Genomic DNA, 67558 nt, shown 5'->3' with positions numbered 1-67558 from the left:
TCTCCGGCCGTCGAAATGAGAGGCTTGCTTAGTTTATCCCATTCCCGCTGCGACTGCTTTTGCTCTCGAATTTAATCAGCTGAGTGGACGGTTTAGCCCTCTGTAGTGTTTCAAACTACGATTTTGCCATTGCAAGCAAAATAACAGTATAAATGGGCTCTTTACTAACCAAAACCCTAAACAACAAACAAAACGTGAAAGATCAAAAAGAGAAAAAGAAGAAGAAGACGATCGGCAGTCGGTAAGAAAAGCTCGATCGGCTCTATTGTGATTATACAATGTTACAAACATATATAGTTCGAGGAGAGTCTTTTGTGACTTTATTAGACATGCGAAGAGTTTTAGGGTTTTATTAGCATTAGAAAACAGGTTGAGTTGTGTGTTTCTGATTGTATGTTCATCGCCTTCTTATTCTTTTATCTCGATCGTCAGGTTAGTTTCTCATCTGTACGTACCTGTGTGTTGTTTGTTTATATGGAAATCGCAGAAGAACGTATTATATGATCGATGGACGCATTACCTGACCTGGTAATCCATGAAATCCTGAAATCTCTATCTACCAAACAAGCCGTCCGGGCTATCATTCTCTCCAAGCAATGGGAACGTGTCTGGTTTTCGGTCCCCGCATTAGATTTCGACGTGGATGAAATAGAGCAACTTGGTGAGGATGATGATCTTCATGCCAACCGTCTTCGTCGACACATAAAGTTCGCCGAGTTTGTAACAATGTGTTTGAAGCGGCGTGAGAAAGATAAATCCTTGCATAGATTGAGGCTTCGGATTCGCATGAGATATCTGTCTTTAGATGAAACATGTAGCTCTCATATTGTGAGAAAGTGTTTGAGATTTGCTATGAATAGACATGTTAAAGAGCTATACCTGGCTGTCATAGATGGCAGCGAGTCATTATTTGTCCTTGGAAGTTAGAAATGCAGATTTGTTGACTACTCTAAGTTTGGAGTCTGTAAACGTCACCCTTATGAGTAGTGCACAACATTTGACTACCTTGAGTTTGGATGATGCGAGAATCAGTAACCTTTCCATCTTTGAAATCTATGTCCCTAAAGCGTGTAAAAGTAAAAGAGTGCGATTTGAGATCCTTTCAGTTAAATTTATGTCCTTCCATTGAGAATCTGTCGATATCCGGATGGTACAACCTTGTTGCAGACATTGAAGTTTCGAGCTCAAGCCTCAAATCCCTGGAATTTATCAGTTTTCCAGAGCGCCACGCTAGGCTTCAAGTTGAAGCTATGAATCTTGAGTCTCTTGGAGTTGGCAGTGAAAAGGGGAAGTCCTGGTCTTCGTACACTATTGATTTTGCTTCTTGCGGACAGCTTAGGAACTAAGAGTTATTTGGTGCAAACTTTGCAGGTGTGTGTGGCAAAGAGTTCACTTCACGATTTCCACTACTTGAGAGTTTGATACTTTATAACTGCTACCTTGGAGAACATATCAGAATCGTTAGTCAGCATCTGAAACGTTTGGTTCTGTGCCAATGCCACACTATGAATGACATTATAATTGATGCTCCAAATCTAAGATCATTTTGGTTCGATGGTCCGACAAACGAGCTCAAGTTTTGTATCAATGCTCCAAATTTGTACGAGACTACTATCATGGCTGGTAACGGTTGGTGGCCTTGGAAGCATTCTCCAAATATACTCGTCACCGTCCACCATTAACTAGTGTCAAGCATCTGGAGGTAATCGTAAGGGGTGGCAACACGATGATGACTCAATGAGGGACTCCTTATACCGTATGGCACCTTCTATGGAGACCCTCTCAGTAAACCAGAGATGGTTTAACCATATCATACAGGAGATTATTCCAAAGGTGCTATTTTAGTTTATGTTGCTGCACATTTTCAATCATAGTGGTCATATTTGCTAGTTAGTGACTGAAACTGAAATCTTATCACATCATGATCCTTGGTTGTTCGGTACTAAATGTGTGTGTGTGTGTATGTGACTGTGTGAGAGATTGGTACATACGAGGTACATCTTCAAATTTGTGCATAGCAAGCACCTGTTAAAATTCGTCGTAAGAGAGCAATGTTTTTTTGTTTTCTTTTCAAGACCTGTGGGAAGGCAACTTAAGGAGTACACATATCAGTAGCTTGAGACTTCTGACCCTGAGCTTTTCCATATGAGTGATATATGGAAAACAATATATTGGTTTTGTTTCGGAAAAGAGTAGGAATTTCTATGATTTGAGATAAATTTGAGTAGCATGTTTGAGGTGATTGCCATCACTAGACACTGAATGAAACGAAGCTTATGAACTTTCATCTGTGAGATAATTCAACTTAAAAGGAAAAACAAACAATGCTGGTGAATGATACACAGTACCTATCACTTGATGGCTTGATTCAGTTGATTGTTTCAAATGGTATCAGTCTAGGAGAGTGATGTTAAAAAAAAAACAATGCCAGTGAATGATTCAAATTTCCAAATTACGTAGTTTACTTGTGATGATGGATTGATGTACCAGTTTATGGTCAATTTCCTTGAATGAATCAATTTGATGAATATCTACTTGCCATATGATCACATCTTTGCTAGCCAGAGAAACATAGTTTATTGCTAACTATTTGGACAACCTAATTAAGCGTACGTTTAACGTTTAATACTTGTATGACAAAAACACCACCCAGCTTGGACCGGAGTTCCTGATCGATTATTCAAAAACCTGTATAACAATGAAGAACTAGTCACAACTCACAACTAAACAAAATAAAAAGAAAATCAATTTAAACAGCTAAGTAATCAGCACATCATGACTGATTAATTACCTATGATTTGACTGTGTCCAATATCTCAACGGATTATTTCCAGAGGTCTCATCATCGGACTGTCTTCATGATCTAAGATCTGCACAATTAGTTCAAACAGAAACAGATCACAAACTAGGAACAAAGTAAAAACCTTGAAAGGTCTCCCAAGGATAAACAATGCCATCGTGATTTCTGTCGAGGAAGCCATGACTGAACAAAGGTTTGTGATTTGTGAAGCGATCAAATTAAGAAACGGTGCTTGGTTTTCTGTGTTGAGACGAACAAGGGGAATGAATGACAAGTTCCGAATCCCTGTGTCCGGCCATCTTCACCATGAAGAGCAAATCATCAATTTCATTTGCTTTATCCCCGCACACACCAGAAATCTCAGAAGAAGACCTCGTCTGCTTCCAATTTTATTATTTTTTTTTTTTTTGTAACTGTGGACCCCACTTCCCGCTAAGTCTCGCGCCACGTCGACCGCCTAGCCCTACCAAGTTCCGCCTAGGCCGGAGAAAATATTTCTCTTTTCTAGTTTATTATTTTTCTTTTTTTTAAAGGATGGGCCTCTCAGCCCGTTATGGCCCACGTGGCTCGACCGCCTAGACCCACCTCGTTTGCGTTAGCCGCAGGATTTTTTTTCTTTCAAAAACTAAAATGGGCTTTGGCCCACATAAGGCCTAAACCATTCGCCGAAAATCAATTTCGAAGAAACTAGGACCAGAAATTGAAGCAGAACCGATTTCTTCATCTCCCTCATCTTTCTCTTCAGCTTCTCCCTCGGCAGCTGCTCAAAACAAAAAAACTTTATTGTGTGTGTTTATGATTGTTCATCGCCTTCTTATTCTTTTATCTCGATCTCCAGGTTAGTTTCTCATCTGTACGTACCTGTGTTTTCATTATATTGGTTTTGTTTCGGAAAAGAGTAAGAATTTCTATGGTCTGAGATAAATTTGAGTACATTGTTTGAGGTGATTGCCATCACTAGACACTGAATGAAACAAAGCTTATGAACTTTTCTTCTGTGAGATAATTCCAGTTAAAAGGAAAAATAAACAATGCTGGTGAGTGATTAACAGTAACTATCACTCGATGGCTTCATTCAGTTGATTGTTTCATTGGTATCAGTTTAGTGATGTTAAAAAAAAAATTGCCAGTGAATGATTCAAAGTTCCAAAATACGTAGCTTACTTGATGTTGATGGATTGATGTACCAGTTTATGGTCAATTTCCTTGTTTGAAACGAAAAGAAAAATACTAATGGTACTAATAATATCTTTGAATGAATCAACTATATACCAAAAACTTGATGAATATCTATTTGCAAACTATATATATGATCACATCTTTGCTAGCCAGAGAAACAGAGTTTTATTGCTAACTATTTGGACAACCTAATTAAGCACTTGTATGACATAAACACCACCTAGCTTAAACCCGAGTTCCTGATCGATTATTCGAAAACCTGCATAACAATAAAGAACTAGTCACAGCTGAGCAGAAGAAAATCATTTTAAACAGCAAAATAATCAGCAGGTTACAACTGATTAATTACCTATATGATTTGACAGTATCCAATATCTCAACGGATTATTATAATCAGCAGATTACGACTGATTAATTACCTATACGATTTGACAGTATCCAATATCTCAACGGATTATTTTCAGAGGTCTCATCATCGCATTGTCTTCATGATCTAAGATCTGCACAATTAGTTCAAATAAAAACAACTTAATCATATTTGAAACTGCTAATGACTATGATCGATAGCTACGAATCATATAGAAGCATATCAGTTAGAGAATCAAACAAACAAAGCCATCTTTGGCATCTGTAAATTGGACTCTTCTGGACAGCGTCTCAGACACTTACCAGGCTACCAGACAACTTCTACAAGCTTTATGCAGCTTCTTATACTATCTAGTATACCCGTGAACTCTACTATAGAACATAGACACCCAAAAATATATAATTTCAAAAAAAATATCAAATTTATACTCCGAAACATTATAGAATTATCGAAAAGAAACTAATGTATATCGTTGATTACTTACATGGCAATGGTAGACGTAGCCAGGCTTGGCAGTCGGGTCGAATACGTAGGATGCATTCGTATGTATGTAAGCAAATCTCACCAGAATTTTTGTCACACAACCAGGTCTCATCTTGAAAACGTTCTTCCACCCCTTCTCGTGAGCTGGCACCTCCGTCTTGTTGCCACGTGCATACTTGCTTACTTGGCACTTGACAGCGTCATTTCTCTTAGTCATGCAATCTTTGAACTCTTCCACATTCACCAAGTCAGTCTGATCAAGTACAACAAACAACCCAAGGTGAATGTGCAGCGGGTGGTTGTCCTCCGTCAGATTGATCACGTTCCAAATCTCCGACGCCCCCGCTTTCGGGGTCTCGGTCGCCGGAGCTTCGTAGGGTTTAGCATTCAGGTAGAGATGCGTCGGCTCATCAATGTTGCTAGCGTACTCGTACATAGCAATGTAGCGTGTCTGCGAAGCAGTGGATAAATCAGGAACAGGGTAGTGGATTAGCTTCGCCGGAACACGCGACGTGTCGACCTCTGAGTGGGGGAGAATCGTAAACTTCATGACCTTGCTGTTGGCTTCGTTGACCGGGTCGCCGGTGGGGTAAGGATACGCTGCGCCGTTGGCCAGGATAGCACTGTTAGTCTTCGACGCGGAAAAGTCAATTACCACGTCAGTGATCTCAGATGGCCCCACCAAAATTTCCCTGCTTGTGACTGGTTTTGCAAGGTATGCTGAGTCAGCTCCCACGTGGATGAATCTCAGTCCGTTGGGGAAGAAGAATTTGAAGAATCTTGCATTGCTGGCATTGATGATTCGGAACCTGTATTTCCGACGTCGTACCGTCAATTTTGGCCAAGCCTTTCCGTTTACTATGATAGCGTCACCAAAATACTCCGGCTGCCATTGTGGGTGGATAGAGGGATTGTTACCCCTGGGGTCCATGTATATGGAACCGTCGGTGCTAAATGCACGGTCGAAAACCACCAATGTGCGATCAAATTCACCATAAGGAAGTCCGAGTGGGGCTTCAATATCTGGATGCCGGATAATGTAGGCCCCAACAAGGCCAGCTAAGAGGTTCACCCTAGTCATCCCCATGGCATGGTCATGGTACCATAAATTTCCAGGTTGTTGTTGATTGTAATAGCGATACGTTTTCTTCGACCAAGTGCTACCACGAACTCGGAACCCTGCGGTGAACCACGAGTTAGCATTTCCGTCGCTCTCGGGTTCACCGATGGCGCCGTGTAGGTGCACCACCGTTGGAATGCCGTTTTTGGTGGAAGGTGCGGCTGTCGGAATGGTGGGGTCCCAAGGGAGGATGTGCTTGGTTGAATGGATATTATTTTGCCACCTAATGGAGGTGGAAATGCCATGGAGGGCCTCGATTGTAGGACCAGGGACTGTTGCTGTGTGCTTGCTTGTACCGTAGGCGTACACCGTCGATTCCGGTATGTCTCTGTGGAATTTCTGCAAAAGGGAATTAAGCAAATGCTTAAGGTCTAATTTTGTAATTAACTGTGCCAGCGATGCACCATCAATTCCCTAATGGAATTAAATGATGATTACCATTTTGAAAAAGAACATTCAACAACTTAATTATTCGAGCCATCTTGACTCATAGAAATTGTACGTATAAACATTCAACAACTTAATTTTTTCTGTGTTCTATTTTTCTGAGGTTTTATTACGAAAATTTTTGTACGCAACAGTATAAGTGAATGGAGTTTATAAACAGGGTTACAGCTCACTAAATTACACTTTAATTTGATTTATGAATTATAAAACTATCATGGAAAACCGAAAGAGGTAAAAAGTTATTTGAGTTGGTGTAATTTTGAACTACCCTCGGCGAGGATATGAAAGTTAGATCTTACTCATCTTAGATGACAGCCTCTGAAGCTCAGTCTGGCCAAATTATTGTCCTAGATGTTATCTAAAGCAACAATAACCATAGAAAAACAAAAGATATCTGTTTGTATATAGGAAAAGCGAAAGGAATCAAAATATGATAAATAAAGAGAGTGAGTGATTCTGCTTTAGCTTTTACCCATTTCTTCTGGTACATGCCAATCTTGAATGACCTGGGTCTTGGAACACCATTGACAACCCGAAAGCCTTGGATTCTAGGCATGTCAGGTAGCTCATCGACGAACATCTGCAGCCTGGTCAGATTTACAAGCTTTTCTTCTGCCCATGAAGAACTTATAAACACCCCAAAAACCAGAAGAGCAGAAAACACCAGAATTCTCTGCATACTAACCATCTCTGGTTGCATGCAGAGGGAGAGGAAGAGAGAGAAGGAGGTAGAAGAAAGAAAGAGAGAGTGAGATCGATATATGAGTGATTCTATTTGATAGGTGAGAAGAGTTATGGTCTATGTAGTGGAAAAACGATGAAAAGGAGTGGACATAGTATTGAAAGAGATTAAAGAAATTTAGTGAATGCTTGATGAGGGTATTTCCTTGTAGGGTAGTCTTGTCCAGAAGTGGTGCATATATGTTCTGCCCAAATATCACCGGGTTTTATTTGTCTGATGAAGAAGGCAAAGAGAACCATTCAAAATTCCAAAAACTTTTTTTAATTTTCAGTGGTTATTTTTTGTAATAATAGACAAATATTATGCTTCACTATGCATACAATATCATAAGAAAATGAATATTGGTGAGTAAAGCCAGCTGAGGGCTTAGGTAAATCCGAAATAGTGAGACTGCATAAGGACATATATCCAGCTTTCACGTCAGGCATGCATGTATCGATCACTGTATCATTTTTGTCTAAATATTATACCAAATCGAAATTAAATCACCGATCTTGAGGATCCCATCAATTAAGCATTTGGATTTATAAACCAATGCCTAATTTGCATTTGATCAAGGCCATACTGTAATGACTTTGTATTCCACACACATCATACATGTGTGAGCTAGAGTACTGTGTTCATCATCATAGCTATTTTGGTTGATGGATGTTCTAATTCTTGTGTTGCCCATATTTTCAAGTGTGGCAAGCTGAGTAGCCACACATGTAAGGTAATTCAGCTTCAATTGTCCACACATCACAACTCGATTTATTTCCAAATAAATATGACGATCATGTTTTCCTTAAAACGACGTTAATACTACCGATCAATTTTATCCTATATTGAATTACTTTATAAGATTGTCAAATACACAAAGAATTACAAAACTTGATTGTAAAAATAGGAAGAATATCCACATGTTATATAGTCTAACCTATATAGCTATCTAAAATTCAAAAAGGTGCTTGGATTGTCCTGTTTTTATTTTGCTAGCTGCATAGCATAATAACAGTGATTCGTTACCTGAGGGAGAGAGTATGCCACATATATGAGATTCAGTGATTCACTAAAAATCAAGAGGAATAATGATCCGGCCAAGATATGTAGCCAAAGTCAGTTACTTACATCACTTTCAGATAATCGATCTATAGCTATGGAAAACCATCACATCATCTCAAGAGCTTTCCCACTTCGATTTGTCTATGGACATTGTTGCAAGTAGTCATCAATTTTTGCTTGATATTTTGCTCAACCACTATGAAGACCTCGGCACAATCTTAATTTCAAGGGCATTGGAATCGATGTGTGTTCTATAATTTTTTGAAGTATTAAAGTTTTAGACCTGAATTTATTAGACTAACTATATATGAGGAGACACGTGTGTAAAATTTGTAATTAAATTATTCTTGTCTTCGTAAATTTAGTATTCTGAAGCATTATAAAATTTTCAGTTAATGATAACTTCTCCGATTGTGACTAATACACAAATATGATGACTCAATAAGTGGGTGGAGGCCGTAGAGAATCGTCATATACATAACAGAAATAGGAAGAAAACGGTGAGTTCTTGAAACTTAATCAATTAAAGATCAGAAAGCTGTGTAAAATAGACCAAATTAAGACTTTCCCAACTAGAGTCTTGGGTATCTCCACCAGCCAGCTTTAGAATTGTTGTACTTTTAAACTACTCATATGGAGTAAAGCAAGGAATCCACGAATTGTTATGCCACTAATTTTCGTCACATAATCATTCTTATTGTTTCCATTTGTGCTGAATTCACATTATGATTAGTGGGTAAAGATATAGATAGGAGCTGAACATATGATGAGCATCCTTTTGATATTCTGGATGTGGATTTCCAGAGTGTGAAGCACTTATCTGTGTCGAGGTTGTGAGTAAGCTAATGCCTCCAAGCAGGTAAGCAACTAAAGAATTAGCTTAAGTGCTTAACTATAACTTAGTTCTATGTAATAGGCACTAGTCGTAAAATATAACATCACCATTCACCAGCTTAGTGGTGCCTTCTTATGACTTATGAACAATATAAATTGCTTTAAACTAAAACCGCAAAGGTCGAATCTACGTGCAAATGTGCAATACCTGATGTACTCTAAAGTCTAAACTGGACCAAATTCGAAAGTGGATGGGGTCATAGAAAATGAAGTTACGTGCTTACGGAAAAGAGTTGTTTCGCTTCTTTTATTTTTTCGTCTATATGATTGAGGCTTAGTTTTTCTTTATAACTAATGATATCGTTCTATTTCTTCCCAAATTTCCGGTTTGGGGAATGAAAAAGATGAGCTTAATTATTCGATTACACTATGACTTCTTCATCCCTTCTCCTCCGAAAGGTAATGTAAACATATCTCACATTACATGTCACGTACACCCTATAAATCTCACATGTCTTTAGAAATTCGAATTATTTCATGAAAGCTTAATAATATTATTTGTTTAAGTAACATTCACATTACATGTGGTGGGGATTTGAAAGGCCCTCGTTGCCGATGGTGGCTTGCAAGCTATCGGCGGGGGCTCTGTAATGGTAAGTGTGGGCCGAGTGGCAGCTCCATGACGGCGAGGTTGAGCGTCGTGCCTTGGCCGGCGGCAGTAGCACATTGGGTCAGCATGTGGGTTGTGTCTAGAGCTTGGTTGGCCCAAATATGAGTGGGCTTTCTCTTGAAGCTCACTTGGGCTTGAAATTTTAGGCTAGTGTTTTTTGCTCTTGAGTCTTGACCTGCCATTGCAGTAAGAGACCAATGTTTTAAGATAATCTTTTATCGATGGGTCCAGGTTTATCACTTTTGGTTTGAGATTTGGGTTGGACAATAAGCCCAGTAGAATACCTATGGGCCATGGGCATCCCTTTGGTTTTAATTCTCAAAGTTTTCCAGAAAAGGTTGAAAATGTGGATTCTACGTTGAAAAATAGGAGCAAGTACTATGTGCTCCAAGTCTCCAACAATTGCCAATTGATTTCTCCTGTGAAGCCCAGATAAACTACTCCGAGAATTGCTCTTCAGCCAGTGAAAACTAGGCTGTAATTCGCAACAGGGTGACTTCTACAACAGTAAAATTCATCAAAATATATTTGGTTTCTACTTTTTACTCCCAGTAATTTCCTTCTGCATCCTGTCCTTGTTGAAAATTGATAGTGCAGGACTGATAGTGCAGGCAGGGGTTTGCTTTACTCAATAGTCTAAAAGTAATGTCAGTTCCCCTGTTAAAGTGAAGCCTTTGTGAACACTGAGCAGTCACTGAACAGGACCCAAAATGGTACATGTCTAATGCAGGTCTCAACTTTAGTGACTGCTTCAGTCAAAACTCATCATCATCTTTCATCTTTCACCACCACCATCTCTTTCTACTTTTTTGGTTGATTTGACCACTTTCTTCACTATTTCAAATTCTCGTTAACTACTCAGAAACACTATAAACACTAAATTAGTTCACATACTCAGAGACACTATATACACCTAACTAGTTCACATCCTATTCTAAATTTTAGTTATAATCGACTTAACAGTTGTATCCAGTGCTCCGAATTTCTCTTAAAATTTAAATATTTCGAAACACTATAAACAGGCTGCTTCCAATCTTACGGAAACCTAATTCCCTAGGGTTATCTATATCCAGGCCACCACAGGGGAGATGTTATTAACATTATACCTAATCTTCTGGCAAGGCACCAGTTGCAGAGAGAATAGTTAACGCTGTGGTCCTGTCGGCGATTCCTTCGTAAGCTAAACCCAAAAGGGAAGACACGCGCGACACACGCGTGCATATTATGCTTCATGTGCAGACTACTATATTTACAGTAAGCACTAGACATTGTCAACCTAGCTGTTCTTAACTCTCTACACCTAACTTGTCATCTTGCTCTTCTAAACACTTATGCTGCAACCAATGCCACATTGTCTCTGCATTTCATAATAAACTAAGCCTAACTTACCCAATTGGCCGGAATAATGAAATTCCCTAGCTCCTGAATTAGCTTATGTTAGAACAGCTTCACCGGCATTTCAATACTCCAAAGCACATAACTTCATCTAAAAGCAAAACCAAAGATAGAAAAAAAATGCTAAACACGTTGAAAGATAAACAAACTAGAGGAATTGACATAAATAATTAGGGAACATAGTGTCAACAACTACACAATAATATTACACTGATAAGTGATGAGACTCACTCCAACAACTAGTACTACTATTAGTCCTGATTCATGTCTTCCACATACTGTCAAAAGCAACTAAACATCCACTGGCAGCGAATGAGTAAACACCATTCTCTGCAAACATTCATTTCTACATAATTAGAATCACATTATAGAACAGCTGCTGGTGTTCTCATCATTGAACATATGAGCTGCATTGTTGCCATCATCACCACCGTAATTAGGCTCGGCAGTGTAAGGATATGGAGCAGAACTAGGAATGGGACCATAGTTGGGGTAGTAACCAGTAGTACTAGGAGGAATGTATGGAGACCTGTGATACATCATCTGAGGTTGCTGCTGCTGTATTGCTTGTTGCCTCGCCTGCTGCATATTCATGTTCATCATCTGTGATGGATGCCCGTAGCCATTTGTATTCATCATCATAGTCTGCGGATATTGGCCAGTGGCATAACCTCCACTAGGAAACCCTCCAGAAGCTGATTGAGCCTGATATGCACTGCCTCCAGCTTGAGATTGCTGAGATTGAAGCGCTTGTTGGAATGCTGCTAGACTATTGGCATGGGCCACATTGCCACCTAAACCGGCGGCAGAAGCAGCATTTGTAGCGCCATTGCCATGAAAACCAGCCAAATTCATCATGGTGCTCAAGTCATTGTTATTCCCCCTCTTGGCTTCGCCACCCAATTGGGCACCCAATTGAGCAATGTTGCTCATGTTCAGTGCTGCCATGGTTTTGGGATCAATCCCACCTGGATTAATCACCTTCATGCCCTGCACATTCTGATTTTGGTGCTGCACTCCCTTCTTCCCAGCATTGTGATTGTTTGTGATCTTGACACTATTGTTTGGGTTAGCTGCAGCAGCAGCACCTTTCCTTCCATTGTTGTTTACATCAATAGATTGATGCCTGAGCTGGTTTACTTTCTGCCTCATCAGAAGCCTCAACTCATCCTTCTCATCCTCCTCCTCATCTTCCAATAAGTCATTAATATCCTCTTCAGTGAAGAAATGGGGAAACTTCTGCTGCGGCTGCTGGTTTTTGAAGGCTTCAAGTCCCTTTATCATGCCCCCTTGCTGCTTTTGGCCTTTGTTGTCCTTGATGCAGATGTTGTTCTTTTGCTTCTGGTTTTGGTTCTGATTGGCCTTCTGCTGGTTCCAAAGCTCAGCATGTTTCCCAGCTCTAACCAATTTCTTTATCAAATTGGCAGAGTCTATAACCCCTGAAACTGTGACTTTCTGCTGATCAGCATCTATGCTGACTTCATAAACACCTGTACGAGATTGTTGGAAACAAAGGAACAACACTCGATTAGAAATGCACAGAAGGGTCCAACTTTTTAGAGGAATGGGTATGAAATTACAAGAAATGATACTTAGAGAACAAAAAATTTGCCTAGAAAGTTCAACATTTTCTAAAAGGGAAAACTGTCCAAGTCTAAGGATAAAAAAGTAACAGAACTGCCAATTAGGGTCAATTTCTTTGGAGACGGCGATGAAAAACTCAGGAAGATCATACACATACATCAAGAGCAAAGCATAATATAACCTTCCAGAGAAGTATATGAAAAGTATAAATCCTCTTGATGATAACAATTTCAGTAAGGAACAAGACTAGACCAGTTAGAGTGTTTGTGTCCTGTTCTGATTTTACAAGAAATCCATTTTGATAAAAGTCATCAACTTTCATTTGATTTTACTTTGCATACTTCTACAAAATCCTACAATGATGGCAACAGATTAATAGGGAGCATAGCAAGGTGGCAGCAAGTTATTCAGCAATTAGAAAGGAGAAGAAAGTGAGCACCTTCAATTCTCTGAAGCAGTTTCTTCACTTTCTGCTTACACCCATCACAGTGTATGTTCACTTTGAGATAACAAGTCTGTGAACAGAAAAGAAGAGAAACAAACGTCAGAAGAAACAACAAAAACTAGAACAAAGATTCTCCAGGAAAAGACCAACATCCAACTTTGCTCTATGTAAAGAAAGAACCTATAAACAAATACAAGAGCCTAAAAGAAAGAATGTGGGTTAAGAGAAACATGAAATACCTGGATCTTGAGGAGCTTAAAGTCTTCATCTTTAGTCATTTCTTCAAAGCTCTTTGGAGTGTGGATGAAATGGAACACTACTCAATTTCTCCTTTATCGTCTTTCTCTGTGTCTCTCTGTCTCTCTCTCTCTGTGTCTCAGCTATAAAATAAGAAGAAAGGGATAACTAAAGGGTTGCTTCTATTACCGGATTGTATGTGGGTTTTGTACAAGTAAATGGTAGGTTTTTTTTTTTGGGTAGAGAAGTGTAGGCTTAAAGTCTTGAAGTACAAGTCGATGATGCCTCAAAAGCAAACAAAGGAGAAGCACATGGGTCTCTCGTCACTTCTTCTCGAGGCCTGAACTCTTCTGTGTAATATATTTAATTCTGAGAAGAAGGAGAAAAACAAGAGAAAAAAAAAGAAAGGAAGTACTCTGAGCTCTGTGGTGATGTGATTCTACGTTAACTACTGGTGAGAGAGAGAGAGAGGCAGCAATGAAAAGAAGAACAGCGACATGACAGGCTCATTGATCTTCTTTTCTACTCTTTATAATTGTCCTCATTTTTAAATTATCTTCATATTTTTTCTCCCCAACGGTCTTCTTCTTCTTCTTCCTCTTGGCATTGAAAAATACTGGTTATTTTGGTGAGAAATGGAGCCCGTGAGGGGTGGTGGGGTAAGGAGTAGTGCTTAACAACGGGGTGCAGAGACAAATAGGTTTAGCTTCCGAGGAGGAAGACACTAGTGCTCCTCTACTTCACTGTTATTTTCAAAATTTTCTATGCAATTTTCCACTTTTGTGCTTCAACCACCCATCCATTAACCTAGTTAGTTCTATTATATAAGGCACTCAAAGTTAATGATCTGGGTTGCCATGGTTGACTAGCAGATTGTGTTGTGCACTCGTGCCACAAGCCTCAAAGAAGTGGAGTGAACATACTTCATGTTCGGACTGTCAATTTACACTTCAATCTTGCAATGCAAGCATAGTGACAGTTTATGATCAAGTTTAAGGACATTAGAAATAAAATGTAATCAATATTTTGGTTCACATGAAACATTTTTATTCGAGCAAATATAGTAGGATGCATCTCCCTTTTTATCTCAACGTATTATGAAAATGATATATTTTGTTAATATGTCCGTTTTACATGTTCTTTCCAGCTACTATCATCATGAAGGTTCACTTCTTTCTTATACGAGGTTTGAACTAAGGTTCTCCAAGTAATTTTTTTACTCAATGTCGAGGTAAGTTGACCTCTAACCAATAATGTCAAGAAAGCATGTCCTTTACAAAGTGGTCCAAAATTATGCAAACTTTCAAGCAACAAAAATCAAGAAGAAGAGTAAGAAAAATGAGAACAATAATAAAAGATGAGTTACCTTTTGGAATTACCATAGGTGAGCCTTTATGTGGGGATTGAAATGGGAAAAGAGAAGAGAGCCAAATGACCAAAGAGAAAGTTCAAACTAGCTTGCACTCTTTTCTGGTTCATTATTCCCCAACACACTTCCTCCAAACTTTTACCATTTCCATGCAACAAGTTTTTGTACAGAGGTAGATAGACGCAGCACAGCACGCAATCACAGAAAGACAAACCAAAGCAAAGGACTCTCAGGTCTCTATGTTAGAGAGAACCATCATTACACCACGGTCACCACCTGCAAAATTCAACTGCACCAAGCATTGCTTTGCTTTTGCCTTTATTTCTTTGCTTGCTCTCTACGAATTTGAGTCCCTAGCTCTCTTCGCCATGAGCTTCACACGCGATGAACTAATTTACACGGCGCAAAAATTTCAATATTCCGAAACACTCCAATATTCCATCTTTTAGTTAGTTTGCACAATATTTGCGGTGTGCTTCTCAAATGCCATAATTGAATAACTTTCAAAATCTAAACTATTAAGTTTCAATACTCTAAACGGTTTAAAACACATTCGGCACTCTAAATTGTGAATGATATCTACTCCTACTGGTCATTCCTAGATTTTTGAGCATTTTTGTTGGGTATGTGGGTGAAAGGTGAAATATATTCTGTGAAATCAGAGAGGATCTCATGACGATCTTGATGGTGTGAATCATACAAGGTCCCAAAAAGGAGACCCCACAGTACTTGGAATCCCATGTACATTAGGGATGATGATCTATGGTGTATCAAACCACATAGATCTTATTATTTAGTGAGGTGAGAGGTTTGGTTTCCCGTTTATGGCTTTGGAAATGAAGTTGGTCACATCAATAAATCTAACCAGCTCAATTATTCAAAGTGCAACGAAGTCTTTGCTCTTATTGGAGACTAGAGCTACGGGATTAAGTTGGGTGCGAGTTAGCCTTGCAGAGTTGCAGGTGTGAACGTTAGGTGTTGGCTAACCTTGGTTTCAGCTCTTGTGGACTCGGAAAGTAGAAACTTGGCATCAAAATCCAAAGCATATGTTAAGGGCCTCATGCCCAATACCATCTCAACCAACCCACTAAACAAAATTGGGCCTTTCCTTCGACCATGAAAAGTATTTGGGTCAACTTAAGTATAGCCCATACTTTGTCCTCTGATTAAAGTTTTTTTTTTTTTTTTTTGGAACAGGTTCTGTAATTAAAGCTTAAAAGTCTTTTTTGAATGAAGGGTTGGTTTCGGCTGCCCTTAAGCCTTAATCAACCGTTCTTTAAACATTAAGGGATGATGAAGGGGACACTAAACTAATTGAGGTCCGTTCATTAAAGAATGTAATGCGCCTACTTCTCTCAACTACACATATGAATCGGAGCATCTTGCTCTCCATTACTTCTTGTTGTCTTGATTCTTGAATCTTATTCCAAAGATTCAAAGACAAAACCGACCAACGCAACCTCCCCAGTCTCTTGGCAGCTTAGAATCTCACTTTACCTATTCACTTTCTCAGTGGCGTAGCCAGAAACCACAAGTAAAAGGGTCAAGAGTTTAAACAATAATGTCACACAAAATAAAAATATAATTTTTATTGAATAATATAAAAACTTATAAATCATTAGAATACTTTGAAAACAAAAGCTAAATAAAATAACAAATCTCCCTAAAGCAATTATAATTGTCCTCGACGATTGCTCATATTTTGAAATTTTAGAGGAGTTTCAGATGGTGTCGATTGTTCTGCTGCTTTTCTCTTACGATACTTTTCAAATAAAACTAAAACATCTATAATTGTAAGTTTTTAATTATGAAGGTTGTCGACGACAGGGAAAAATTTATTGAAGGATAACAAAAAGAAATACGTAAAGAAGCGACTAAAACTATTTATATAGAGGTGCACGAGAAATCAATCACAATAATTGATTGATTGGGAAAACATATTAATTAAAAAGAACAAAAAAAAAGAAGAAGACTAGGAATATGTTTTAATTGTAATATTAAAGGGAGATGCTATCAATCATTGATTCGGATTAGAAACCTATATTAACAAAAAAATAAGAGAACCACACGTAACAAACACACGTGTGGAGTTGAACACTTCTCTATCCAAATTGATTGTTGTAATTAATATTTTATATGCTGAACTTTCCTTTAATTAGTTAGAAGGGTCAAAATAGTGTCAACATCACATTTCAACTGACAAATTAGATAACAATATGACCTAATAAAAAAATGTGAGGGAGGTCAGCTGAACCCCTTGACCCCCCTTCCCTACGCCCCTGCACTTTCTCTTGCATTTTACTAGCTTTTCGACATTCACATGTACCTGCATTTTGAATTTTTGATCACAAAGTTTATTCGTAAAAAAGCAGGTAATTGATTCAAGATTCGTATCTATACAGTTTGCACTTTTAATTTGCGCAAATCGATCTTTCTTAAAAAGCCAGCAAATGTGGTAAGTTTAATTTTAACTTTTCAAACGTGCATTATTCCTTCCTTTTCTTGGCTAAATTAGTGCCGAGTTTTTCTACTTTCCTCCACGAATAACTTGAATTAGAAAGCTTGATGTATAGATATGCAAAATACGTACGTACCCTGAATCGCAACACCTTCTTATAATATATAGCTCCCAAAATAAGAATGAGTGTGATCGATCAAGTTATGGCAAACGTAGAACACTGGCATGCATAGGCATGAGATCACACAAATCAAACCTAACCAGATAAACATGAAGTCAGAAGTCGTATACATCGATGATGATGATCTCACAGTGACTTTCTTCTACTATATCTTGATCGATCAATATATATATACTTTCTTCGTGATCCAGATAATTAAGAAAGCTCTAAATTGGGCTGACCATGAAAGTAAATTGCATATATGAACCCTATCTCTACACGAGTGATTATTAGGATCAATCATAGCAAGTAGGAGGTGAAAGTTACCTCTCTATATTCTATATAAATGGAGCCTAACCTGTTCCTTTCTCTTTACTGGGATGAAAGTTACATGGCGCTTATCTTCTCCATGCCATTTATGAGTGTTCTGATATAAGCACGCGCGCGGCAAGTCTTCGACCAAAAATTTGTAGGAAAGTGATGGACGAGGCAAGTGCCAGAGACTTCTACCTCTTCAATAATTGGATTTGTGGGATATTATTACGTATATACTAGGGCAGGGTCCTGTCAATAATTTCTTCCCCTATTCTGAGAGTATTATACGTAGCATCGACCAAGTCCAAAGAGGCCATGAATTAACAGTACCATACATGGAGGTCATATCAATGACCATAACGAAACAGAACTTTGATATTTGTGTGGTATTTAGAGATGTTGTAATCCACACTTGTGTGACAATTTTCTCATCATCTCCACTAATACCATATTTGTCACATATAACGAAAAATACACCTCTAAAGGTCACACAATGAAATATAAGTTCATTTATCTTGTACATTTTTAAAGGCCACATAATGAAATACAAGTTCATTTGTCTTGTGCATCTTTAAATGCCACACAATGAAATACAAGTTTATTTGTCTTGTATATGTTGGATTGAATCCTATGAGTTTGGATTACACGAGCAAATTGAAACATATATAACGGAACAAGACAAATTATTCCGACATTTATGTAAGTGCATGGTTAAAATATAAGAGGGATCGGAATGGTTGATTGGTGCTTTGTAGGGCACAGCATTCATCTATAAACTAATGATCAAATAAATCATAACCAAACTTTTTAAGTTTAAAGTTGGTGTTTTTGGAAGAAACTTCTTCCCCCAACAATTATTCTCCCACTCTCTATGGCACAAAGGTGAAAGACAACCATATCTTATAGCTATAGAACTATACACAATGCACACTTGATTTTTTATTTGATTAAGTGGTTCTTAATTATTGCTTAGATTGATTGGATTTTGGCGCCGAACTTATTTGATCCACACCAGCACTATAGCCAATATAACATGGAGGAAGAAAAATAGATAAGGTGAAAGTGAAACCAAGAATAACCAAAACACAAAAACAGATGGATCATCTTACTTGGTGGCAAATACAAACTCAAAGCAGAAATTAACATGTAGTAAGTAGTACTGTAGTAGCATTAAGAACTAGCTAAATTAGGCCGCGTACAATATCACACAAGTAGTCCTAGTCATCGATCACTCCTTAATTAATAATTAGCTACTTAGCTAGAATTCTGATTTACATGATGGCGCAAGCATGAGGATTCTCATCGCTGAACATGGAGGTGTACTGATCCTCCGGCGCACTAGTAACTGCCTGAGCTACGTTCCTGACGTAACCGGACGGTGCCTTCTTGTCATAAGCTCCGGCAACGTAAGGATAAGCAACGAGGTTGTATGGAACGTAGGGCCAAATCTCGGCTTTCTTTCCGGTGCTCTTCACCTTCTTTAACACCTTGTTTGGCTCCACATAACCTGTCACCTTCACCCGGCTTTGCTTTCTGTTCACTTCGACTTGCCTAGCACCTGATCAACATATAATAGAATTTACATCAATTAATTAATTAATTCTAGATTAACAAGACCAAAGTAATCTTATATCTAAGAAGATCTAGCTTCCTTGTTGAAACTTGCTGGGCGATTATGGAAATAATTCAGGGGTAGCCGTTTATATTTTCAGTGATTTCAAACAAAAGCCTCAAACAAGAAAACAGCGTCGGCTTTTTGTGGCAGTGGTAGTGAAGAAAAGAGGAAGACTGTGGTCAAAGTAGAATTTATGTCTGCTGCAGTTCTGATCATTACGAGAAAAGCTCAGAAGTAGTAGGTAGAGGAAGATCTGTGTCTTAATAACTATCTCCTACCTTCTGGCTCACTCTGAAGTATATCGTAGGTTAAAAAAAATAATAAATCGATAAACCACGTACTAAGCTTAATTTAAAGTAGCAGCTAGCGAGTAATACCTTTCATATTAGAGACTGCACTTTTAACTCTCCTTTCACAGCCATCACAGTCCATTTTCACCTTGATTTCAACTGTCTGCGAATCATCAGAAAAGAAGAGAAAGAGATCAGAGATCAAAGAGAGAATACTCAAGAATGAATTCTGTTTACTGAAGAGAGAGACTAAGTAAGCAATGAACATGTATATATGCATGAGGTGTATATATTACATACCTGCATTGCCTTTCGTTTCTTTTTGGGTTTGGAGCTCATAGTGAAATAGTCTGATAGAGAGTCGAGAACACCCATTGATTCTGTTTTGAGTGGTCTGGGGATGGAGAAAGAGTTTGTTGCAGAGGAGATGAGTCTGTTTGTTTGTGAGACTTGGTCTTCCACCTATGGCTATATTTATAAGAGGAGAGAAACTTTGGTTGCAAGTTGTTCTCAACAATTGAATATGATTTGTAGTGCACCAGATAATGACCCCGTCCCTCATTTCACGCCATATTTCTTCTCCAAAATATCCTCCCCTCCCCAAACAGCTGGGCTTTCCGTTCTTCTCATGGACCAGACAGAAATTAATTAACTAGATCATATATTAATTATTATAAATGTTTACGAATTGAATGATGATCGAGAACCAACTATATGTGTAGTATATACATTATACATATATTGGAGTATGATATTTTGTTGTTACATTTATGTTTGAAATGTGACCGAACGGATCCGTGATACTCAAAATTATAACTCGAACATCAACGCGTTTAGTATACATGTTTGCATTTGTTTAGGCCCATACCTGAGAGGAGGCCTGAGAGGCTGCCGCCTCAGGCACTAAAAAAAAAATTGTATATATTATATAATTTTCATAAAAATCTTAGATTTTTTTTCTTTCTCGGTTTCTCACGTTTATTATACTTAACCAATATTAGAATATTTCATAAATTCATATTCAAGATTGCACATTTACTATGTTTATACATATCTTGTAATCGGCAATGCAAAGATTGCAATGGCCATTGTTTTTTTTTTTTGTCGTATGACCGTTAGAGGGCATCATTCTCAAGATTCGCCTCAGGTCTTCAAATCTCATATCCGGACCTGCATTTGTTAGTTCAAATAATACATACGCATATATACTTTCTCCGTAGTTGATCGTGTTTTTCTTTCGGGTGATGATGATCATGAGCTAGCTGTACGGATGGAGATGGTTCTATAGGAAAGCATGAATGAACAAACTAAAGTTTCAATTATCGCTGGAGCTAGCCTGCCTATCTGGCTAATTTCATCATTTGCTGGCCTTGTCTAGCTAGCAGCAGATCGATAACAGATAAGATGAAGTAGTGGTGCTTCTCTCGCATTCTTGTCCACCTTTTTCAATATTCCAATCATCGATCTATACGCGGCTAATTCCTTGAGTCTTTACTAATTTGAACTGATAATTATCTTCTAAAACACCAAATTAAGTAACATGGTTATTCCTCATCAAGTATATATTAAGTGAATCGACCACAGACATTTGGTTCAATCATGTCATGCAAACATCCAAGGTCCTGTGTGTATGGTTCTTGAGCTAGATTGATGGGCAAAATAAGATATGCTTGGGTCCAGTTATTCAATAATTTAGGTGAAACGTCCCTACAATAAGCCCTAACAGATGCCTACTTCTTCGTCTCAGCTAGGACTAATTAAGTCGATCGCTCTTATCATTGAGATTTGAGAGCTAGTACATAATGCCAAATAACAAATGCGGTTATAGCAAACATTAACAGTACACAGAAATCGACCAAAGATCTGAGGAAGAAGATGATCAAACTAAGTAGCTATTATTTCAGAGCTCACTTCACTATTCTGTTCATTATTGGGATAGATGGATAATGCACTATGCCTTGGGCTTCTTACGCGTGGCATCTTCCGAGTTCAAGAGTCTATGAATATGTACAATACGAACTGCATACGTATGGTTGCAGACCCGTACTTGAATAGAGTTTTAAGAGTCGATGGACTCAGGGCCATAACGTTAAGTGGCCCAAAATTTTCTTTCCTCTTTGTGTGATTACATTAGTTTTGTTAAAAACAATAAAAAATAATTAACAGAATCCAATTAGGGTGGTGTTAGATTAACAAAAAAGAAAAATGAATACAAAATCGAAAAACGAATACAAAATATTACCCATTATTATTATCATTAATTACTATTTTAGAAAAATGAGCAGCCTAAGTAAGAGATTTGTTGCATAAATAAGATTTTTAATAGGATTTCTAATGTTTTTTGTTGTTAGATTTTGAGTTTATAACTTTAGTTCGTGAATTTTTTTGTGTGTTTCTTAAAATGAGAAAATAAAATTGAATAAATATTATACTTTAAGGGCCCAATTTTGAAAGTTTGACTCATACATAAAAATCTCAGGTCCGGGCCTGTATGATTGATCCAAATGATCGAAACAAACATGCCAAAGCCATAGAATTTTACGAACAAAATTCTCAACGATACATTTCAAACTGGTTCAAAATGTATTCAGATATTTTGAAGTGTATGATCAAAATATAAAATGGATCGTTGTGCTTTGTGGGACACAAAAAATATATCAAATAAATCATAGCGATGCTTATATACAATGCCTTCCGGCTACAAGGAAAAATTAAGCCTTTTGTGCAATGCTTTTGGAAGAACCTCTCCCCTAAGATCTTCATTCGTACTCTCCAAGTCCTATCAAACAATTATTCTCAATTCCTAACCATATCTTATATGCATAGACAATGCACGACTTGATATTTTATTCCTCTTTAGTCACAAAGTGCTCGTATGATTAGATTTGGCGCCGAACTAGTTATTTGATATCACTTAACTAATGGCAGTTTTAATTTCTAGTCCCTTAATTAGAGCAAAAAGAAAGATATGGAAAATTAGTGGAGATCGATCATCTTAGTTAATTACAAATTAACTCAAAGCACAAAGTGGCATGCAGTACTAGTCCGCGTACAATATTTACATAATTAAGTACGTCCTTAATTTTGATAATTACATGATGGCACAAGCATGGGGGTTTTCATCGCTAAACATAGAGGTGTACTGGTCGTCCGGTGCGAGAGCAAATGCCTGAGGGACGTTTCTGACGTAACCGGACGGTGCCTTCTTGTCATAAGCTCCGGCGACATAAGGGTATGCAACGAGGTTGTATGGAACGTAGGGCCAAATCTCGGCCCTTTTTCCGGTGCTCTTCACCCTCTTCAACACCTTTTTTGCTTCCACATAGCCTGTAACCGTCACCCGGCTTTGCTTTCTGTTCACCTCAACTTGTTTAGCACCTGGAGATAGATATGATCAATACTAATGAAGATCGAACTAACCAAGTTGATTGATTATTCGAATAGATATAGATAGAACTAAAACTATGTCACCCTTTTGCCAAGTGTGAATATACAAGTATATGCGAAAACAAAATATAGCATTTCTGGTTGCAAGTTGGTACCTATAATATTTGCATTTTCAGACCAGAAGATAAATTAGTGTCAGATTTCTGTAAGAGTAGTTGTAGTTTTCTTCTATCAAATAATTACTTGAGTATAGGTTCTTCTTGAAGCTCATCATCAGAGGCTTGGAAATTCTGTCTGGATAAAGATCGATCAACTTTAATACAGTCTGGGCAGATTTGTTCATTCATGATCATGGGCCCTTGCACATATATAACTTGCATGCATAAATAGCATTTATGTTAGCTTCTGTTTTTAGTAAGTTAATGATGGATTAGCTGCTTCATGATATTAGTCTGTAGCTAGCAACTTTAGGCTGTTATTGAAGCTTGATAAACTAGAGCTAGGGCTTGCGCGCAGTTGTTTACCTTTCATGTTAGAAACAGCACTTTTAACTCTCCTCTCACAGCCATCACAATCCATTTTCACCTTGATGTCAACTGTCTGCAAATTAAACGACAAAGATATCAGGGAGAGAAATATTAGTGCTGAATAAGTGAATATAGAACAAGAATATATATCAGGTTTATTTGAGATCGAGGTTTGGATGATACCTGCAATGCCTTGCGTTTCTTTTTCGGTTTGGAGCTTATTGTGAAATAATCTGATAGATTGTCCAGCATACCCATTTCAGCTTCTGTCTTCTCAATTTGAGAGAGAAAAACTGAGGGGGTGAGAAAGAGCGCAGAGATATACAGATATGTTGTGTGTGACTTTGGTGCAGCTCCTTGCTTATATTTATAGGAGAAGAGAAACTCAGTGTGCCCTATTAGAATTACTATATATAAATCTATAATGATGACGTGTAGAGACCCTCCATCCTGAATTACAGTGCTTTCCGTTCTGCTTGATCATTGTGGCCCAGAAACTAAACTAATTATGGTTTTATTATTGACCTTATTAAGAAATCTCAAAAGGGAGTACTTTCTGGGGAAGCTTTGGTGCTATTGCAGCGTTTTATACTAAGCTAGCTGTCGTTTTGCTGCTTTCTTTTGCCCAAAGAAAGGGAACCGTTCTCTTCCATGCCCTACCGTTTGCAATACTACTCATTTTCAATTCTGCCGATTCTGAATATCTTGCAAATTCTTAATAACTTGATACTACCAATTTTGTAGCATCAGTTTAATTTACTTCACACACTCACATATATATGTATTGATTTTTCTTTTTCTATCCTAATGATCATGAGCTGTGGGGATGGAGATGGTTCTGAGTATAGAGGTTCGATGGAGTTCATATAAAACTGAATGATATGGAGCCCATCTTATACCTGGCTTTCATCATTTGCTAGCTTGGATATGATAGAATGTATGGTAGTGCTTTTGATTCTCGGCCACTTTTCTTTTCCAATCCATATTGTTTCATCAGCTAGCAATCACTCAATTAATTTCAAATGCTGTGATTTCATATCTCCTAATTACAGGGGAAAAGTGTACGTACCATTTTATTTCGTAATTTGATTTTGAAAATAAAATTCCGTTAGTTTCTTTATAAAACCAATTGGAAGTAAAACTTGTCTCTCCCTTCTTAAGCTTGGTTCGATCTCTTCTCAAGTTCTCATTTTGGTTTTATTTTTGTTAATTTGAGGGTTATGCTTAATCATGACTATTTATCAGTCCCGTTCAGCCGGTGACCGGCTGAACTGCGATGTGAATAGCTTTAAATTTGAAAAGGGAACATACTAAACACCAAACTTAAGTCAATTAATCTGATTGAGACTCAATTTAATTGATAGGGAGCATTGGAGGCTGATCTAATTAATATTTGTCTTGCAAAAATCTATGGTTTGTATGGCTACTGGGATTGATTGGAAAACTATGGGAACTCATGTGTTGGGTCCAATTATTGAAGTGTTTAGGTGAAACATCGCTACAACCCTAGACTGTAAGTACTCTACTGGAAGATATATGCCTTTATGCCACGCCAAACTGATCGATAAGCGATGACGTTCCTTCATCAAGTCCATCTCTGGCAAAGGAGGAGATCATATTTTCATGGTGTACGTGAGACCTAGCTCTGCTACGTACTACGTACGTACTGCCTTTCTCTTTATATATGTACACTTCTTGTATGTCATTTTCTAATAATTCATAGTGCGTCTATATGCTTTCATAATTAACATAACCCACCTAGCTTGTTTAAACTTTTTTTTTTTTTTTTCCCAATATGTGGAGAATATATTGTTCACATTTCTAAAAAGAAATATAAAAAAATTGTCTAATATACAATCATTTTCCTCTTAAACTGTGGGCTATAACATGCGATCTTTTGTAATCATTCTCAAAAAAATAACATGCGATCTTTCTATTCTAAATCGCATGGTTTTGTGGCTAATTATAAACATTTTCACATAATAAATGATGATCTTTAGGTAATTCTACAACTGATAGAGCTCGAAAATGTAAACTCGATCATCATTTGTTGAGATATTCAAACGCAAGCAGTACAACTACTATATATGATAGATGTGAAAGTTCATATGTATGTGATCATGATTTATCCATATGAAGAGAGAACGTATAAAATCTAAATGATAGTTATCCAGAAGCTAGCCTCCATAACCTTGAGTAGATTAATCGATCGGTTACCCTCTATAACAATTTATCCATCTTATACCATCATCATCTTCATGACAACAACAACACAAACGACACTACTGATGAGTTGGCTCTATATATTTGTATATTTTTACACTACTAAGTCTCATACTGATGATCCAATTATCCAAACATTAGTTTATCCTTAGATTCTTCAATGACCACGTAATTGAAATGTTCGTATGCTTAATTTGGATATTTACGTACATAACATGGAAACTTATTCATGTATATATATTCATCACGAGATCGATACTTCAGTTTAAATAATTAATTTTGATAATGATGTTGAACAGATGTGACACCTTTAATAAATTAACTTGTTCAAATACTAAATGTGTCAAACTAGTTAAGTAATCCCAGATCTTGGAATTTTTCCACGAAAATAATGTGAAATTGAAATCTGGAATATAGATGATTGAAGCAGTGAGAGGCCAGCTAGCTAGCTAGATAGCTAAAGCGAGCAAATTAGTGAGACTTTTGTTAAGTGTCATTGTTACGAGTAAGCAATGTGCTTAAAAATTGGTTTAAGATAGTCGTTTTTAATCCACAGAAGCAACAAGCTACCAAACATTGGATCATAATTCGTATTGAATGGGTTAATATATCATACATACCATACAAGCTACTCTGCTAGCAAATTAAGCTATATGGTACTTTGTAAGTAAACCAATATAATCTAATAATTAAACCCAGGATATTTATGCATCTAATTAAGTCCCTATATGCATGCATTACTATATGTACTTATGACTTATTGGATATATTCTACTTGCGCACGACAATATTAACGCACACTTCAAGTTTCATAGTTGATTAAAACTGAAAGTAACATCAAATAATGTAAGAGAGCCACAAGAACTTATAGCCCTAGCTAGCTCCACTGAGTTGTACGGACCTGATATGTTGCTTCACTTGCTTGTAGAACAATCAAAAACATAGGTTAGTCTTTGGTTTTGATCAGAAAATGTAAATAAAGGACGATTCCGGGCCGGCTATAACGTAATTCACGGTGGTCAAATTCTGTTCTTGTTTGCAAATGCTTGGCGCGCAGCAGCCATGTATTGAGAATCAAATGCAGTACGTACTATATTCAAATATGCATCTCACCCCCTTGGAAAGTGATTTGTTACGTGCTCGTATGAAGAAGTCGGTTTCAAGTAATTTCATAATCGATGAAGACGAAGTTTTCTCCTTCAATTATTGAATTATTGTATGTACGTAGGATGGTTGTAGATCCCTAAGCTAGGTCGATCAATTGTTGGTGAAATCACTGAAATGAGAATCTTTGATTTCTTTATTTTTAAGTTAACGCGGGGCTGATCTTGATATTTATGTTGGATGCTAGATCAATAAACTCATATAATCGATACACCAAGAGGTATATATAGAAACGAAACTTTGTAAATCGGAAAGGAATAGATTTAAATGCAACTAACGTGACATGTAAACTTCTTTACTCTTCATGCTATCCTGAATAAAATCATAAATAGCAATAAGATCTTAAACAAATTCATAAGTGTAGTTTCCAACAGTAAACGAGTAACGCACAAGAACAGAATACTGAAAAAAAACAAATTTGAGCCTTCATAGACGTTAACAATTGTAGGCTATGAAGGCTCAAACTTGTTTTCGCTAGGTCAAAAGATAGAGACGGAGGATAGTGGAGGCCTCTCGGGTTGTAGCCCAAACAATATTTTTGGTCTTTAAAATTGAATAGGGTAATTTTTGCCAAGTTTCTTTCTTGAATATATATATATCTTAGCCCAGTCAAATAATCAAACAACACTTGTCATAATCACTAACAATTCAAAGACCGAAAGCTTGATTAACGTCATCATGTGGCATCCACACTACGTACCCATAAAACACTAAATGCAAAATATGATTAAAAATTATAGATAAAAGATTAGGAATACGGTGTTTATTTTTCTTTCTTTCTCTTCAATGTTGTTTTTCTTCTTCTTCAGAATAGGCGACCAATTTGACTCAATTTATACTCTATCCAACACTAGACAATCAGTCGGCTATTGTACTGTTATTAACTATAAATCAATCTTCTTTCAAAGTCTTATTACATCATTTACATGTAAATAATTTAGCCCAGGGTACATTGAAATCCTGGTTTCGTCCCTGTCAAAAGACTTCTTACAAAGAACAATTACTATTCAAAAAGAAAAAAGAAAAATAAAATTCCCCAGACCCTCTCATTGTAACTTCGTAAGTCGGCCTTCTATGTCATGTGAGCTTTGGGCCCTGTGATTCAAGCCCGCAACATAAAAAGCTGGGTCTAAAACTAATGACCCATGAGTCACCCAAACCGCATGCTTAACAACCCAAAGAATCCGTAACAAACTATACACATTCACGAGGTCCCACACCTCCATGTGACGAACTTTTTTCCCGCCAAAATAACCCTAAACATTCACGGGATCCAGACCATGTTGACCGTCTTCGCTCCCGTTGACCAGGTCATAGTGAAGTGGACCGGAGATCTGAGCGAGCACTCGTCGGTCTTGAGCCGCCACGTCGTCCTTTGCCGGCTTTCTTGGAGCGATTTGAAGAGTCTTGAGGATGGGAGTCTGCTGAGGACTAATTTGCAAGGGTTGGTGATCAACGTGAGTCGAAACGACAGCGTTTTGGAGCTCAATGGAGTCGATACAAAAGTAGAAGCCAATCCAGTGTATTGGAAATGAATGGACAAAGGGTATAACTATTCTGCATTTCACACAAACGATTCATCTACCAAAAATACAGTCTCTCTCATTAAGGGTGGGCAATAAGACTATAAGACAACTTAGTGCCTGATGGTCCATGACTACAGAACTTGATTTCTCAATGTGAATGTAGAATCAAATGCATCTGGCACATGATGTTCTTAAAGAATCCCTGAGGAAATACTGGAAGTGGCGTTAATCTTCAGCGAGTACTCGTGTATGTAAGTATCACCTGTTCTCCACAATTTCTGATGCAGCATCATGCTGTTTTGAGTGAATGTTGTGCATGAAGTTTCCAAGCAATTGTTTCACCAACATACTCAGTGCAGCATTTTATTTTCAGATCCTTCTAACCAACAAAGAACCAACTCGCTGGATTTCGGGCACCAAAATGTTGCTCCTCCTTTGAAATACAATTGCAGGACATATTAGTACTATTACCTGGAAATGCTGTGTCGAAAACTCGACAAGTATAATTTTTCATAAGTCCTGAAGATTTTCTTCCAGTTGAACTGTTCTGAAGAATCATGGGATCTGAAAAGGACACCAGAAAAGAATCAAGCAGGATAAGGACACTCATCAAAACAAACACAAAAACGACTGACTTCTCATCTTTCCGGAGCCACAAATGCTTTTTCCCCACAAAGCTTCCCTTACAAGCACCTATAGTTCATGGTATCATTTCGTAGAACATGAAAATCATGACTTTTAAGACCATGAAGCCACAACATTTTGGAGTTCAAACTGTAATCTCCTCTTGACATTCTCCTCCCAATATTAAAAGGTTAGTGTTGAAAGCTGAGAACTAAATTTTAGGTACTGTAATCTCCTCCTGACATTCTCCTCCCACTTAACTCGTGTTTATCGCTCTTTAGCTCAATGCAGCTAGTGGGGTTTTTCTCAGTTTCTCAATCTTCAAGCCGAAACTTATGACAGCATCCTTTCTCCCATCATCAAGAAGGGCTTGCTTTAGGTTACTAAACAATTGTGTTGGGGGCCGAATACCCATGTCTAGCATATCCTGAAAGTACCTGCAAGCCTCATCTAATTTGTTCTCATGGCACAAGGTGTTGATCAATGTGGAGAACATGTGCATTCGTGGCAAGACGCCTTTAGTTTTCATCTGATCCCAAACCTGTAATGCCATATCCACTCTATTTTCGTTGCAAAACATCCTCACTAGGATTTCGTATGTGCTTACTGTTGGTTCGCAGCCAGGCTCCCTACTGATTCTCTGGAATACCGAGTAAGCTTGTTCAGTTCTTCGATGCTTAACCAAGTGATGCAAGATTATATCATAGGTTCGAGAATTAGGACCAATCCCACATTTTCTCATCTCATCCACCACCCTAAACGCATCAGACATCCGCATTGACCAGCAGTAAGCTCCAACAACAGCATTATAAGTAGGCGCCTCCGCTTCTAAACCACTAGCTTTGAACCGTTCAAAAAACTCAAGAGCTTCAGCCAACCTCTTCTCCGAGCCTAACCCATTAATCAGCATACAGAAGATATGAGGGGAAGGCCTCACATTCTTGGCTTCCATCTCTCGAAACAATCCAATCACCTCGTTATACTTCTTTGCCTTGCAATGTGCATTGATCAAAATACCATAAGTCACAACATCCGGATCAAACCCTTCAGCCTTCATTTCTCTATAAACCTCATCCAACCTCAAAAAATTCTGTTGCTGACCCCAACCTTCCAGCAAAATAGTATAAGACTTAATATCAGGTTTGAACCTTCTTTGCTTCATTTCATCAAACACCTCCTGTGCTTTCTCAACCTGCCTCGACTTGCTCAGAGTATCAATCAGTCTATTGAAATCAGACCCTTCTAACTTGATCCCAAACTTCTCCATCTTCTCAAAAGCCTTAATGGCATCAGAAACCCTCCTTGCCCTCGCATATCGCCGCGAAATCAAAGCGAAAGTGTCTTTGCTGAGCAGGCCTTCGTTGTTCATTTCATTCACCAAATCCCATATTATCTTGAACTGCTTGATCTTCCCTAGAGCTTCAATCAGAGCATTGTAGCTCTCCGTGCAATGCTTGAACCCCTTTTGCTTCTGGGCCCACCGGAAAAACGAGAGAGCGAGAGCGCCGGCGTTGTTGAGCTTCTTCAAGACCTCAACGACGAGTGTTGGAGACACCTTGACTGAGGCGCCGGCGAGTAAGCTATCAATGGGAGAATTGGAGTTGGGGGTGGATAGAATTTTGCTGATTTTCTCAGCCTCAAAGGTGATGTGGTGGGTGTTGGCCTCATCAAGCACTTGGGTTTTGTACAGAGTGCCATGGATTGTTCTGTAGAAACTAAGACTGGGATCAAGGTTTGTGGGTAATCTAGTTTGAGAATTTGAGAAACGAAAGAAGGGGTTTTGGGATGGGTTTAGTAAAAGCTTGAGAAATCGAGAGGAACCCATTTGAGTGGCGACGAAGTTTTGTTGAAAGCTTCAACCTTTTAACCCCCAAAATGTGAACTTTGAGAACGTAGAAAGCCCAGGTCTGTGTTTGGCGGGACTTTTCAGTCACTTGTACTCTTGTAGGGTTTAAAGGCCAAGGGAACCCAAAAAAAAAAAAAAAAAAAAAGAAGTAAGAGGAGAGCTGAAACACAAATAAAGTTGAAAGAATGAAGTTTTCTGTTCCAATAATCAAACAGTGTTCCTAATTGAATCACAAGTAGAAAGGCAGTACCATCAAAGAGGGGAGAGAACCTCTTATTACAAAGGCTGTGAGTAGAGGCTCTACCTTCAAGAATGGCGGCCATGATACAATAGTGTAAGTATAGCCCAACACCCCGACTGAATTCACTATGCTACTATGCCCCTGTTATAAACAATAGTCAAGCTGTGACTGAAGGGGCCTCAAAAGAAAAAAAGAATGAATGCATCTCAGCTGTCGGCATTTTTCCAAGGCTAACCGTTGAGTTTGGAATCAAAGGAAACCGCACCAAAAGTCTGAAGATCTACTTTTCGGTTCAAGTATCTTCATTTACACTGATTTGATTGTGAACTCCAGTCATCAAGAAGGTTAGTAATCGATTCTTCAAACTTCTTTGCTTGGGGTCCAGGCTTCATGATGTTGGCATCCCCCCATTGAGAGCAAGGATCCATCCACCAGCTGTTCCAACCAGAGCACCACGCCCCTGGGGCAGCTCGATTTTTCCCCCGCTTGAGGATCTTTTCATCAACCATGTCCAACACAGCGTCGTCCTTCTGGAATTGTCGACCAAAAGCAGCTCCACTTTGGACCATTTGATCATAAACTGATGTGTTGAGGAAGTGGGGCTCCATTTTTGGGGGAGTGTCCCAAATCATGTATCTTAAATCACTGTTCACAGTAGTGTTCTTAAACTCTGGTGAGTTGCATATAACAGAATGGAAATATCCTTCCTCCGACAGAATCACATTTGTAAAGTACATGAGCATTGTCCGGGGAAGATTATCCCAACCAAGAATGCAAAATTCTAGAAAAGATCTGCTCAGGACAAACCAAGGGGAACCTGCACATCAAGACAGGAAAGCTGTCAATTAGCATTTCAAAATGTGAAAGAAATATGATGTCACATCTTGCATATAAAGAGTGTAAGACTATGCCTGTGAATATTTTAAAAGCATCTGGTGTTTTCCGCTTCTCTGTAGCATGAAAAATTTGGCTCCTCCTGGCTAGGTAGATCCCTGGATCAACAATAATTGGCTGGATCCTATGCAACCTACATAAGAATAATATACACAGTTTCAGGTTCAAATAGAAATTAGTGGCAGAATATAAGGCTGCAATTAGTGAAACGGTTTGCCTACTCTTTCCATCCAAGGTCACTGGTGTGGTCAATAAAATTGAGATCCCGTCTTACAGAGGAGAAGACATGAGACAGGTCTGAAATGACAAGAAGCAGAAACAAATAATTTGGCAAACACTTGTTAAGGAAAACAATATGTTGCAATAAATTATCAAGACAAGCAATACAAAACATTTAAAGTATATCATATTTAACAAAGACAAAAGAGTAATGATACAAATGTGGCATTCTAGAGTATGTCTGCCCAACCTTGAAGGACCTAACAAAGTAACAGCGGTCACGGCTATACAGAAACACAGGTTATCAAACTCATGGACTACATAAACTATAAATTGGGGACTCAGATCCTCATATAAGCTTTGATAGAAGTTACTCCTGACAAGAGTTCATCATATGCAAAAGTGACGTATGGGCTGGAAGAATAGCCAGAGAGGCCATAGTTCCTTAATATCGTGCAACCGTGACTGTACATTCTCATATACTGGTACTACTAAAAGAATGGAACCCCACTTCCTCAACACTTCAAAAAAATGGTTACTACTAAAAGAAATCCATTTAGCATTTGTTGGAATAAATAGACTAAAGTTAGAAGTCAGGTAGTATACAAAAGTGAACATTATTCAAAGTGAAATTGACAAGATACAACTCCCACCAGCTAAACTCCCTCCATCTGTAAGTGCTTTCATGTGTGTATATGACAGCAGATGCACAGACTGAAAAAACCAACAAAACATAGAAGTGCTAGTATGGACAAGACTGGGAATTCCAGGCCAATAAAGCCAGAAGCTTATATCAAAGCTCCATGCCTCTCATAATCAATCAACAAAAGGAGTGTTATTGCCCATCGCAACAATGGAAGAGTCAACAGAATCACCCAAATCTAAAATCAATGCGATTCAAACCCCAACTAGATAGCAAAACAGTATTCCAAGGAAGCATTTCCATCCACTTCTCACTTCCCCAATAACAACCAGATAACCTCAGCATAAGGACTTGACAAGACACCATCAGGTCACTAGAATTGGAGGTACCAAGCCGAAGCAACATCACCCTATGCCAATCTAAAAATAACAATTTCCTATGCAAATCTTACCTACACGAAAAGTTAGGACTTGGGGGAGGTAGACTTGAGCCAGGACCTCCCATTTGAAGCACAAAACTCTGCTACTAACCGAAATAGATAATTTGCTATCTTATTATAAACAATAACAAAACACACACATATATACGTGCTTCCCTAGATAAACACATTCCACTAGCTCAAAAAATCCAATCACATTCAAACTATACAGTATAATTCTCGAAAATGTATAAGATTAAAGAAACTGCATTAGAATCGGCGTACCGTCCTGAGTAACAAGTGGGTAGTCCACAGCACTCAAAGTAACGAACCAGTCCCAACCCTCATCCACCTTCAACAAAATCGCCGCCGCTCTCAACGTCGTGGCCAAATTCGACGACCCCATGTACGTGATCCGATCAGCCTTCCCCACCACATCCACATTCCCAAACGACCTCACCGCCGGCACCGCCTTCACCGCCGACGCCAGCCGCCGCCGCTCCTCCTCCGACTCCTCCGCCGTCAGATGCAGCAGGTACCGGTTCCGCGGGTGGTACACGGCGAGCAGCAGCCGGAAGATCCGGGCCCGGTCGCCGCGGCCGCCGTAGATGTAGTAGGCGAACGCCGGCGGCGAGTGGGCGCCGTGGTGGACGACGGAGGGGAACGATTTGGGGGAGCTGAAGGCGGAGATGGAGGAGAACAGGAGGAGGAGGAGGGAGAGCAATGTGGCGGAGAAGAGGGTGAGCAGCCATTTCTTCTTCTCAGCTCCCATAATTGAGTTGAGTTGGTTCTAATGGTTTCTTCAAATTGGGGCATATATCTGGGTACTGGGTCAGAATCAAAATCAGTGGAATTGGGGATGTGGGTATTGGTAGGGCTAGTGTTTCTGGTGATGGGTCAGTGAGGATCTTGGTTTCTATTAAAAGTGATGGAATTCTAGGGTTAGGGTTTTCAGGTTGGATTTGAAGATGATGATGGATTTGTCGCGTGTGATTTGTTTTCGTTTCTGGAAATTAAGCTCAGGTTTTTTTTTCAACTTTCGTGTACAGTTTAAAGTTTTGTAACAAGTAACCGCCACGCTCGTCAGGTGCGCGTGAGGACACGCTTTATTTGATTAGAGTATTATTATCCTGGATTCTTGGGGATTTGGTATTTTGGCGCGTTCCGGGGTGATTGGACTACGCGCGCCGGCGCCACATGTTCTGGGCAGTAACAGCATCATTCCGCCGTTGTTTGTTGTTAGTCACCGACGTTATACAACGCCATGGGACTTTTAATACCGAAACATACAAATTTTCGTTATTATTAAATTTGTATATTATGTTACACAGTGTTGAAACTTCATAGTCAAAAAACAGTCAATTTATAACCTCTTAAGTTTTTAATAGTGTAACCATTAATAAAGGAAATGTTTTTTTTTTTTTTTTTTTTTTTTTCCATTTCTTGGTAGCTAGGACAGGTGAGTTTATTAGGTAGAAGAGAATACCGGAAAAAGATAGGTAGGTGTTCGACCAAATCGATGGAAAATGCTTCCTATGGAAATTTTTATCCCATTTTCAGATCATGTGATTGTTCCAAATTCTCCAGATTGGATAGGAAAATAGAAATTGCTATTTAGAATAATCCTCAACATGGCAGGAAATGTCCTCCATTTTTAGTCATAAACTTATCATTTAGGCACATGGCAATAAGTTGCACAGCGAATTGTGAATGTCAGGAGTCATTAAAATACTTAAACAAGAAATATTGAATCTGAAGTTATCTGATGTTTCCTTTGGCAAACAAATCTGAAGTCTTATATTGCCGACATCCCAAAGGTTGCAGCTTCAAGACTGCAAGCTCATATCTTTTGGTGCATGAAAGAGCTTATTACTCACTTATCAAAAAAATTCTCAAACGAGGTTTTAATCCATACAGAGAAGCTTTATAGATTCAGAGTTGTACAAATACTGGCACATATCACCATCTCATAAATAACAGGACGTATATCTTTTCTTTTGCTTTATGGGGTTTGGGGGAAGCTACCCCGGCTAGACTCTCGGAGAGCCTTGTGACAGAGTACAGCTGTGTCAGTCCAGTGTGTTAGATTGAGTTTACTGCAGAATCGTCATCGCTGGCTTCGCTGTCACTGCTACTGCTGCTGGTTGCGCTACCACTTCCGCTGCTACTCCCACTTCCACTGCTACTACTAGAAGAAGAAGTCTGCTCGTGACTCTCCTCCGCATTCACCTGAGCTCGAAGGGCTTCTGCAGCATTTGGGCCCTTATCAACTTCATCGCCACTAACATCTACATCAGCAATCTCATCATCAATCTCGTTCTGATGAGGCATATTGACATCGAATTCAGCATTGGATTTATCTTCAGCAGCGGCATTTCCATCTTCGGGTGATCCACTACCAAAAAGTTCATCAATATCTATATCTTGATGTTCCTCAACTTCATCATCCTTGGGGTCTGGCGAAGCAGCAGAGACATTTGGTTGATCATATGAGTGATCAGCCACACCTTTACTTGCAGATTTTGTACCTGTTATATTATAAACATAGAATTAGAATATGTTGCCGAGATGACAAGCAAAGTGGAGAAATGACAGTAAATGCCTCATTAAATGTTGAACAAATTCCTATATAGAGGAGAGGTATAAAGAGACTAAAAGAGGCATCTGTAACACATAAACATTCATAATTATTTTCGCCGGTTTTAAAACTGGTAAATAAAGTCTAGGCAGCTGATGTATAGGCATGAGAAAGATGAAAGACATGCAAGACATGCAAGAGATCAGGAATCTAGCTAGAGAAACAACCAATGGGAGTTGCACATTAAAATTTCACAAACGGATTTCAGTGCAAAACTATTGTACACGTGATCACCTATGATTGTGATTTTGGTTTTGTTATTTCAGTAGCTGAAGTTATTCAGCACCAAGACAGCATTTGCAAATGGGATGATTAAACAGGACCTAGCCACCCCTGTCTATGGCATGAAAACATCAGGTCATTTATGAAAACCCATTTGAAAGAAAGGTATATCTGAATAGACAAATCAATCCCTACTACCCTAAAGATTTAGTGTGAAAGAACTATTCGGCATGAATTGAATATTTTGGTTTTACTTTTGAGTCGGAATGTGCACAAACAGATGGATTTGGTACCAAAGAAATTTTCCACAAAAGATTCCACCAAGAGATACACCCATCTTGTGTGAAGGAACTTTTTAACAGAGAGGTACATAAGAGTTCATGAATTGCAACTGAAAACACAAAGTCTACAACTCCACCCTGCGGTCAACAGTTAACAAACTCATGACACTTTCTACCAAAAAAAAATACATACGAAACTAAGGTTTGAACCTGATCCTCTAAGAAAATAATAAGGCAGAACTGGTAATCGTATTCCTATCTATGCAGCAATACTGTAACTTCAAAGTTCAAACCTAATTAGGTGAAAAATAAATGAGCGTAACAAACCTGAATTCTCGGGTACGCCAATATCAATTCGTTCCACCTCAACCTGTATTAACCAGGTGACAAACATAAGATTAGAAATCAAACATAAAAGGACAAAGAATCAAAGATTCGATATTTCAGTGTATTGATCACATCTAACAACAAATGTATTAACAATAACGACCGCTAATGCGTTTCAAAGTACAAACCTTTGAATAACCCTGTTACCTTTTCTAATCTCATGCATTTCAATGGAAACAGTACCAATTCAAAAGGGAAGTGCTTTGTAGACGAAATCTTAGCCTAAATTGAATTCTATACAGTTCTCGCAAACTGTTATTTTCCTTTTACCAAAGAATAAATTGTTCAAAATTGTACTACATCAGTTATATACTTAAATAAAGAGTCTATCTTGAAATATACACAATCGAAACTCACCGGCACAGCAGGGAATGAATTCCTAGAAGGATGCATTGTCTTGGCGACCTTGCCGGGCGGCGGGGACAGCTGCGGCTCGAGAGGAATCCCGACGGATTCCCCAGGCTGGCGGTCATGGCGGAGCTGCTTCACCGCCCTGTGAAGCCTCTCAAGCCGGAAAGTCTGGCCGTCGAAAAACAAAACGGCGTCGTTGTCTTTATAATCCTCGCTATTCCCTTTAAACAACACGTTAGGCTTCCCTAACTGGTTGTTCTGAAACTCCACCGTGACTCTGTTGTCCTTGGTCTTCTTCAGCGACCCCGGCTTCGTCTTGTCAATCGACGCCGGCTTGAATTCATCTGCAAAATGGCAAAAGAAAACGGATCCGATCAGATAAAACGGAGGAGAAGAGAATGGACGGTTGTGATCGAGGGGATTACATCGTAGGGTGCAGAACTTGCTGGAGGACTCGTCTTTGAAGGAGGGGCCTAGGGTTAGGTTGTACCACCGATCGGGTTGAGGAGCGGTTTTGGGCTCTTCCTTGGCGTTACTTGCCATGGCGGGTTTATAGGAGGAGAACAACGGTGTGGTGGTTCAGGTGAGGTGGGGTCCAGCGAGACTAGCTGACATGGCAGGGTCGGAGTGAGGAGGAGCGCCGGTGAGGATTTAGGAGGAGGAGAGGGATTTTGGGGAAGGAGACGGGAGAGGACATGGTCTCAAAGACGACCGTGGGCGGCTTTACTCGGTGGATTTATATATACGTTTGAGCCGACCCGCTTCACATGGGCCGGGTCGAACTGTTTTTTATTGCTCGTTTTGGGCACTGAGCCTAAACCGGAATAATTCCAAGCGCTTTTGCCTGTTTTTTTTTTTTTTACGCACGGATCGATCTTCATGAATCAAAAACAACTGAAATGTAATAAGCCTTGGTTGAAGGAGACTCAAAGCTTGTCATCGATGCAGTTAATGGCATGGTTGTTATTCCTTGGGGGATTCTCAAGTTAGTTCAAGAAATTAGACTTTTAAGGAACTCGTTTGATTATATTAGTTTCAAGCATATCTTTAGAGAGACCAATTTTGTGTTAATGCTGTTGCAAATTTTGGCCACAAAGTAGGAGATGTTCGTTTCTAGGAGGAGAGTGTTCCTCCGGAAGCTAGCCTAACGCTGTCTTTTGACTCTGTAAACCGCAAGTGTATTAGAGGAACCTCCATTTAATCTAGTGGGTTTTTTCGTCAAAAAAAAAAAAACTGAAATGTAATAAGCCATAAACCGGTGACGATTTGAATGGACAAGAATAACGATTCCTAAACCTATGTCTCCCATTTTAGTTATCTAGTTAAGAGATCTTCAAGAATCTATTTCCTGATAATGGGATGAGACTTTTACTCATTCTAATTCATTCACGTGTTGATAAAAACTTTAATACTTTTATCTTAAATCATTCCTATTTAGTAAACGCATAAAACATTTTTATCCGTAATGATTATTTCTCATTTCAAGTAAATAAACATGCTGTCGACGACACTTGACATTACTTACGAGGCACTAAAGTTACCATTTCCCACAACATCATTGGGCTTTTACGCAAAGGCTTGTGTTGGTTTCGGGCCGACTGGTAAAAGTCAGCCGCTCTGATAGTAACCCAAAGACTACGGTTATCACTCTTATCCTTACCGAGACACGCGTCGCTCATGCGACGATTCTCACGATACGACGCCGTCTTGGCCACTCCGACTATCATCTTTATTCTTTAAGCAGAAAAGAAAAGCTCCTCCCTTGAGCTCAGCTCTCGCTCTGGAAAAACAAAGAAGCAAACTGATTCTAGTAATATACTAATATGCCTCAATTTGGCGGGAAAAAAGTGGGCCAGATGGTTTTGGGCTTTGGAGGCAGCGGCCTAGGCCAGGCTCTCGCCGCCGTCGCCGCCGCTCTCCTCCTCCGTCTCTTCTCCGGCCCAGGCCCAGCACTCTTCCCGGACTCCGACTTGGCAGACGACGACGACGGAAACGACGTGATCAACGACAAAGGCGACTATCCGGTTGCCGGAAATGTCGTTCCGGTGACAATCCGGTGGCGCAACCTCACCTGCTCCCTCTCCGACAAGTCTTCCAAATCAGTGAGTTGTTCAAAAATTTCAAAAGGAAATTGTTCTGGTTTTGTACTAGTTGGAAAATGTGAAGAAGTAAATGTAAATTTGATGAAGAATTTGGAATGCTCAGGTCAGGTTTCTGCTGAATGACGTCAGCGGAGAAGCTAAACCGGGGAGGCTACTGGCGATAATGGGGCCGTCCGGTTCAGGGAAGACGACGCTGCTGAATGTACTCGCCGGTCAGCTAAGTGCTTCTTCGCGGCTCAGCTTATCGGGGCTGTTAGAGTTCAATGGAAATCCTGGCCCAAACAAAGCCTATAAGTAAGCCTTTTGGTTTATGATTTAAGAGTTTGAATTTGTGAGGCATTTGGAAATGTGATTATTTATGTGGTGCTGATTTTGTTGTTGTTTGTGGTGATAAGGATTGCGTATGTGAGACAGGAGGACCTGTTTTTCTCGCAGCTGACGGTGCGAGAGACGCTGTCTCTTGCCGCCGAGTTGCAGCTTCCGGAGATATCTTCCTCGGAAGCGAGATTGGAGTATGTGAACAATCTGTTGTTCAAATTGGGATTGGTAAGATTGACTAACGAACATTAGTGACGTTCATTTTCGATATATGTTTTGAACGGTTTGGTGATTGACAGTTTAATTTTGGATTGATTTGCTTTCTTTATTGCAAAAGGTCAGCTGTGCTGATACCAATGTTGGCGATGCGAAAGTCAGAGGAATTAGTGGAGGTGAAAAGAAACGTTTGTCTGTGGCGTGTGAGCTGATTGCAAGCCCCTCTGTTATATTTGCTGATGAACCGACGACTGGTAATCTTGCCTTTAACAAGCTCAGTGCTTTACTGTTTGCAGTATGTATCATCTGTCATACATACTACTCTCCATCTTACAATGTGTGCTTATTTAGTTTCGTCTTTGTAATAACTAATAAGCATATGGTATATGATATGGTAATGCTGGTTTTTGTGTCCGATCTTATTGTTATATCTGATAATCAATGGTAGTTGATGACTGTTGTAGATTTGTAGCATGGCTATGTTTTCCTGAATTCTGGAAGCAGTCTCTTTACTTTTATAGGAGCAGAAAGATGGTCTTTTGTCACAATATGCTTCTGTTGTTTGTAGGACTTGATGCCTTCCAGGCGGAGAAAGTTATGGAAACCCTTCGACAGCTTGCACAGGAAGGACATACCGTGATTTGCTCCATACATCAGCCTAGAGGTTCTGTTTATGCTAAATTTGACGACATTGTGTTGCTAACAGAGGGTTCACTTGTGTATGCTGGTCCTGCACATGATGAACCACTGATATACTTCTCCAAATTCGGGTTGGTGGCCATATCCTATACCAAATGCTATCTTTAACCCTTATTTTTTCGTCAATAATCATGCTTCAATCTGTGGTCGTGTAGTTGTGAAAGTATTGACTAATTATCAATTGATATGACAGGTACCATTGCCCGGATCATGAAAACCCAGCTGAGTTTCTAGCTGATCTTATCTCCATCGACTACAGTTCTGCTGAAAGTGTGTATTCTTCTAAGAAAAGAATAGACGCTCTTGTTGAATCATTTTCACAACAATGATCACTAGTTCTGTATGCAACTCCAATTACTTTAAGGGAAATTCCCAAGAACACCACCAGGTTCAGCAGGAAAAGTAGAGTTCAGAAGAAAGGAGGTTGGTGGAGGCAATTCCGGTTGCTCCTGAGGCGTGCATGGATGCAGGTATATACTTACTAGCATGCTTAATAGTTACTCATTAAAATAGAATTAGGATTACTAATATTAGGTTCATATACAAGATTAGGTAAATCTCAAACAATTGCGCACATGAATTTGATGAGGACATTGTAGTCATTCACTTTGAGCTGAAGATTCTTTTTTAAATGGGGTCCTTTTACCATTCAGACAAAGGTTAAGCGCTGTACCACTCTCAATATGAACAACTAGATCCACACTTAAGTAACATTCTATCTTTATCAATGAAAAGGATATGCATTTATTTGCAATGGTGTTTTACATCTTAGTTTGGTGTGTTTCATAGATTTGATTTTTGTTCCTGATTTATCTAATCGAAACCTACAACTGACTAGGCTTCTCGTGATGGACCCACAAATAAAGTTCGTGCAAGAATGTCAATTGCATCAGCTTTAATATTTGGATCAGTTTTTTGGAGAATGGGAAGATCTCAGACATCGATCCAAGACAGACTGGGACTGCTTCAGGTGTGAAATTTTAGTGCATTGTAGTACTACATGATTTTTAGAGGACTTAAATTTGCTACAAGCTGATGGGAATTAAACAAACAAAAAAAAAAGAAAAAAAAAAGACACTATGAAGTTTGAGATTTGCTACAAGAACTATTGCTCTTTACCTAAATCACTTCCACAAAGACACTCCTCATTTCCGTCAATAGCAGCTTCTTCATAGAAGTTAATGACATATATATATGAAAAATGACTATTTTGTCAATAATTTTAATTATTCTCTATCAAAAGCTTCTTCAATTACATACATAATTATTGAATCAGTTTCTTATATAAGTTCTAAAGCTTCTCGGTCGTGTTTATGGATATTCTCTATCAGGTTGCTGCAATAAACACAGCAATGGCTGCTCTCACAAAGACTGTTGGTGTCTTTCCAAAGGAGCGTGCAATAGTAAATAGAGAGCATGCAAAAGGGTCTTACACATTAGGACCCTATCTTCTTTCTAAGTTGTTGGCTGAGATTCCCATTGGAGCAGCATTTCCTTTAATGTTTGGTGCTGTTTTGTATCCCATGGCTCGTCTTCATCCTACTCTATCCAGGTTTGTGAGTCATTGTTATTAATGGATGAGATGACATTCTGGAACTTCTTACTTTATTGAGAATTTTGAAGTATATTGGAATCTGATGATGATGCATACATCGGCTAAATAGCTGTATAAATCAGTTAACCTTCATGTAGTGTTACAATTACACGAACAACGTGTACATGTGTATGTCTGTATAGTAGGCAGTTTGACAATGAATATATTGAAGCTGTGACAATCACAATAAAAGAGGCAGTAAATTCCCTCAGTTGTCGAATAGAAATTGGTATTTGTATAATATACTTGTTGATTTTGACTTTGTGAATAAGCTGAGATTGAGTCACTCTTTGCAAAATCCATAGAAATAGATCAGAGAGTAATCCGAGTAAGCAAAAACCTTGCAAAAGAATTATATATCTGTATTTTTCCTTTTGGTGAGAATGGATGGTTGGAGTCGGAAAAGAGAGTGTAGAGTTTAATACTGATTGTATATATTATTTAGTGGTGCTAAGATTCTTGGTTATGTCTCTTTTCAACTCTTATCATTTTGAACTTTGTGAACAAGGAACTGCTTAAGCTTATGAGGATCATTTTACAAACTTTTCTTTGGCCTTACAGGTTTGGGAAGTTTTGTGGTATTGTGACCATGGAATCTTTTACGGCATCTGCTATGGGTCTTACAGTTGGTGCTATGGTTCCAACCACTGAAGCAGCTATGGCCGTGGGACCGTCACTTATGACAGTTTTTCTTGTGTTTGGAGGTTATTACGTGAATGCAAAGAATACACCAATTATTTTTCGCTGGATTCCTCAGGCATCTCTAATCAGATGGTAAGATCAGAGATTACTTGCCAATAAACTACTTAAAGTTTGTTATTATCCTAAACAGAATGGTTAGTTTCCTGTTCTCTTTTCCTTGTCTGAATTTTATGTTTTCTTCCTTACTTTCAGGGCTTTTCAAGGGCTCTGCATCAACGAGTTTCGTGGTCTTCAATTTGATCATCAACATTCTTTTGATATTCAAGATGGAGAACAGGTACATGGACACTCATGCTTAAAGTTTCAAACTCTTGATTAAGAAGACGTAATACAATCTTGTGAAACATAATTATCCTTAAGACCATAATCTCATGAAACAGGGTTGCACATACAGATAGTTTTGTCTCCTGAGTCCTGCGTTTCTATGTCTGATTATATTCTACTGTGTATCGTGTTTATCCTGCAGGCACTTGAACGCATCTCCTTTGGAGGTACTCATATTAGAGAAACTGTGGTAGCTCAAAGTAGAATACTGTTGTTTTGGTATTGCACAACTTACCTGCTGATGGAGAAAAACAAACCGAAGTACCAGCAGCTGGTGGCCGCACCTCTTGAACAAACCCAACCATCAGCAGTGCAGCTTGAACCTATAAATACCGAACAAGTTGAAATACAAGAACAGCCGGATGAACCCGTAACACCCAAACAAGTTGAACTAGACCAGCCACTTGAATCACCTCCAATTGACCAAGACCCTCCATTTATCCTAGAAGGTTTGTAATTACTTGGGCATTAGTATAGTTCTTATCAGAAGTGCCGCTATTTATTGGTTTATTTCATACAGGTGCTAAGTAAAGGAGATATCTTTGCACTAAAGCAGGGCCTCTAATGAGCCATTTGTATACATCATGACGCGATCATTGTAGATCCATATCAACTCAAACATGTCACGTAGAACATAATTTTTCAGATCTTATGCTACCCCAATGAGCCTGTTGCTTCTACGGTTCGATGAAAGTTTATGTATGCTTGCTTCAAAATGGTTTGGCGACCGAAGAACTTCACAAGCTGTGACGTAACTGATATGAAGATGAGCTGGGTTTCATCTGTTTCTCAATAATCAAATGGTCTTTTCTCTTCTTATAAATCTAATGACGTGGATTAACCCTTTAATAAGAACACGTTACAAGTTACATAAACAATACAAATTGACAAGAATCACTAAGCCTGGTTTTAAATCCGTGAATGAAGTAAATGTGCTCTAAACCCGTGAATACTAATCAAATGTTGCTTGCACGCAATTTTCCCATACATGAATTAGCAAGCAAAATCTAAGCTACAATCTTCTTCCTTGTTAACAACTTCGAGTTCTTCAACTTGTATGAGTATGATGGGTAGGCAGTACAGGGGTAACAGTCTCCTTCCTTCCACCGGAAAACAAGCTTTGCTTTTTGCTTATAATACGATTTTATCTCACCGCCCCTATCTGGACTTGCTCAAACCGAAACTTCTTCGAGTTGGTTTCCATCACGTCACTCCTCTCCCTATCCTCCTTAATCCAAATGTGCTTTATAAACTTTCTAGGAACCAATCTATAAAGAAAGAAGATACGCGCCAAATCCAAGTGTCATGCTTACGCGGTCTTCCTTGCTCTCTAAGATTCCAAGACACGCACCAGCCCTGAATTGTTGTGTTGCCCTATATATATGTTCCATATGCACGTTACCTTTGTTAACACAAAATACTTCATTAGTTTGGTATCATCGATCACATTTGGGAGATTGTAAAATTTGTAATATCTAACACCATGGCGACTACTTCTTCTCTTTGCTCGGCTGTCTCACCGGAACCGTGGTTCAGTTCCGGCAACCAGGCGTGTCCCAAGACGGGACTTGTTTGTTTGCAGAGGAGACGACGACGCCCCATGAAGGTTTCTGCGTCGTATGATCGTGACAATCACGACGGTAAACTTGTTGACGAGGACATGATTGTTCTTAGGATGAGGATTCATGATATTGAGATGACTGAGACGAGTGATCGGAACGAAATGCCGTCGCATTGGATGGAATGGGAGAAGCGATACCATGCGCATTACAATTCAGATGTCTATGAAGCCGTCGGGTTGTTGCAGTCCCAATTGATGAAAACGAGGCCTTGCTTAGCTTTGGGAATACTTGCTCTTTTTACACTTAGCGTGCCGGTCACCACTGCTGCTTTGATGTCCCCTCTGTTCGACATCGTTAAGGGTATATTATTAGCCAACGGGATTCAACTTTAGTTAATTAGTTTAGCTGTTTAGGTAAATGATCACTCGTCTAGTCGATCGTGTAGCTACCGAAATGTTTCAATCATGTATAACAGTAAGTTAATTTTAGTGAGAAACTCATGTTATATTCTAAATTTTAAGTTATGAGAAAATTGTTGAACAATGTTTATCAAATTAACACGCAAATATATACAACATCTTTGTTAATCATTATCGGAGCTATGTATAACATATATATGTTTTGACTTTGCTTCATCAACGTGATCATCCTTCATGGAGCTTCATACTTCATAGATCGAGAGCCATATATAGATTAATGTCAACTACAAGACCTGCGAATTGTTAATTATCTAAAACCAGCAATGAACTAGTTAAATAATTAAGCGATGATTTGAAGGCCAAACTTATTAAACTAGTAATTATTCTGCAAACGGAATTCTTTATTTTCTTGCTGATGAGTTGCTGTTTCCTAATAGCTATATATCCATTTTTCTGAGTGAACTTCGAACTAAAGCCTTGCTTGATTAATTCCATCTCGCCCGCCCATGTCTTGATTCCCTAAAACTAAACGAATTGTTGTGGATTCCAAATGATTTGTATAACATTATGAATCGCCGTCCAAGTCTACCCGATTCAGAAACCCCAATAATTTACATGAACAAACAAAAGACCTGCGCAATAATTCATGCATGTTTCATCTCAAACTCTCAAGGAATGATTCTCTCTGCCACATAATAGAGCCATCTAACGAATAACGACTAGTAGTTCCTGGAAAAGTTTCTTATATATTGAAATTGTCGTTTGCCTTAGATACGATGAACTCGACCCTAAATCTGCCTCATGGCATTTATTCGAATAATTTTTCAAATGATCAGGTAAACGATGATAAATCTTACAAGTATATCATATACATAGTCGTTGTGAAGGAACCAACAAGAGGCATAAATGCATGATCAAAGTTGGCTGCACAAAATTCACATATGCACCACTTGGTGTCTTGTCATTAAGAATCACAATAAGTGCTTGATTGACATCGAATTGCTTCGAATTAGGGTTGGATTGGCCACAATTGGAGTGCTTTGGTCCAAATGAACAATTAATTCAATTACAATTTTATGAATTTCAAATCGGTAATCAGTGAGATATTTCTGATAATGAGTTTAATGTTGTTTCTTTAAAGTGATCCATATCGTATATATTTATGTTGTCATTTTCCAACTTAGATTAACGACATGAATTTGAAAAGCTGATCAAGTACGTACATAACAAGAAAACATAAAATTATAAATTAAATGTGAACTGTTGTGAACTAGTTTCATAGCCAGAATTGACAACTTAATATATTCGACTGAAATTTAAAAGTTTTATGATTTCAATCGATGCAATTCAATAATCGGTGAAATTTTGATTAATCAAAATAAAATTGCCGGCGCAAAAAACTTATTTGCACTCACCAAAACTCGTATATAAACTCTATACGTAGACAAGAAATGTTTCCATTCGTAAAAACTCAAAACCAACAATAGTATAAGCATTATTCCAATTAACATAAACGTTATACCAGAAGACAAACAAGGCTCCATATGATGTGACATGAACTAGTGTAGCTTCTTCGAAATCTCCTGCATGATTAAAACTTATACGCGTTAAAAGGGCAAGTAGGTGTCCCTCTAAATTATTAAGACACGGTTTACCCGCTAAGTCTCAACTATTTGAGAGCAACGTCTCCAAATCACATGCCCCCACCCCGTCCTTAATTTTCCTTCCAATCTACACCTTAATTTATCCAGGCCATCTCTATAATCGTCATTCCCATCAAACCAGACCTATAAATATAAGTGCGTACCACCTCCACATTCCACATCTAAAACAATTCCCAATCATTATTCATCACCAAACCAACAAAAAATGGCATCAACTTCTGCACTACTCCTCTCTTCTTCTTCTTCTTCCCCCGTCTTCAACCCGTTTTCGAGTTCTTCATCAAAAGCAGGAACCCTAATTCGACCGAGGTCTAGAATTGTTGCATCGAGTAGAAAAGAAGCGCACGATCACCACCAGAACTACAGCAGCAGGCTGGTGGATGAGAACATGATCGTTCTGAGAAAGAGAATCCACGAGATGAAGATGGTGGAGAGGAACTACGAGCCTCCGGCGGAGTGGATGGACTGGGAGAAGAGGTACTACACCAGCTACGACTCGATCATATGCCAAGCCATGGGTCTGTTGCAGTCGCAGTTAATGAACACCAGGCCGAGCTTGGCTCTCGCATTCATGGCTTTGATCGTTTTTAGTGTTCCGGCCTCGACGTTCATGGTGTTCTCCCATTTGCTGGAGATCACGAAAGGGGCCTTGACCGGTGGTTTTGGTTTATGAGAGAAACATTTTAGCAACTCTTAGATTTGTTTGTAGGAGGACTGTAGGGTGTTTGTAAATCCTTTATCTATTGCCACTAGCTTAAAAAATTTCCCATTAGCGGATTCTGAAAGAAATTACCATATGTTAAAGTTACGGTTATGTTTCGTATTTTTTTTTTTCACTCTTACGTGAAGCTTTGGACCAGCCTTTATATGAGAAATCTGTTCCATCATATAACATGGCCTGGTCCATACTATTGACATATTGTCCGTTTTGAGCCCATCGGTTCTCACAGATTTGTTTCGGAGATTTCATCTATTTTGAGCCCATCAATTCTCACGGATTTGTTCTGAATAGGGTAACATAACAATTTATCTCCTTAGACCATATGAGACGGATGCATCTACCGGCTTGTCTGCCTAGTTAAAACATCACACGTCACCCCATGTATACAGCTCTGCTATCTTGGACAATTGGACTGTTGGACTATGGCCAGCTGCAATTAGCAGTTACAATTATTGAGAATACCAGCTCATTAGGAAATTGGAAGTTATATATATTTTTGTTGATTATTCAACAACTTTGGACACATTTGGTCCCTCTTTTTCAAATGATACCCCCCCGGCCAGCAACCCTTGTCAAATGATTGGGAAGATGATCACATAGTTTAGGAAAAGGACTGAACTTAATTAACTGAATCATGCTTTGCTCAATTATAGCTAGGTATAACATTTTTGTTCACCACTTTCAGAATTTAAGTTGGGGAAACTCTCAGATTTTACAAGTAGGTCATGTCACTCGTTCTTTAATATTGTAGGGTTGTACATCAATTTTGCGAACTAAACTCCAAACTCATACGTGATACTTAAATTTGAAAATTACACTTCAAATCAATTAATCTTCCAAATCTCAAGAAAACCATCCCAAATAAATCCCTCACAGGTAGTGGAAAGTTATTCGTTTTGGGATATAGTCATATAGTTAGAGACCCAACAGAAGGGAGAGGTCAATTATATATAAAACTATGCAACCAGATTCTAATTAACTGCCATGTACATACTCTTCATAGACTCGATTTAAAGTTTTACACACATCTCGGCATATGGAAACTCTTGGCATAAACTCTGCAGAAACATTCATGTGTTCGATCTCTGCATAAACGAACATGCATGTCTTCAAACAAAGAAAAATTAACATATTGGCATATGTACGAAAGAACTTGCGAGTTTAGTTCTGTATACTGTATAGAAGAGTTGCCGGTTACACCAATAAGGTCTTTAGTATACAAGAGGTTAACTTTGCAATATATGCAGTGTACTCCTGTACTTAATTAGGCAACAAGCTAGTTATCCAGAAACTGAAACCAAAAACAAAATGGCCGAAAGTCGAACACAAACAATCCCGGCCAGCTGGTCATATGAAGTCGATAACGATCTCGTGCATTTCTTCTTTGACAGAAGAAGGCCCAGAATATATATGGTTACTTCAGAGTCGCTTACATGTAGTCATAGTCGCATAGTACGTCCATGTATGGAGACATGACCTTAAGTTCTGCAAGAATAGGTATGGGAGACTAGTATATACTACATAGTCACTCATTCACCAAATCAAAATTAAAGCAAAAATATAGCATGTACTTTACTGCTGCATGCTACATGAACAAGCATACATGCAATATTTTCCTTCCTTGCTAATTACATTAACCATATTTTATCAATCTATCTTATGCAGTTAGATTATCCAAACCAAATATATATAGCTGATAAGAGAAGGAAATTATCTAAAACCCAGAAAAGGAAATTATAAGAAATTAGGGATTTAATTGTCTAAAATGAAAGGAGCACCCTTCAGTCCAAGTCGTGACAGCAAAAGCAAACCTCGGCTCCTGAATCGTTGAATCAGAAACACACCAACGTTTAGCCTATATGTTGATGAGTTCTTGAACCAACGAGTCAGCAGCTGGGTTTAAGCCCTGAAACTGCCTCGGCTGGACTGACGAATGCTCCTTTAATGCCTTAACCATTCATAACCCTAGCTATTACTCTGCATGAAATAACAACGAGTATGATAGATCAAAAGTGAGATTTGAGCTTTGGGAGGATAGTAGCTAATGAGAGAACGAACTGCAGGCAAGAAGTGGTAGAAGGGTACGAGGTAGGAAGAAGTAACTGGCCAAGGGTATGAATATATAGAGGCCTTAGATAGTTACTTTTAGGTTAAAGACCGACATGCAGATCTAGAAGCAGTGATTTAGGGCAGGTTTTCATCATGTCTTGTTTGAAATTTTTTTTTTGTCATGCCCTTTCAACTCAATCAGACTTGCTAGCTAGCCAGGACGCGTCTACCCCTACTTAATATTTCGTACTCTGCTGCTACCAGGCAGAGGCCTCTCTCTCTCTCTCTCTCTCTCTCATATCATATCATATCACACAGCTGGATGGGTAATTTGTGTTATCTCATGGCTACATTGAGCTCTGAGGTTGAAATCGAATATATATGACGTGTATACCTCCATGGCTCCACATCATCAATTGCACTTGTAATTCCATGCATCCGTTTAACACTAATTTGTAACAAAACAAAAAATAAAGAACGTTTCAAAACTCGCTAAGCGCTTCTGAGGCGGAGGCAGGTCTGGAGCGCCTTAAAATCATTTAAGCGGGTTAGACGGTCTTGTTTTAAAACATTGCAGGTAGTTAGGGTTTGAGAACTCGTAACGACGTTATTAGGACAGATAGTTGGTTTTGAGTGCTTAAGTACCGCCTAGGCGGCAGGTTAGATGATCTTGTTTTAAAACACTGATTAAAAACTTACAGAATATGTATAAGAGTGTAAAATTATAAATACACTTTTGGTAGTGGTACATTCAATTATGAAATATTTGTAGTTTTCAAGGATTTTTGCAATCACTCCAAGTTTAAGTCACTTACCAAAACCATTAGAATATAAACAGTGAAAATTTCCTTCTTTTAGTAGAGAACTAGAGACTAGAACATCCGCGTGCTTCTCCCATTTTTAAGGGTTAAATCATCAAATTGTTAAGAAGAAAGATTTCACATCAGAAATTAAAAAGATAAAAAAAATACAACTTATAAATGGATGAATCATAATTGTACTAAGATCTTTTGTAGTTAAAACCCAACGTTTTAAAAGTGGTTAAATTAAAACAGTATCGATACAATAATAATCAATAGGCCACGTTTATCCTGTCGAAGGACAGCATCATAAAAATACAAATATTAAAGTAATAATTGATCGGTTGGATTGCTTGCAAATGATCGAAGCCGTGAACTCGTGAAGGAGCAAGTAGAAGTCAGACACTTTAGACTGTTAAACTCTGCAGTCTTCACATAATCACAGTTCAGACCAACGAAAAAGAAGAAGCAAAATGCACTTGATATAGAACTTCCCCTTCATATCCAATCCAATATACACAGTCCATGACTCCACGAAGAATTGCAGACCATTAACTTGACGTCTTAACATGAAGAAAGTCAAATTCACTGTACCCGTCTTCGATCTTTCTCAGTTTCTCATGCATGTATGAGTTCAATCGGGAAAACTTAAAAGCTGGTGAACAAACACTCCATTACACAATGTATAATTCAATGTGTGTTTGGCCATCTACCCATCCAACCCATCCGTAGGTGTACCTGTATATATAATATATGTGTATACAGTATATATGTACCTGATTCCTTTCCTCGATCCCCGGTAAAGTTCTGGTAAAATGAACCTCCTGAATAGTTCTAGGGTTTGAACGTTGAAGTCGACCTATGACAGTTAGCTACCAAAAAAGAAAGAACAAGTTAAGGATGTATATATACATAGTTGGTCCGGAGTTCTGAAAACCAACCGATCTAGTTGGCTCCCAACCATTTGATTCTTTGGAGGGAACCAACACCATGAACTGATGAACAGCTTTCCCTAGTGCAAATTCCGAAAGAAGCTAGGAATATCTAGAAAATGGAATCGTAGCGTAAGATGAAGTTTTACCAAAATTGAATTGAGACTGGTACTCTTGGCTGATCGCAGAAGCTTTCTTCTTTGGAGTAATTGAGTTTTCCGATGACTTGTGGTCTTGTGCTGTCTGTGAGTAGTACAGTTACAGTAGTCTCACACTGACCCGGTCATCCCCCTGCTGGTCCTCATGGGTTTACTGTTCATATGATGTGATGTTGATATGATACAACTGTTGAGAATCAGGGAATCTCACTTCATAACCAATGTACTACGACGTCTGGTCATTTCTTCACTCTTTTCTACACACTTTTTTCCCTCTGTAAGTTTTCTTTACTCCTCAATGTTGTCCAGATTTCTGCCGCAAATATCTTAATATGAGTGGGAAAAGTACAGGAAAATAAAATATCAAGAAGTTCACGAATCATGAATTTAGCAATGAGCTGTAGTGTGGTACAAGACCGGCGTTGTTCTTACTGTTCATATTTGAACTTTCTTTATCGAAGACGTTAACTTATTAATAATCAAATTTTGTATATACACTTATAGAGGTTAATGATTAGGGAGACACCGTGGGGAAAATCTAGCTCTACAATGGTGTGTGTGAGTGTGTGATTGTGTGAGGGTTGGTGCTTCTAAAAGACACGCCGACATGGTCTGATACTATGATAGAACTTTCGTAACTTCTTAATTAATATAAACAAGTATTGGAGACAGACATACATCAACAGCTGGTTTGCCCGAGAGGTTAAGGGGGTAGACTTAAGATCTACTGCACATAAGTGCGCATGGGTTCGAACCCCCATAGCCAGCACAATTATTCATTTTTATTTTTCTTTTCTATCTACTTCACAAACCATCCATCTACTGTATATTTTTCTTTTCTATCGATTCCTCCTTCACCTTTGCCTATTTTTCTATTTCTATTCTTTAAACACACACATTTTTTTTTATTCTAAATCTTTAACATACTACGTTATCTCGTTATTTTCATCTTTTTTTCTTCACCTGCATTTTCCATTTATATCATGTTATCTGACAATAACATTCACCTTATGTTCGTCATTACGAACTGAATTTTAATGGTTCGGTTTATCATGACCAAGCACCATTTGACTTTATTTTGTGTAATGAACATCAAAATGCTCTTATTGTTGTTGCTGAGAAATTTAGGAACTCGGGACTGACTTTACTGAAAGGTTTTAAATACAGTTATACTTGATCATTTTTATCATCTTTTGTGGAGGTGTATTCCAGGATCTTCATTGACTGTTTTCATAATCGGTAGACTATTCCATGAAAAATCCGGACCCTTATACAGTTATACTTGACATCAGTAAATTTGCATCTCATATCACTACCAACATTTTTCGGCATGTGTTCCTTGGCCAATTTTATGGTGGACTAGTTAGCATTGCTGGTGCATTCTTATTCATATCTTTTAGCTTTAATTTCTTGTTTGCCCCTCTATGTTCTTCTAACGTTTCATTTGAATTACTGTGAGCCTAAAGAGTGTGTTTAGAGATCTTGTGCTCTATTTCGTTGTTTCTTTTTAGTGCAAAACTTTCACCATAAACATCATAATGGAAAAGGCATGTACATGTTTTTCCTCTCAAAAAAGAGGCATGTCCTTTAAAAAAGAAAAGAAAAGGCATATATAATTTCAAAATGGGCCTAAACCCAAAACAAGAAATTCGAAGGCATTGAAACTCCTAAGACAGTAAGCTTTGAAGCCCAACACCAAAACTTCAGCAGATGACAAATCCACTCCTCTATTTCTTCCCCTAAATTTGCGAGAGACCAAAGTAGGACTCCCAAGTCCTATTCCTATCTTCATCTACTTTTAGGCAACCGCGTCGTAACTTGTAAGCTTGATTTCGACCCGACCTGTTTCAGCATTCACCATCAGATTTGTCGTGTTTAGATCAAACGCATGTGTCCAGCTCCAAAAACCAGACCTTATCTCATTTTTGTATCATTGCATGTATGCCTTTTGTTCCTTTCTCAGCTTTTTCTTGTTTCATTAGGATTTCAAGCTCTCTCTTGTGAATCCTATTGCATGGGATTAATAGTAACTCAAATTGTTTTTTGCCTATCCGGTAGGTGACGACAGCTCTCTGGTTATAGTTGGTGTGCCTATTTCTTCTTCAGGTTGATCCCACCCTTCATTATTTATAAGAAACAAAAGACATTCGTTTTGACATTTTGGCTAAAAGTGTTTGAAGCCCCGTTCTGGAACTTCAACCATTAATTCAATCCTCTCCGGTTTTCTCTATCATTCTATTTGTAAGTCTCTTTCTCTCTAATGCAATTTTGTGTATATGGATGTTAAATTCTTGCCTTTTTGTGTTGTTGCGTTGTGTGGAATTCGTTAGAACCCATGTTTGGTTTGATCTGTGAGGCAATTGAGGGAGTTTTCGGAACGAAGTCTGGTTCTTTATTCGATTTGTGTTGGGTTTGTGGCAAAACCCATGTTGCATGCTCTTTGGTTCTGTTCACTATTGAAATGCTATGCTGAATCTATGTTGTGGAGTTTCAAATTTAGTCAGGTACTAGTTGTTGATGTATTCATTTAAAGTATTCGTGTTTGATTTATTGCAGAAGGAGATATTGCTTTTCATCTGCAAATAATTAGAGGAAAGATGTCTCGGTATCTTGTTGAATTGGTTCAAAATAATTTGGAATCCACTGGGGATGTGATGAGTGCGATAACGCCTTTGATGAAACTCTTGTCCCTTACAGTTATTGGACTGGTTCTCGGTTACCCAAAATTTCAAATGATACCAAGAGCAACGTTTAAGCTCCTCAGCAAGCTTGTTTTCGCCTTGTTCTTGCCCTGTCTAATCTTTACCGAACTAGGCGAGTCGATTACGCTTGAAAACTTTGTTCAGTGGTGGTTTATCCCAGTTAATGTGTTGGTGAGTACACTCATTGGTTGCTTCCTTGGGTACTTGGTGGTGATTGTATGTCGTCCGCCTCCAGAGTTGAACAGATTTACTATTATCATGACTGCATTTGGGAATACAGGAAATCTCCCGCTTGCTTTGGTTGGATCTGTTTGTCATACTGAGAAAAATCCATTTGGACCTCATTGTCACTCAAGAGGGGTGGCTTATGTCTCTTTTGCCCAATGGGTTGCTGTGATTCTTGTTTATACATTTGTGTATCATATGATGGAACCACCATTGGAGTATTATGAGGTTGTTGAGGAAGGGGCTGAAATTGAGGAGTCGAGAGAGAACAGAAGTACCGACCTCAGTAGGCCTTTACTAGTGGAAGCTGAATGGCCTGGTATTGAAGAAAAGGAAACTGAGCATTCCAAGACAGCCTTTATTGCTGGTGTTTTCAACAGCATCTCAAATGTTTCACAGAATGGTATACCAGATGGTGATCTCTCTGCAGAAAGTGGTGGAAACAGTCCTAGGTCCATTAGGTGTTTGGCTGAACCAAGGGTGGTTAGGAGGATCAGAACTGTTGCTGAACAAACTCCAATACAGCACATACTTCAACCACCAACGATTGCTTCACTGATGGCTATCATTATTGGGACCGTGCCTCAGTTGAAAGCTGTTGTCTTCGGACATGATGCTCCACTATCCTTCCTCACAGATAGTTTAGAGATTTTAGCTGGTGCTATGGTGCCTTCTGTGATGCTTATTCTTGGGGGTATGCTTGCAGAGGGACCAAATGATTCTAAACTTGGCATTCGAACTACAATTGGTATATCTGTGGCAAGGCTCTTAGTGCTTCCTCTGGTGGGAATTGGTATTGTGGCATTGGCCGATAAGCTCGATTTTCTGGTTGATGGTGACGCAATGTATAGGTTTGTACTTTTACTGCAGTACACAACCCCAAGCGCAATTCTATTGGGAGCAATTGCCAGATTGAGGGGATATGCAGTTAGTGAGGCTTCAGCACTTCTATTCTGGCAGCATGTGTTTGCTCTCTTCTCCCTTTCCTTGTATATTGTTATCTACTTTAAACTAATAGCATACCTGTGAGGATTGCATAAACGATGGATTTGTGATTTTTATCAGTGATCTTTTTGAATGATAGACAGTCCTTGTTGGCTTATTCTATGCTTACTTGTCATGTTTAATATGTGCCTTTTCCATGGCAACCGAAGTCTTTAACGATGTTACATACTTACATTACACGAGAGGAACTTGATCGAAAGATCAAAAGCTGTCGAAACAAATATTGACACCAGAAGTTTGCAGAACTCTGTTCTTGGACATGGTATTGTAAAGGCCCTCGAAATGTAGGAGACTTGTACATGTAAAGTCTTTGCGATGCCTTCATTTACATAGTAATAAACTTATAGGTACTCTCTTCACGGCACCTTCACAAGATTGACTATAATTTCTTGCAATTTAGGTGGCTCGTGTGTTTATGAAGACGATTTCAAACCGATGACACACTTTCTCTATATGCATATACCTTGATGAATATTTGATTTGACCAACCTTCTTTCTCTCCCAGGACGGAAAACTAAAAAGCCTTCCTTTACTTGAAGTCCTGGGATGAATCTGGACCGAGCATTGCACATGAAGAACATGTTAAGCATGGTCAATTCAAACTAGTTACATTATTAGTTTCTTCCAGGTAGGGGATTTTAGTTTATATAGTTGAACGTGTTGGAATCTTTTCCTAACTGGCCAAAAGAGGAAGATTTTTCTACGACAATGTTAATTGGCATTCTCAAAACTAGAAATTTTTTTTTAGAAGAATAATAAAAGTTATAACTTGAAAACTCAGAAGTTATGATGTGGGTTTCTGAAAGAAAATGTTCTAGACTTATGGTATATTGCAGACCCTTTTCACCAAAAAATGTGACAGTGATTCCTTAATTTTACCATAAGCATCATAAACAGTAGAGTTTGTTTTCACTGCACGTAAATCAGAATTGGAGTAGTGCATTTGTAAGGGTCTCATTTTTTACCAATGCGTTACCACCGTACGTGATAGCTTTGCGCATGTTTTTCTATCACATCTTGAAGATTTAGACTGTGGTACACTCGGAAGTATCGCAAATTCTAAGCACAAAGCTTTGGGGCTAGTTATGATCCTTGGCTTACTGTAATCGAGTCGAGCTTTTGACAGACGTATGAAAGTGGCAGTTCCACCGTCTGGTGGCGGTTGAAGGATGGCGGCGGCACCGCGGCAGTTCGTTCATGGTTGTTGTTTGATAATGCGTTTGTTATCTTTGGTTTCCATAAAAGACAAAAGGCCAAGGATGCTTAGCTGCTCACGAGACTGACTGTGAAGAAAACTGTGGACGACTGAAACAGCAATTTCACTTTCCCAAGAACATGAACTTCCCCAAATCATAGCTCCTCTTTTTCATGGAACAACTGCATTAAACAACGCGTTTTCTGGAAAGCCCCAGAAACAATTCTATAATAAAAACTAAGAACCGACACCTCTATTAACAAAATCCAAGATCTTAACACTGTAGTTACGAAAAAAAAAAATTTTCTTAACACTGTTATATAAACAATGTTTCTCAGAAAAATTGTTAGGAATTCAGGTGTAGCTTAGCAATGTAGTAACGCAGGGAAAGAAAATCCGGTGAAAGGAATCGGAATCTGAGTGGTGGAGCTGAGAATAGTAATATGCGGAGAATTGTGATGAAGGCAAGTCTCATGCGTTGTTTGCCACCACCACCATGGACTTAAAATTAGTAGTTTTTATTTATGATCATAATCAAATAGGAAATCTGATTCCATTCATATGCTATGATTGTGATAAGATATGGTCCATTGAATGTCAGCCATGCCAGTCATACTAAAATGCATGGACGTCCCGATCCTAGAGAAAGACCATACTGGGTGGATCACATCAACCCTCTACACTTCCAACAAGAAACTTTAGTATTTACACCAAAAAAAGAAAGAAAAAATGTCATTAGAAACTCGCACAATAGAGAAAATTAATGGTTCAGAAAGCTATTACGTACAACATTTTGTTAAATATGACTTGACAAGTAAAAACAAAGACTCAAATTCATATGTCAAGCACGAAACTAAGAGTAAAACCCGTTATTAGTTAGCAGTTCCAATCAAATTTTTGTCTAGTCACAAATATATACGGACCATTTCATAGTCCAAAACCCCAACGTCTCAGTATTCCATGGCATAGAATCATAGAATACAGAAACATAATGCAATATTTTCCGCACCACGCGTATTACACTTTGCCAACATAAATTACAATTCAATCCAAACCCTAATTCCCCTTCAATTTCCCACCACCTTCCTCTTCCCCTATAAATACAAATCCCCCATCTCCGTCCCCAACTCGTCTCCTCACAAACCCTATCTCTGCCAATGCTGCCCGACACACATTTCTAAAATCCCCAAATTCCTCAAACCCTAATTTCTCATGCTTCAATAAACCCAATAAAGACTCCTCCTTTCCCCCAATTTCTGGTCTCTTCTCCTCTTCCAGATTTTGGGTCTTCTTCCTTTCTTCAATTCCTCAACACCCATTTTCGTTTCTCAGATTTCCCCCAATTTCTAGTCCCCCATTTTTCTGGGTCCGCCGATTTTCAATGGAAGGTGCAATCTTGGTGTCTGCTCCGTCCTCTCCTCCCTCCTCAGCTTCTATCCCCTCCGTGATTCTGTCCCAAGATGAATTGAAGAAAATCGCCGCCTACAAGGCCGTGGAATACGTCGAGTCCGGCATGGTTCTCGGCCTCGGCACCGGCTCCACGGCCAAGCACGCCGTCGACCGAATCGGCGACCTCCTCCGCCAGGGGAAGCTCCACAACATTGTGGGCATACCCACCTCCAAGAAGACCCACGAGCAAGCTGTCTCCGTCGGAATCCCTCTCGCCGATCTCGACTCCCATCCTGTCATTGATCTCGCCATCGACGGCGCCGACGAGGTGGACCCCCACCTGAACCTGGTCAAGGGCCGAGGCGGGTCGCTGCTGAGAGAGAAGATGGTGGAGGGAGCGTGCCGGAAATTCGTGGTGATTGTTGACGAGTCGAAGCTTGTGAAGCATTTGGGGGGTAGCGGGCTGGCTATGCCGGTGGAGGTTGTGCCGTTTTGCTGGAAGTTTACGGCCAGGAGGCTGCAGAGCTTGTTTGAGGAGGCGGGTTGTGTTGCGAAGCTGAGGACTTGTTCGGGGGCGAAGGGTGAGGCTTATGTGACAGACAATGGGAACTACATTGTGGATTTGTATTTCGAGGAAGCCATTGGGGATTTGAAGGCGGCGAGCGATGCGATTTTGCAGCTTGCTGGTGTTGTGGAGCATGGGATGTTTCTGGATATGGCGACTACTGTGATTGTTGCAGGGGAGCTTGGGATAACGGTGAAGAATAAGTAGGCCGGTATCTGGAGGTAGTATGAATTTTAGTATCTGACTTATTAATGTAGGAGCAAGTTTTTATAGCTCTTTGCTTTGCAATCAGATTGTGGAACATTTGGCTGGTCTTCAATGTAACGAAGGGAGAGGGTTTTGTCTCCTGGTATTAATTGATACTATTTTTTTGGAAGGGTCTCTATAACATTTTGGATAGCGGAATGTTTATACTATTATCAAAAGCTGGTGATTGTGTGAGTAGCTGAATGTTTCATGTTTGGCAGCAGTAGACGAATGTTTTGACAGTTTAAATTTGATGGTCTTCCCGTTACTTTTTCATATGAAGTTCATCCTATTATGAATTGAACAATCTCAATTGCAAAGTTAGACACCAATGAGTTGAAATGGTTTGGTCAGGTTTTTTTTGAACATCATCTTAAATGTTTTCGTTGTTGAAGATGTGTTGTTTAACAGTATGGATTACCATGGGGGTCTTTTTCTGCTGGACAAGGGGTCATTTTAGAAGGAGCAACCTGGTTTTTATCAGTGATGACTTGTGGAGGATGGTGTGTGGTCTTGGTGGCGGGCTGGGATAGTTTTGTTACACTGTAAATTCTGGTGTTGACATGTTCAATCTTTGTTACAACTTAAGCAATTGAGCTATTCTTTTCATTCCGGCATCTTGACTGGCTTATGTGCTGATCAATATTGAAAAGAGACCTAGTACAGGGACTCAGCTAGTTGAAGCATAGCCAGAGGCAAAATTGAGCTATGGCTTTGGTAAGACGCAGCATTAGGCTTATAGTTTATAATGCAGAAGCCAGGGATGATTCTGTTACAGTATCTACTTCTCTGGTTTCCTGGTTCTGTCGAGTAAAACATCTGTAGAAAGGGCATTGAATGGTCTATTGATTTCAACTGTGTCCAGGTTGTTGATGAATGAATGAGCTAATAATGTAGTCATATTAAAGGATTTCAGAATGACCTCCTATTATTAGAAGTTATTTGACCAGACAAGCAGTCTACTAGCTTATACAGAAGACAAGAGACGCATTGAGACAGCTTACAACATTGAGACACATTAGGGTTTAGGGTTAAATGCCCAATTTTGATGAGCTAATTAGTTTGATTCTGATCTGGCTTCTTCCCTGAGATCATTGTACAAAAGACTGCAAATGAAGCGCTTGCTAGTCGCTGCTTCATATTACTTCTTTCTGATTCTGATCTATGAGCACCATATCACTGATATCAGTTGGAACCCGAACCTGTCAAATTTGGTTGAGGTAAATACTTCTCGATATCATTGCGTAAATGTTAGATCTTGTATGTGGTGTCTGGTTTAGGAGGAGAGTTATATTTTGGAGTCATTGTGCATTTTGGTTTCAACTGTCAAAGACAAGCTTTAAGCTTCATTATTGTATGAACAAATGCACTGATTTTACATTTTGCCTTCATACTTGCGAAAATTCTTATACTAAATAAACGCACGACGGTAACTGATCCATATATAGATGCTTTATATCCTGTTACTTTCCTGGAACCTTTGGCTGTTTTGAAGTCTGAATGTATGCAACTGAAATTTCCGTAGTTCCTAACGTTGTAAATTTTGATCCTTGTTGAATTTGTAGGGGGATGAAACTCTGGGGTTGTGGAGAAATGAAGCTGGCAGACTGTATAATCCTCAGGCCTGAGAGCCTTGCACCTCAAGGCATAATCATTTCGCCATCGGCAGCTAAAAGGACGAACATGCAATATACTTTCATGTATGCTAGACCTCCTGGCCATTTGGTTGATTCAATATATTGAAGTTGATTGCCTAAGGTCATGTCATGAAATGTATGCATAGTACTTGCAGTCAAGGTAGATCCAATATTGGTTTAAGATCCCCAGTCTAGCTTCTTGGTTGAGAAATGATGGTAAGATGCGTCTTTAGACCAGTTTATGAACTTCTAAAGATACCTGTAACATGCATTACAGATTTTCTGGGGATATAAAATTGGCCTTGAAAACTTTCGATCAAGTTGTGATTCCATGCTTGATTTAATCCTTGTCTGTCTCCTCTTTTACTTCTACATAGAATGCTCCCAACCTTTGTGAATAATAGTTTTTAGATTAGGATTGTGAACAAATATACTAGCTCTATGTTATTTTATTAACGTTCTAACAAAAATGCTGCTGATCATAAATAGTAGTTCATATGGGTGTTATCATTCATTTCTGTTCTTGACCTTGCAATAGATGGTGCTGGCAGGGCGTTCCTCAGCATAAATTTATAGCGATTGTTGATGAAATCGAAGTTTGTTAAGCTTTTGAGTGGTAGTGGGCTTTCTATGCCAGTTGAGTTTGTGCCATTTTGTGGGAAATTCAGAGTCAAATGGCCCCAAAACTTATTTGAGGGTGCGGACTGCGGACTATATTAGTTGTAGTCCAACTCATCCTTCTTTTGTTGTCCTGTTCATGTTCATAAATTCTTAGTTTCATCGCGTCCTTTATTGAAATTGAAAGTGCTTGTTGAGGAAGCGAGGGATGGTGCTTTTTCATAGGCATTGCCAAACGAGCCCTAACCCCTCCTTAACCTCAAGTAAAAGGGGAATGGTGCAATTAGCTAAAGCCGAAAGCAAATATCGATTGATGTGATTTGTTGAATTATATGAAATCAGCAGAGGCCGGCAGGCACAACAACTAGGCACCAATCATACTGTCTTCATTTTATTCACGTCAAAAAGGGAGAGCCTCAAAGAGAATGCCGGCCTGAAAAAGAGCTAGAGAAGAAGCTTTTCCTAGTTTTCTCTAGTCGCAAATTCGGTGGTAATTGCTATTAATCCTAGTGTGGATAACTAATCAAAGGATGGTGATTTGTCATAATGATGTTAATAGTAGCATGCCTAACTAATGAAGGAGAGGATCCGGATCTATTAACCAATCGATTACTATCATTATCATATTTCATAATTAGAAGTGGACTCTTTGCTAGGGCAGCCAAAGCAACTAATATAATGAAACGTGATCGAGAGCATATACAACTGCAAGAGCCTCTAGCTAGTTGCAGAGAAAACAAAATGAAATATTGACGGTGCATGTCATTTCATTTTTATTTCGAAGCCTGTCTTTTTCTTCCCATCAAACTCAAGTATCGATCAGCATGAAGCATGATTGCATGAAGATACCAAACTGTTTTGGCCGGGATATTATTACTGCGGCTACCAAATAATGGTCCAGAGTACCTATTTATATATATGGTCCCTCGAAGAAGATAGACAGATAGCTATATAATCCAAGTACAAAGTGTTCATGACTTCATGATCAATCTCTTATATTTATACGTGTCCAGTTAATTTAGTGTTGCAGAAGAAATCTTGGTTAAGCCATGTGAGTAAGATTAGATCCAGCTAGTTATAAGGAACCACGTACCTTCATCTTCTTCACTCTCACATGTGTTTGTTACAGGCTTACAGCATATATGCAGACAATGAAACTCAAGGCTGTCGCTCTTCATTTTCCTTTAAGTGGCATTCAAGAAATGCATATTTCTTAACATGCAAATACGTACCTACCTTAGCATCCAAGGCACTTCGATGTTTTCTCTGTCATATATCTCTGTGTTCGACTTTTTAGTTTTTACCATGCCAAGTATGTAAACCTTAGAAAGTTGATCATATTACTGCTTGTTTCCGGTCAACGGAGGATTTGGCTGCCGATAAGCGCAGATTAACCGATCGAAAGGAGCTACTAGCTTGTTTTGAACAACGAGCACGCACTGCACGCAGCACGCATATGTTTACGACTGCAGCCTCATTTAGCTTAGTTTGAACTTGACTGATCCGGCTGCTACGTTGTAAACAAAAGCGAAATGTAAAACGTTCTTCTTCAAGCTGATGCTAAATATTCTCCAGCAAATAGTTATTAGTGAAGAGAGATTCCTGCATACGAATTGCAGTACGTTTAATTTGCAGCGCCTAATATTGACTATGTCGAATACTCTGTTTTCTAGACAAACGAAAATTACTCCCCATAGAGGACGTACTCATAGGATTGAAGATTGAGCTTGACTTTCGCGTTACGCATCAATTTGTTTTCTTATACCTATCTATCTCACGAGTAATGCCAGTTGACACGTCTGGACTAGAGGACGGACACTACTGAATCTTCTTATTCTTTCCTCTAATATAGTTGATGATACTGGTTATGAGTATTTAAGATTGCTTGTGGAATTAAACTAAACTACGAATTTGTCTGGTGCATGCTTATGTCGTCACAATCAGATTGCCTCACGATCTTGATGAGATTGAAATAGTTAAAGATCAATAATGAAATTAGCTAGGAGGGCAGGACGCATTTATAAATAGTAGCAGCTTAATGTTTAATTTGATGCAGACCCTCATCAAAGAGAAATTACCAAACCACTCCATTTAAGGGGTCAGGCCAAGCTATATTGACGAGAAAAGCCATAATCAAACATTTACCAAGGCTTGGACTTCGGAGGTTGGGAGTTGAACTAGGAAGGATAAGCCAGAAAAATTCGTTTTCAAAGTTTGACAGAGTAATTCAACAACTGAAATCATACGTAGTTGTCAATTGTAATACAATTATACAAATATATACTTCAATAGTGACATACTAATGATGGAAATTAAACGGCTATACTAGGGTTTATGAGGTTCATATATACCTTCTTTGGCAAGTAATACACAAATTTTCCTTTTTCTCGATTACAGTTACAATTTTTCCTTTTGAATACCATGAATTCCATACATGATATATATTATCTCTTACGGAACTTGACCATGTAGAAACTGCAGCTGTTCACCTGCTCTTTCATGTTATACCAAATCCGGCAATACGCAAATCAAGAAAAGAAACTGAAATTAGTTTGGTAAGAAATGCCTGATGCCCACAACATGTGTTTTTGTCAGGTGAATGGGACTTTTGATTGTCAATCAATAGATCGAGCACCACCCATGCTGGAGTGAGACTTTTCCGGTCGTCGCAGGCGATCCATGCGCGAAAAATGACCATATTGGAGGTCCAATGATGTGTTTCACGACACTCGGATCATTATTTTAAGTGAAACGGTCATGTTACGTGACATAAAGAAAGTCTTTCAATTATGAATTAAACATTTATACCAGATTTTTTATTAATAAAATAAATAAATGTAACATGTAGAACTCGCCCATTTGATATTTGAGTCGTGACGACAATGGTGTTCTGTTGGTGGATCAAGTATTGCTGCCGGGCTGAATGGCGTGTCAAATACGAGTGCAGCAGGTAGAAGGTGCTTCCTCATCATCCTAACCAAAAGCCTAACTAAAGGGTCAAGGCAAGCACCTCATCGCATACATGTATTACGCGCCAAACTTTTGACAAAACGATCTTCCATTTCTATGGGGCTTTTCTTTTACTTATCTAGAAAACTATTGGGTTCAATTGGCAGAGATGCCATGAATCTGACGGATTACAAGGAAACCTTGAAAAAAGTTTTAGATCAGTCGCAATCCTTGACCGATCTTGATCCCAATTCTAGAATATAAAAACATAGAAAGATGATGGTTATGGTACACTAACACACTTTTTATCAGATTATAAATTTCCTTTTCTTGTCCTGGAATTATAAAATTAGTTTTCCTGTCAAAATGGACAAAATTTTCTTAAAGGAGAAAGAAATTCAAGGATAATCTAAGGAAACAGCATCATATTATTTGCTGCGTTTTGTTTCATTCTTCCTAAAAATACTCTTTATGTCTTTCATTCCTATTCACAGGAAGAAATGAGCCATTTTCAAATATAATTTAGTTTCTATCGTTTATAAATTACCGATAAATAATGAATTTTATTTATGTTATGTACTAATGCTCATGTAGTTCTAAACACTTATAGAATCATCGTATACGTTTCGTATTTTGTTAACAAATGTAAAGAAAATACAGCTTCATTTTCTTCATTTAGTAATGTCGGTTTAGTCATGTGTTTCATGTCCATGTCCACCGGTCACACAATGAAATATCCCGGCAGCCGCAGAAAAGTAAACAGCATAAACTAAAGGAAGATAAAAAGATTAAAGCAGGAAAGACAAGAAAAGAAAAGCTATAAATTATTAACCAAAGAATGAAGGAGCAAGTAGTAAAGGAGCTGAGGGCTTTATAGGCACACTGTTCAGGTTTGCTTAATGCACTCATATTTCAACAGTGGGGGAAGAAAGAAGATGAAGCTGAGCCTCTGTGGCTCTGTTGTCTCTTTATTCATTTCACACCCGCCTTTTTTGATTTACCTTCTCAATTAATCAAACTTTCACTTGCCCCACGTCCCCATGTGACCTTTAAAAGCCTCAATCATCTTCTCCTTCTTCTTCTTCTCCCTCTTATAAAACCTCCATTAGCAACCAGAAATGTGATCAGATTGCAACACTGACACTCTCCTTCACTTCATTCATTACACTTTTTCAGGATTCGGGTCTCGTCCAGAACCCGAGTTTTGGTAATGGCCTAATGGGATTCATTCATATCTGAGATTGATGTGAACAGAGAATGAAGATTGATTCTTCAGTTTGCTTCTTCTTTTTGTTTCTGGTGTTGGGTTGTCTGAGCTGCGTTTCAGCTCTAGCGAAAGATGGAGTTGTAGCCAATAGAAGATCTCTCAAATTTAGTCTAGGTACGTTTCTCTAATTTGGTTTCTCATTTCTGAATTCTGAGCTAAATTTTTTTTTTTTTTTTTTTGGGTTGTGAAGATTTCATCTTCAGCTCGACTGTGGAATTGGAGAATGATGATTTGGATTGATTTATGGATTTGGGTATCTGGAAAAATGATAAAGTTCCATACTTTACGGCGCAATCGTCGCCGGGTTTATATGAAAATATGATCTTTTGTTGTTTTCCACATTGAGTGAGCAACCAAACAAGGCTAATGCTTTCGCTGTCACTGACCAAAAACAATTGGTTTTAGTTGAACTGTAGCTGAACCTGATTGCTTACTTACTTTTATTGCTGTTACCTCGGAGGCTTTTATTCCAAGTGTAAACGAGTCATTACTTGAAATTATGCAATTTTCTGAACTTGTGATTTTGATTGTGTTGAATTTGCAGTAGATGAGAATCTGGGGTCTTGGCAGAATGAGTTATCTGAGGCTGCAGAGTCCCCGGGGCCCTCAAGCGATGGACCACCGCTTGTATTGGCGGCAAAAAGGACCAAGAGGCCTGATATTCTTGATGGCTTCAAGCGTTATCGAGGAGGCTGGGATATAGAGAATCGCCATTACTGGGCTGTAAGTTTTGAGATTCATTTATTGTTGCTTTGGTATGGTGGTCATTTGGTGTGTTTGATTGAGAAGTGGTGTGAGTTATAAGTTATTTGCAGTTGGTTTTGATCCACTGTTGGTTAAAGATGCGGCGTTTGATTTGTTGGAGATATTCAGGAAACTTTTGGCCTTTCTATCTAGCTTCTTCCTTGAGTTTTGTATTTTTAGGATATATCTCTGCTTGATTTGAAGGGTTTATGGGGATATTGAGAATAATGGAATATCAGAATATGCTGTCTTATTGTTCAGTAATATGAGATGTAGTTGAATAGGAGGAATCCAAGTGATATGTTATTTGCATATGTGATGAGATGTCGAAAACTCAAAAATCCATCTTTTCATCATCTCATTCTTTTGCTCCTCTTTCCCAATATTTGTTAGATTATTCAACCATGATGGTTGTGATGATCCTAAATTACGTGTTCAAGGAAGTTTATTTCTTTACTAATAGGTCTATAACTCTATATTCTGCAGTCTGTTGGATTCACAGGTGCCGGTGGTTTCATTATTTCTGTCCTATGGTTTGTTGCTTTTGGCATGGTTCTTGTGGTTCACCATTGCTGTGGATGGAGAATAAACATCAAAGATGAAGGATCACACCGCTCACAGAAGATGTGTCTGATTATTCTGATAGTCTTCACATGTGCTGCCACGTAATTTTCTGAACTACATCTAAGTGTTTATATAAGTACATAATACTATGGGTGTGTGTAGGACCGTAGGCGTCCAGATATAATAGCTTTGATGACCTTTCCTTCTTCTTCTTCTTGTTTTTTGTTTTCAGTTGTGACCCTTGTTCATTTGAGAGACAATTTCATTTCATAATCATTATCTTCTATCTCCAGAGTGTAACAGTTTTAACATGAATGAAACAGGGTTGGATGCATTCTTCTTTCTGTTGGGCAAGCTGAATTTCATGAAGAAGTCTTGCATACTCTACATTTCGTTGTAAACCAGTCAGACTACACTGTACAGACGCTTAGAAATGTCACAGAGTATCTGTCCCTTGCAAAGGAAATTAATGTGGCCCAGGTTTTTCTACCTACTGATATCATGGATAGTATTGACAAATTGAATATGGATCTCAACAGTGCAGCAGATACATTGACAGAGAAGACAAGTGAAAATTCTGATAAAGTGAAAAAAGTCTTCAGTATTGTGTATGTGATCTAGAACTTTGCTAATACAGTCTAACTCTGAAAGGTTATACTGAAACCAAGTTTTTAAAGGACTAATATTGAGTTTACTATTGCAGGCGTTCTGTTTTAATTGCTGTAGCAGCAGTAATGCTTTTCCTAGCTCTGATTGGTCTTCGTAAGTGTTGCCCTTAAAAACCTGATGAGTAAAATCTGTTTTGTGCCATGCTTACTATAATTTTTGGCCCTTTTTGTAACTCAACTATGATTTTGTTGCAGTTCTGTCCATCCTTCGGCACCAACATGCAATTCACATGTAAGTTGCCCATTTGTATCTGGGTGATTTGTTCCACCTTGGTAGTTTTTACCACTCTTCACATTCTGGAGGCTCTTTATACTTGTCTGACAAGGCTTTCATGTTGTTGCAGATTCATTGTTAGTGGATGGTTACTTGTGGCAATTACAT

The 67558-nt window shown here is 38.7% G+C and overlaps 13 protein-coding genes and 1 non-coding gene across 15 annotated transcripts in view; 7 read left to right on the top strand and 7 right to left on the bottom strand.

Moving 5' to 3' along the window:
- The first annotated feature begins 507 nt into the window (after positions 1-507).
- Positions 508-1346, top strand: LOC101314369 (putative F-box/LRR-repeat protein At3g44080-like). Its single transcript, XM_004298412.1, has 2 exons — positions 508-922; positions 1168-1346. The coding sequence occupies exons 1-2, from the start codon at positions 508-510 to the stop codon at positions 1344-1346; spliced, it is 594 nt and encodes a 197-aa protein (XP_004298460.1).
- Positions 1347-4047: 2701 nt separating this feature from the next.
- Positions 4048-7166, bottom strand: LOC101296281 (spore coat protein A-like). The gene is made up of 4 exons (XM_004297309.1): positions 6869-7166; positions 4831-6288; positions 4399-4479; positions 4048-4238 (listed from the first exon to the last, which is right to left on the bottom strand). Exons 1-3 carry the CDS (start codon positions 7094-7096, stop codon positions 4426-4428), a joined length of 1740 nt encoding a protein of 579 aa, XP_004297357.1. The 5' UTR covers positions 7097-7166; the 3' UTR covers positions 4048-4238; positions 4399-4425.
- A 4053-nt stretch (positions 7167-11219) lies between these two features.
- LOC101295995 lies at positions 11220-13487 on the bottom strand. Its single transcript, XM_004297308.1, has 3 exons — positions 13347-13487; positions 13102-13177; positions 11220-12568 (listed from the first exon to the last, which is right to left on the bottom strand). Exons 1-3 carry the CDS (start codon positions 13383-13385, stop codon positions 11439-11441), a joined length of 1245 nt encoding a protein of 414 aa, XP_004297356.1. The 5' UTR covers positions 13386-13487; the 3' UTR covers positions 11220-11438.
- A 5194-nt stretch (positions 13488-18681) lies between these two features.
- On the bottom strand, positions 18682-19990 carry LOC101295706 (heavy metal-associated isoprenylated plant protein 26-like). Its single transcript, XM_004297307.1, has 3 exons — positions 19852-19990; positions 19639-19714; positions 18682-19204 (listed from the first exon to the last, which is right to left on the bottom strand). Exons 1-3 carry the CDS (start codon positions 19924-19926, stop codon positions 18918-18920), a joined length of 438 nt encoding a protein of 145 aa, XP_004297355.1. The 5' UTR covers positions 19927-19990; the 3' UTR covers positions 18682-18917.
- A 2529-nt stretch (positions 19991-22519) lies between these two features.
- LOC101295220 (heavy metal-associated isoprenylated plant protein 26-like) lies at positions 22520-23799 on the bottom strand. 2 transcript variants are annotated; one of them, XM_004297306.1, is made up of 4 exons: positions 23649-23725; positions 23463-23538; positions 23182-23311; positions 22520-22929 (listed from the first exon to the last, which is right to left on the bottom strand). In XM_004297306.1, the coding sequence occupies exons 3-4, from the start codon at positions 23279-23281 to the stop codon at positions 22643-22645; spliced, it is 387 nt and encodes a 128-aa protein (XP_004297354.1). In that variant the 5' UTR covers positions 23282-23311; positions 23463-23538; positions 23649-23725; the 3' UTR covers positions 22520-22642. The 2 variants fall into 2 exon arrangements, with proteins under 2 accessions (XP_004297354.1, XP_004297353.1); XM_004297305.1 differs by lacking the exon at positions 23182-23311 and having other exon boundaries at positions 23649-23799.
- A 5178-nt stretch (positions 23800-28977) lies between these two features.
- Positions 28978-30827, bottom strand: LOC101314082 (pentatricopeptide repeat-containing protein At1g71060, mitochondrial-like). The gene has a single exon (XM_004298411.1). It carries the CDS (start codon positions 30825-30827, stop codon positions 29280-29282), a length of 1548 nt encoding a protein of 515 aa, XP_004298459.1. The 3' UTR covers positions 28978-29279.
- A 183-nt stretch (positions 30828-31010) lies between these two features.
- LOC101294934 (xylosyltransferase 1-like) lies at positions 31011-34234 on the bottom strand. The gene is made up of 4 exons (XM_004297304.1): positions 33549-34234; positions 32205-32280; positions 32001-32116; positions 31011-31906 (listed from the first exon to the last, which is right to left on the bottom strand). Exons 1-4 carry the CDS (start codon positions 34033-34035, stop codon positions 31392-31394), a joined length of 1194 nt encoding a protein of 397 aa, XP_004297352.1. The 5' UTR covers positions 34036-34234; the 3' UTR covers positions 31011-31391.
- A 798-nt stretch (positions 34235-35032) lies between these two features.
- On the bottom strand, positions 35033-37857 carry LOC101294650. The gene is made up of 4 exons (XM_004297303.1): positions 37568-37857; positions 37149-37486; positions 36732-36774; positions 35033-35791 (listed from the first exon to the last, which is right to left on the bottom strand). The coding sequence occupies exons 1-4, from the start codon at positions 37683-37685 to the stop codon at positions 35346-35348; spliced, it is 945 nt and encodes a 314-aa protein (XP_004297351.1). The 5' UTR covers positions 37686-37857; the 3' UTR covers positions 35033-35345.
- A 1082-nt stretch (positions 37858-38939) lies between these two features.
- Positions 38940-43783, top strand: LOC101294355 (ABC transporter G family member 7-like). The gene is given in 12 exon segments (XM_004297302.1): positions 38940-39244; positions 39348-39538; positions 39640-39790; positions 39900-40032; positions 40347-40548; positions 40671-40947; positions 41316-41447; positions 41809-42029; positions 42633-42845; positions 42966-43050; positions 43240-43546; positions 43618-43783. Coding segments are annotated over 12 exon segments (2202 nt in total). The 5' UTR covers positions 38940-38965; the 3' UTR covers positions 43629-43783.
- Positions 43784-46906: 3123 nt separating this feature from the next.
- On the top strand, positions 46907-47674 carry LOC101294061. The gene has a single exon (XM_004297301.1). The coding sequence runs from the start codon at positions 46948-46950 to the stop codon at positions 47413-47415; it is 468 nt and encodes a 155-aa protein (XP_004297349.1). The 5' UTR covers positions 46907-46947; the 3' UTR covers positions 47416-47674.
- Positions 47675-52087: 4413 nt separating this feature from the next.
- TRNAL-UAA lies at positions 52088-52171 on the top strand. The gene has a single exon. It is a non-coding gene; the product is annotated as a tRNA-Leu (tRNA).
- Positions 52172-53455: 1284 nt separating this feature from the next.
- LOC101293773 (uncharacterized transporter C5D6.04-like) lies at positions 53456-55358 on the top strand. The gene is made up of 2 exons (XM_004297300.1): positions 53456-53643; positions 53959-55358. Exon 2 carries the CDS (start codon positions 54000-54002, stop codon positions 55356-55358), a length of 1359 nt encoding a protein of 452 aa, XP_004297348.1. The 5' UTR covers positions 53456-53643; positions 53959-53999.
- A 2309-nt stretch (positions 55359-57667) lies between these two features.
- On the top strand, positions 57668-58806 carry LOC101293480 (probable ribose-5-phosphate isomerase-like). Its single transcript, XM_004297299.1, has one exon. It carries the CDS (start codon positions 57911-57913, stop codon positions 58688-58690), a length of 780 nt encoding a protein of 259 aa, XP_004297347.1. The 5' UTR covers positions 57668-57910; the 3' UTR covers positions 58691-58806.
- A 6249-nt stretch (positions 58807-65055) lies between these two features.
- LOC101293190 overlaps positions 65056-67558 on the top strand; it is a 4393-nt gene continuing 1890 nt past the window's right edge. Inside the window, exons 1-7 of the mRNA XM_004297298.1 lie at positions 65056-65314; positions 65745-65923; positions 66431-66609; positions 66832-67116; positions 67212-67270; positions 67372-67408; positions 67521-67558. The exon at positions 67521-67558 is cut by the window's right edge and continues 34 nt beyond it. Coding sequence (XP_004297346.1) covers positions 65191-65314; positions 65745-65923; positions 66431-66609; positions 66832-67116; positions 67212-67270; positions 67372-67408; positions 67521-67558 — 901 coding nt within the window. The 5' untranslated portion in view covers positions 65056-65190. The remainder of the gene's footprint in view (positions 65315-65744; positions 65924-66430; positions 66610-66831; positions 67117-67211; positions 67271-67371; positions 67409-67520) is intronic.

The sequence above is a fragment of the Fragaria vesca genome, linkage group LG4, assembly GCF_000184155.1.
Source record: "Fragaria vesca subsp. vesca linkage group LG4, FraVesHawaii_1.0, whole genome shotgun sequence".
NCBI lineage: Eukaryota > Viridiplantae > Streptophyta > Magnoliopsida > Rosales > Rosaceae > Fragaria > Fragaria vesca.
The sequence above is the reverse complement of the archived record's forward strand: the minus strand, read 5'-3'. Positions and strand labels throughout refer to the sequence as shown.

What these genes read in the sequence shown, in the direction of transcription:
- LOC101314369 (XM_004298412.1), top strand. Translation starts at nt 508, where the DNA reads ATGGACGCATTACCTGACCTGGTAATCCATGAAATCCTGAAATCTCTA. An exon ending in GTCATTATTTGTCCTTGGAA is followed by an intron (nt 923 to 1,167) that starts GTTAGAAATGCA and finishes ACCTTGTTGCAG; the next exon opens with ACATTGAAGTTTCGAGCTCA.
- LOC101296281 (XM_004297309.1), bottom strand. Translation starts at nt 7,096, where the DNA reads ATGCAACCAGAGATGGTTAGTATGCAGAGAATTCTGGTGTTTTCTGCT. An exon ending in GCATGTACCAGAAGAAATGG is followed by an intron (nt 6,289 to 6,868) that starts GTAAAAGCTAAA and finishes TCCCTTTTGCAG; the next exon opens with AAATTCCACAGAGACATACC. An exon ending in GCTACGTCTACCATTGCCAT is followed by an intron (nt 4,480 to 4,830) that starts GTAAGTAATCAA and finishes CTAATTGTGCAG; the next exon opens with ATCTTAGATCATGAAGACAA.
- LOC101295995 (XM_004297308.1), bottom strand. Translation starts at nt 13,385, where the DNA reads ATGACTAAAGATGAAGACTTTAAGCTCCTCAAGATCCAG. An exon ending in TTAAGCTCCTCAAGATCCAG is followed by an intron (nt 13,178 to 13,346) that starts GTATTTCATGTT and finishes TTCTGTTCACAG; the next exon opens with ACTTGTTATCTCAAAGTGAA. An exon ending in ACTGCTTCAGAGAATTGAAG is followed by an intron (nt 12,569 to 13,101) that starts GTGCTCACTTTC and finishes AATCTCGTACAG; the next exon opens with GTGTTTATGAAGTCAGCATA.
- LOC101295706 (XM_004297307.1), bottom strand. Translation starts at nt 19,926, where the DNA reads ATGGGTGTTCTCGACTCTCTATCAGACTATTTCACTATGAGCTCCAAA. An exon ending in AGAAACGAAAGGCAATGCAG is followed by an intron (nt 19,715 to 19,851) that starts GTATGTAATATA and finishes GATGATTCGCAG; the next exon opens with ACAGTTGAAATCAAGGTGAA. An exon ending in TGCAGTCTCTAATATGAAAG is followed by an intron (nt 19,205 to 19,638) that starts GTATTACTCGCT and finishes TATGTTGATCAG; the next exon opens with GTGCTAGGCAAGTCGAAGTG.
- LOC101295220 (XM_004297305.1), bottom strand. Translation starts at nt 23,723, where the DNA reads ATGGGTATGCTGGACAATCTATCAGATTATTTCACAATAAGCTCCAAA. An exon ending in AGAAACGCAAGGCATTGCAG is followed by an intron (nt 23,539 to 23,648) that starts GTATCATCCAAA and finishes TTTAATTTGCAG; the next exon opens with ACAGTTGACATCAAGGTGAA. An exon ending in TGCTGTTTCTAACATGAAAG is followed by an intron (nt 22,930 to 23,462) that starts GTAAACAACTGC and finishes ATCTATCTCCAG; the next exon opens with GTGCTAAACAAGTTGAGGTG.
- LOC101314082 (XM_004298411.1), bottom strand. Translation starts at nt 30,827, where the DNA reads ATGGGTTCCTCTCGATTTCTCAAGCTTTTACTAAACCCATCCCAAAAC.
- LOC101294934 (XM_004297304.1), bottom strand. Translation starts at nt 34,035, where the DNA reads ATGGGAGCTGAGAAGAAGAAATGGCTGCTCACCCTCTTCTCCGCCACA. An exon ending in AGTGACCTTGGATGGAAAGA is followed by an intron (nt 32,117 to 32,204) that starts GTAGGCAAACCG and finishes ATTCTTATGTAG; the next exon opens with GTTGCATAGGATCCAGCCAA. An exon ending in TGCTTTTAAAATATTCACAG is followed by an intron (nt 31,907 to 32,000) that starts GCATAGTCTTAC and finishes CTTGATGTGCAG; the next exon opens with GTTCCCCTTGGTTTGTCCTG.
- LOC101294650 (XM_004297303.1), bottom strand. Translation starts at nt 37,685, where the DNA reads ATGGCAAGTAACGCCAAGGAAGAGCCCAAAACCGCTCCTCAACCCGAT. An exon ending in ATTCATTCCCTGCTGTGCCG is followed by an intron (nt 36,775 to 37,148) that starts GTGAGTTTCGAT and finishes TGGTTAATACAG; the next exon opens with GTTGAGGTGGAACGAATTGA. An exon ending in TGGCGTACCCGAGAATTCAG is followed by an intron (nt 35,792 to 36,731) that starts GTTTGTTACGCT and finishes ATAATATAACAG; the next exon opens with GTACAAAATCTGCAAGTAAA.
- LOC101294061 (XM_004297301.1), top strand. Translation starts at nt 46,948, where the DNA reads ATGGCATCAACTTCTGCACTACTCCTCTCTTCTTCTTCTTCTTCCCCC.
- LOC101293773 (XM_004297300.1), top strand. Translation starts at nt 54,000, where the DNA reads ATGTCTCGGTATCTTGTTGAATTGGTTCAAAATAATTTGGAATCCACT.
- LOC101293480 (XM_004297299.1), top strand. Translation starts at nt 57,911, where the DNA reads ATGGAAGGTGCAATCTTGGTGTCTGCTCCGTCCTCTCCTCCCTCCTCA.